The 72,089-nt window shown below is 37.5% G+C and overlaps 2 protein-coding genes and 1 long non-coding RNA gene across 3 annotated transcripts; 1 reads left to right on the top strand and 2 right to left on the bottom strand.

Moving 5' to 3' along the window:
- Positions 1-3,302: 3,302 nt before the first annotated feature.
- LOC108346468 (uncharacterized) lies at positions 3,303-4,823 on the top strand. Its single transcript, XM_017585546.1, has 3 exons — positions 3,303-3,838; positions 3,911-4,362; positions 4,714-4,823. The coding sequence occupies exons 1-3, from the start codon at positions 3,303-3,305 to the stop codon at positions 4,821-4,823; spliced, it is 1,098 nt and encodes a 365-aa protein (XP_017441035.1).
- Positions 4,824-33,187: 28,364 nt separating this feature from the next.
- Positions 33,188-40,067, bottom strand: LOC108346467 (putative disease resistance protein At4g19050). Its single transcript, XM_052868059.1, has 6 exons — positions 39,887-40,067; positions 36,556-39,701; positions 36,082-36,339; positions 35,135-35,830; positions 34,194-35,012; positions 33,188-33,904 (listed from the first exon to the last, which is right to left on the bottom strand). The coding sequence occupies exons 1-6, from the start codon at positions 40,065-40,067 to the stop codon at positions 33,188-33,190; spliced, it is 5,817 nt and encodes a 1,938-aa protein (XP_052724019.1).
- Positions 40,068-42,639: 2,572 nt separating this feature from the next.
- LOC128194111 (uncharacterized) lies at positions 42,640-44,190 on the bottom strand. The gene is made up of 3 exons (XR_008245430.1): positions 44,076-44,190; positions 43,811-43,936; positions 42,640-42,945 (listed from the first exon to the last, which is right to left on the bottom strand). It is a non-coding gene; the product is annotated as an uncharacterized LOC128194111 (long non-coding RNA).
- Between the last annotated feature and the right edge of the window lie 27,899 nt (positions 44,191-72,089).

Genomic DNA, 72,089 nt, shown 5'->3' with positions numbered 1-72,089 from the left:
TGGGATGGAAGAGGAGGGTTAAGGATACAAGTTGCATGCCATTGTTGTGGGTCACTGATAGGAGGGAATCATTTCCATGTGAGGGAATCGATTTTGCCTGGTAAGGTAAATGCTAGAACCGATCATTTAAGTGATTTTTTTTTAATTTAATCATTATTTTATCAATTTTTTTTTAAAATTTAACTATTTTCTTTTAACTAAAATAACTATGATAAAAGAATTATCTGCATAAAATTTAAAAAATAAACATTACTTACAATAAAATTATTTAGGGACGAGTCCACTGACGACATTACGTAGGAAGTTGAATATTTCAAGCAGAGACAAGTACTCTCGTCTATTCTTTAGTAAGTTTTAATTTTCGAGGACGAAAATTTTTGTAGTTAGGGAGAATGTCAGACCTCGGAAATTTAACCCAAACCCCACCTGTTTAATCACATTTATTGCGCCCAAAACCCTGTTCAGATTTATTTAAAACCCACCCAAAACTCTGCACACTAACGCCAAGTGTCAAGTATGGAAGGTTCGAAAATCAGTAGTGGAAGACAGGTGTCCGCAGGAGAGAGTACGCTCATTTTACTTGGGAAGAAAAATGATTTTTCTGAAAACCTTATTCCCACTCTCTCTGCATGCACCCTTCTTCTTCCAGAAAACCTGATCTTTCATTTCCTCCTTCTTCTCTCTAGAAAACCTTTCCCTTCTCTCTACTGTAACTCATTTTTCTCTTCTCCGATCAACATTCAGAAACCGTAAAAGGGATCCCGGCGTCCCAAGCTTCCTTTTAAACCGAACAAGTTTCAAGTTTGAGCTGGTAAGTTTCTTTCCTTAATCGCTCCTTCTTTGGTTACATGCAAAAACCAAGCCTGGTTGCATGCGTGGGCAGAGTCTAAGTTATTCTCGATTTTCATGTGGTTCGGTCTAGTCGGAAGAGCTAAGTGATCGTGAGGGTAGAAGTTGAAATTGGAAAACCAATTTGCAGTCTGAAGGACGTACGTTCACACTAGAGGTAAGGGAAGCTTATTTAATTTAATTGGTATTTGTATGTGATCTTACTATATGAACGTCCGTTGTTTGACTGAATGAAAATGGTACATGCTTCTTGATATGTATGCTGATGGTTGATATGTATGAATGTGAATATGAGCAATTATTTTGGAGTATGAATTATTAATATGGATTCTATAAAGTATGAAAATTAATATTTGATACGAAGTTATAAGGTATGAACTGATGGGTTCAAACTTGATTTAGAAATAGATGAAAATCTGAAATATGAAATTTCTACTATGATAGAGTACGTTCGTTACTGAATGGTCATTGACCATTCGGTTTTCTGTGAACATAGTTAAAAAGGGATTCTTTCATTTGGATAGAATCCTAGTGTAGGACGAGCGTCCTTGTGTGGTAATACTATGTTTGAGCGTTCGGCCAAACATAGTTGTATCCGCGTATCCCTTGATAAAGTAATATATCAAATCTTGTACTTTAAGATTATTAGTGCTCGGTCTTATACCTAGCGCTCGTACTGAGTAGTGCTCGATCTTACACCAAGCGCTCGTACTCGTTTCTTGTATAATCAATCTCAGTAAAATAGCGTTCGCTTAACTTAATGAAATTTTCTTATCGACCGTGCTCAGTCATTTACTGGCATTCGGATTTCTTGATGTAAATTCAAATAAGCTAAATATTCATAAACGTTCGATTTCTTCTTGTAAATGCTTCTAAGTATTATTATTGGAATGTCATAAAGTGTTTGAATCGATTGTTTCCAGCATAGAGTCGTAGCCTTTGGCGAGGTATTTTCAGCGTTCGGTTAAGAGTCAGTCCATATAATTTAATTCTCATGGACATGAACGTTCGGTTCATTCGTTTCCTACTATATCTATTACGTTCGGTTTTTCTCTCAAAACGACAGTAAACCTCTCGGTCTCATTCTATTCTGGAAATGGAAACATCTATGTCTCGTTCCATGCGTTCGTCCTCATTCTGAGTGAGAATAGAACGTTCGGTATTTGGTGTCTTTATAAACCTTTGAACAGAGAGGATATTTAATTTATTGACAATAAAGATGAATTTGAGAAAAGTGATAATGAAAGATGGAATTTGGGAATGATTATGAATGAAATAAGAAAAGAATGTGATATGACTGAAATTATGTGAAGTTGAACGAACGTTCCGGGGGGGGGGGGGGGGGGGGGGGGGGGGGGGGGGGAACGACTCATGTATTAAATATTGGAATTGGTAAAGTATGACTGGGGTTATGCTACTGATGGCAGTTCATCCTGATGTTCCGTGAGTACTCGTCCTCACGTAGAGGAGGGTAGGTCATGTGTGGGAACGACAAGAGGTCCTAGTCCTTAGGGGTACTTTGGACTTATAGGGCTAACCTCGGGTGGCAGCTGTTGAGGGTATCCCAGTTACTACATCACTCGGGTGCACGAACGCCTGTAGTTACACAGATTCATACAGTCCGGACGGTTCGTCTAGTGATAGCTTTCGTATGGTTATATGTGTTGAACTATCCTTGTGTTGTTGAAATGCTTAATTTATATGTTGAAGTATGAATTAAATTACATAAGCTTACCCTGTGTTTTTCCTTGTGTTGTCTCGTCCTTGTACGTCCGTCTTGTCTTTGCAATGATCATCCGTGTGGATGTGAGCAGAAGGTGAAGCATTGTTGGAAGACGTGATCGAAGAGGAGAATTTGGCGGACGTTGAAGTTAAGGCCGAACCTTAGGTCATCCAGTTTTATTAGATGATAGTTGTTATGTAGTGATCGTTCGACTAGTAGTATAGGTTTTTGCTGGAGTGGTCGTTCGACCAGCGTATCTGTTTCTTTTAGTTATGTTCGACCGTTCGGTATTTTTCCGTGTCAACCGTTCGGTCAGATCTCTATATGTTCGGCCTAAATTTTGAAATACTTCTGTAAGGACGTTCGGCCTTGTGCGTTCGTTCCTTTAGTGGAAAACTGTACTGAATTATTATTAAATGTAATTAATTCTATTATATGGTGATTACCGTATTTTTGGGATGTTACATTAGTGGTATCAGAGCAGTTTTGTTCTCTTAAGGACACTGTAGGTTATGAGTACACTATGTTTTTGTTGTGTGCTTGATGTGTGTTTAATGAGTTATTTTTCAACTCTTTGAACATGACTAACGTTCGTTTTTCTCTGTTTCTCAGAGAACAAATGGTACCTAGACTCCCTCCTCCACCACAGCCCAATGAACCTGATGCATCCAACAACGCTAGGTTGTTGGAAACAGTGATTGATAGATTACAACAACAGAACACTACTTTGATGGAACAGAACGCGGCTGCTTTACAGAGTTTGGAGGCTGCTCGCGCAAACTCTGAAGCGACCCAGAGACAGCTAATGGAGATCATCGCGGCCACGTGGAACACACCTGAAGCGTCCACTTCCTCTGCAAATCATCAGGCCGAGTGGAGCTTGGAGAGTTTTCTTCAACATCACCCAGCTAAATTCAATGGGAAATGCCTTCCTGATGAGGCCGATCAATGGCTAAGGGATATGGAACGGATATATGATGCTAAGAGGTGCCCAGACGACAACAGGTTGGCATTCACTGAATATCTGCTGACTGGAGAGGCCAGTCACTGGTGGGCGAGTATTAAGATGATTTTAGCGGACGCTCAAAGTCCAATCTCTTGGGAAGTTTTCAGGAGAAAATTCTATGAGGAGTATTTTCCTGATAGCGTTCGTTTTGCCAAAGAGGTAGTGTTCCTCCAGTTGGTACAAGGTGGTATGACGGTCTCTGAGTACACCAACAAGTTCAAGCATCTGGTTCGTTTCAATACCATGGCTACAAGCGAAGAGTGACAGTGTAGGAAATTTGAGAATGGGCTTAGGAGTGATTTGAAGTTACTAATATCCAGCTTGTTCATTAGGTCGTTTCCTGCCGTGGTTGAGAGAGCCAAAGTGTTGGAGAAGAATGTGGCAGAAGTAGAGCAACAGAAGAAGCAACAACAAGCAGCTAAGGAACTGGTTTTGAATAGAAATAATTTGAATGTGAGACGGACTCCTTACGTTCGTCCAGCCCAATCATCAAAACCAAGTGGATCTCAGGCGGTGGTTGTTGTCGGACAGACTAGGCAGCAAGGAAACGTGATCTGTTTTCAGTGTGGAGGACCACACTACCGATGGTCATGCCCTCAACTAGTGGGGGGAAAATATTGCAACCGTTGCAGAAGAAACGGACATTGGGAGAATGAGTGCAACATGGGAGGACTGGCGGCAATGAGGCCACCAAACGCTGGGAGAGCACAACAAGGGAGAGGTGGACGAGCGCAGGCAGTGGGGAGAGTGTACGCAATCACGGGCGCTGAAGCTGCTAGCTCAGGTATACTCTTCACTGTACTTGCTTATTGTATGAACTGCCTTGTTGTGCGTCATTTAATTGTTGTGATAACGAAGTTGTTTGGTCTGGTGGTGTAAACACCGGCAATTGGATTAGTTTGGATATCCGACCCGTGAGATAGATGTTTATTACTATGTTAGTGAGAGTATTATTTTCTAGAATTGACTAACTTAGGAGATACTTCACGTGAATGGGATGTTTGCATTCGGTATCTATTAAGTTAGACCGTTCGGTAGCAAGGGAGTAGCCAAACAGAAATAGTACGTTCTCCTGAAGAGGCGCCAAAGGCTAACTACTCAGAGTAAAGTTGGGTCTCTTTTACACTAATGCCAGGTGTTAGAGTAACATCGTACGCTAGTTTTCTGGCATACAAGAAGGATGAATTAGAATGGGACTTTAGTATTATAAGTGAAGATACAAGCGTTAGTAGGGGCCTCAGTTGAGAGTAAAGAGTGAACCGTTCGGTAGAACCGATAGGAAATGAAACAAGAAAAGATTGAGTTAGAAACGAACGGTCAGGCGAATAAGACAATCCAAAAACATGAAGATCTGGACGTACGTACCTTTCTGAATCGAACAATTTCAGATTCTGAAACCAAATCGTTGAACGTAAGGGTAGAAGGAATTGTAAGCCGGTGAACTGTGATTCTGCCTCTAGGACGTATGCGAGCTTCGAATCAACTAGAGGTCAGAAATGAAGTCTCGTTTTCTCCAGGAACCAAGAAATCCATTCTCTGCCTAAACCCAAGATATTTGATGCTCTCCATCAACCACTCGCAAAATTTGCTATACTCTCTTTCTCAAACAGTAAATGTCAGTTAGACCAACTTTTAATTTTATTCATTTGGTCTCTTGCTGATTAATCGTTCGGTTTTCGTCTTATCATTTGTGGCCAAACATTTTCTTTCTTTTAAGCGTTCGGTCATGAACGAACGTTCGGATCTTTTGGCTGCTCGGCCTCGTTCGTTCTTAAACGTTCGTTACTTATGTTCTTTATTTGAATTAGCTATATATATATATATATATATATATATATATATATATATATATATTATAGTTGTCTTGAATCTCAGTAATAATTCTATTCTGTGATATTCATATTATTCGTTTCTGTGTTTTCTCTCCTTTATTTTTCTGGTTTCTTCTGTTTCTCTGTTTCACACTCTAATCCAATAAGTAAGAAACTTCCATATTAATTCTTTTCCTCTTGGAAGACTTGTGACTCTTCCTAATAGTAATTTCTCCCGTTCGGTATTTATGTTATCGATCGGTTAACCCTTCAAAGCCATCATCTCTTTATTTATATGTTATCAATTGTTTCCTTACTTCAGAGTTCTCCTGTAACTTACTCTCTTCCCATGAACATTTAGTCCTTACCCCAAACATAACCGTTCGTTATAGTTGAACTGATCAACTTCGAGGATTTGCTAAGGACGTGCGTGAGGGCAGAGTCGTTCGTCCTAGGAAGCTGTCACCTAAATTCATTGGACCGTACCAGATTCTGAGATGCATTGGACCGGTAGCGTACGAGATATCATTGCCTCCTCAATTACCTAATCTTCATCTAGTTTTCACGCATCACCACTCTGGAAGTATATTGAAGACTCGTCTCATGTGCTAGAGCTAGAAAACGTTCGTATTCGTGGAAGACCGATAGGTAAAGATGCAACCAGTACGTATCGGGGATAGCCAAACCCAGTGCTACAAGAGGAAAGTCATCAGATTGGTGAGTGTAGTCTGGGACGAGTCCACTGACGACATTACGTAGGAAGTTGAATATTTCAAGCAGAGACAAGTACTCTCGTCTATTCTTTAGTAAGTTTTAATTTTCGAGGACGAAAATTTTTGTAGTTAGGGAGAATGTCAGACCTCGGAAATTTAACCCAAACCCCACCTGTTTAATCACATTTATTGCGCCCAAAACCCTGTTCAGATTTATTTAAAACCCACCCAAAACTCTGCACACTAACGCCAAGTGTCAAGTATGGAAGGTTCGAAAATCAGTAGTGGAAGACAGGTGTCCGCAGGAGAGAGTACGCTCGTTTTACTTGGGAAGAAAAATGATTTTTCTGAAAACCTTCTTCCCACTCTCTCTGCATGCACCCTTCTTCTTCCAGAAAACCTGATATTTCATTTCCTCCTTCTTCTCTCTAGAAAACCTTTCCCTTCTCTCTACTGTAACTCATTTTTCTCTTCTCCGATCAACATTCAGAAACCGTAAAAGGGATCCCGGCGTCCCAAGCTTCCTTTTAAACCAAACAAGATTCAAGTTTGAGCTGGTAAGTTTCTTTCCTTAGTCGCTCCTTCTTTGGTTACATGCAAAAACCAAGCCTGGTTGCATGCGTGGCCAGAGTCTAAGTTATTCTCGATTTTCATGTGGTTCGGTCTAGTCGGAAGAGCTAAGTGATCGTGAGGGTAGAAGTTGAAATTGGAAAACCAATTTGCAATCTAAAGGACGTACGTTCACACTAGAGGTAAGGGAAGCTTATTTAATTTAATTGGTATTTGTATGTGATCTTAGTGTATGAACGTCCGTTGTTTGACTGAATGAAAATGGTACATGCTTCTTGATATGTATGCTGATGGTTGATATGTATGAATGTGAATATGAGCAATTATTTTGGAGTATGAATTATTAATATGGATTCTATAAAGTATGAAAATTAATATTTGATACGAAGTTATAAGGTATGAACTGATGGGTTCAAACTTGATTTAGAAATAGATGAAAATCTGAAATATGAAATTTCTATTATGATAGAGTACGTTCGTTACTGAATGGTCATTGACCGTTCGGTTTTCTGTGAACATAGTTAAAAAGGGATTCTTTCATTTGGATAGAATCCTAGTGTAGGACGAGCGTCCTTGTGTGGTAATACTATGTTTGAGCGTTCGGCCAAACATAGTTGTATCCGCGTATCCCTTGATAAAGTAATATATCAAATCTTGTACTTTAAGATTATTAGTGCTCGGTCTTATACCTAGCGCTCGTACTGAGTAGTGCTCGGTCTTATACCAAGCGCTCGTACTCGTTTCTTGTATAATCAATCTCAGTAAAATAGCGTTCGCTTAACTTAATGAAATTTTCTTATCGACCGTGCTCAGTCATTTACTGGCATCCGGATTTCTTGTTGTAAATTCAAATAAGCTAAATATTCATAAACGTTCGATTTCTTCTTGTAAATGCTTCTAAGTATTATTATTGGAATGTCATAAAGTGTTTGAATCGATTGTTTCCAGCATAGAGTCGTAGCCTTTGGCGAGGTATTTTCAGCATTCGGTTAAGAGTCAATCCATATAATTTAATTCTCATGGAAATGAACGTTCGGTTCATTCGTTTCCTGCTATATCTATTACGTTCGGTTTTTCTCTCAAAACGACAGTAAACCTCTCGGTCTCATTCTATTCTGGAAATGGAAACCTCTATGTCTCATTCCATGCGTTCGTCCTCATTTTGAGTGAGAATAGAACGTTCGGTATTTGGTGTCTTTATAAACCTTTGAACAGAGAGGATATTTAATTTATTGACAATAAAGATGAATTTGAGAAAAGTGATAATGAAAGATGGAATTTGGGAATGATTACGAATGAAATAAGAAAAGAATGCGATATGACTGAAATTATGTGAAGTTGAACGAGCGTTCCAGGGGGGAACGACTCATGTATTAAATATTAGAATTGTTAAAGTCTGACTGGGGTTATGCTACTGATGGCAGTTCATCCTGATGTTCCGTGAGTACTCGTCCTCACGTAGAGGAGGGTAGGTCATGTGTGGGAACGACAAGTGGTCCTAGTCCTTAGGGGTACTTTGGACTTATAGGGCTAACCTCGGGTGGCAGCTGTTGAGGGTATCCCAGTTACTACATCACCCGGGTGCACGAACGCCTGTAGTTACACAGATTCATACAGTCCGGACGGTCCGTCTAGTGATAGCTTTCGTATGGTTATGTGTGTTGAACTATCCTTGTGTTGTTGAAATGCTTAATTTATATGTTGAAGTATGAATTAAATTACATAAGCTTACCCTGTGTTTTTCCTTGTGTTGTCTCGTCCTTGTACGTCCGTCTTGTCTTTGCAATGATCATCCGTGTGGATGTGAGCAAAAGGAGAAGCATTGTTGGAAGACGTGATCGAAGAGGAGAATTTGGCGGACGTTGAAGTTAAGGCCGAACCTTAGGTCGTCCAGTTTTATTAGATGATAGTTGTTATGTAGTGATCGTTCGGCTAGTAGTATAGGTTTTTGCTGGAGTGGTCGTTCGACCAGCGTATCTGTTTCTTTTAGTTATGTTCGATCGTTCGGTATTTTTCCGTGTAAACCGTTCGGTCAGATCTCTGTATGTTCGGCCTAAATTTTGAAATACTTTTGTAAGGACGTTCGGCCTTGTGCGTTCGTTCCTTTAGTGGAAAACTGTACTGAATTATTATTAAATGTAATTAATTCTATTATATGATGATTACCGTATTTTTGGGATGTACACTAACTCTGAGAGAAAAAATATATTTAGTTTAATAATAAATTATTCTTACAAAATATAAAATACATTTAACCTTTTAAATTATATTTGTCTCATGAATCTTTCATTTCGTTTTATATCATAAACTATAAAGACAAATTAGATATATAATTTAGTTTAATCATGAAACTAATTTTTAAATAATTTGAATATATATATATATATATATATATATATATATATATATATATATATATATATATATATATATATAAAGCTTTTATTTTTAACTATGATAGCATATAATACAAAATATTCAAAATATTTATGGTCAAGAATAATTTCATGTCAATTTTTATTTTTTAATAAAATAAAAATAATAATTATGAGATTAAATAATAAATATAATGGATAATGATTAAATAATCAATATTGAACAATTTATGTTTTCATGTTAAAAAACTAAATCGAAGATTAGATGAAAATTAGATTGTTAGGTAAGTAATAATTCAAAATTATAATTATAAGATTAAATAAAATATGCAAAATATGTATAAAAATGTTATATCTCTTTATACATTTGTATACATAATATAATTTTTAATTTATACATAATGTATAGATAATAATTGAAGATAGTTATTGAATCACCACAAAAAAATGTCAACCACCTTATAGATTCAGGTACAACAACAAAAAATACACGTGTTAACATATTCTTTACTAATAACTAGTGTTCACGGTTCAGTTTATAAAGTTAACAGAACTACAAATGCAAAAGTTCAGTTTCTCTAAACTGAATTAAAAATTGGTATAATTTAGTTTTTAGTACCAGTAGTTTAGTTTTTATAGTATAAAAAAGTATAGATAAACTAAAGTTCAGTACAATTACATTAACTATGTCCAACCTTAAAAATTACATTTAATTTAGTTAATATTTACTTAATATGAAAAATATTGAGCTATATCTAATTTAATAAAATAATATCTATTTTTAAGTTATCGTAATGTTTTCGTAGCTAATAATATCTATAAATTTACAAGAAAAATTTACAAATCTCTTGCGAATTATATTTTGTAAAAGCTTTCTACGAAATATATTTCAGAAAATTCGTCAAAAATATTTTGCACAGAAATTTGAAAAACAAAATCACTTTTCTATGAATACAAAGTTTGTAAGTTGTTCAAAATTAGTTAAAATATAAAATACTATTTTTAGTATGTAAGAAAATCAGTCAGAAGATAGTATGGAAGACACAAATCATACAAGTGTGATTGTATTTCAGAAGATAGTATGGAAGACACAAATTATTATAACACTCATTTTACAACTTAAAAACCTTAGTACATGCACACAAATACGTCTCAGCATAATCAGAGAAAGGACAAATGACATGTCTAGAGATGCAATATGCTCAATTTCCAACTTATCCATGGAGCATCATTCTCTAAAAATAAACTCATGTCAATTAATTTATTCATGAAAAACCCTTCAAGAACTTAATTTAAAACAATTCAAACCTCCTAAAGCAACACTCTATAAGCAACATGCATCTGCTCCTGTATGAATACAAGAACAACACTTATTCACAAACAACTGTATGAATGTATCTGCTCCTCTATTTATTGATAGTTGTAGTCATGTCGCTATCAGTTCCTTCTTTGAGTCTCCTGATTCCCTGCAACTTGATTATTTTTAAAAGAACTATGGTTAGAGAGTGGAACCATGTAAATTTCTTTACTTTAAATTGGTTTTACTAAGGCATGGGAAAAACTGACTAACAAAAATTTGACAGTCTAAACTAGTGTTAAAATTCTAGTTCTGACTAGTGTCCATGCTTTATCAACCTTTATATGTCTTAACTTTTCTTTCCTTTCAATCTTTTAGAATAAACTTGTAATGTTATCATTTATTATATTAAGATCCATGCTTAAATACAAGAAGGAAAATGAACTCACTAACATTCCATGTCTTCTCTGTTGGCGTGATTATTGATGTGCTTAATAAAAGGAAGAAAACGTGTTTTTGTTAGCAAAATAAACCTTTTTGTTATCAAAATAAACCTTGTTGGGAAGAAACTTATTCACGTCCTATGTATTTCATGTAAAGAAAAACATTAAAATTTATTGACATTGTTTTGGTTTTTCATCTCCCAGTCTTAAAATCTACTATCAAGACACAATTTTTACTTATTAACCAATACAATAAACTTTTGACTTTCGCACTCTAAAAAGTGGGAAAACTCCTAATCAAATTAACGACCATAAAACAACTCATTTAAGTTTATCTAACAAAAGTTCTTTGTAAACTTAAATGCTCCTTTATCTTGGTTCTTCTACTCTTTATCCGCTTTGCCACGTGTAATGCACACCATGCTTGCTTCTTTCAATAATAGTTAGGCTTTTCACTATCTTCGTAGCTGACTTGCTCTTCTCTTTAACCCACTTGTTCTTCTCTTTTGCTAATTTGTATTTTTCTTTCACTATGATCAACTTGTTTTTTGAGTTTTTGATATTTGACTTGTTCTTAATCGGGTTCTTTGCTATCTCAGTATCTAACATGTGCTTACCCAAGTTCATATCAATAGGCCGAGTTCCTTTTAAGTTGTTCACTTGCTTCACCGAGCTACATAGGCTATCCAAACTCTTGACCAAGATATCGAAGTTGTTCACTTGCTCCACCAAGCTACATGATCTACCAAACTTTTCACATGTTCTTTTGAGATCTCCACATGGTCTTCTAAGCTATGCGAGTTGTTTAGGCACCTCCCTAGTCTATCCAAGCTCTCCATGTCCCATTTTGGGCTATTTGAGCTCTTAATGTCCCTCTCTAGGCTATCTGAACTCTCCATGCCCCTCTTCGACATACTTAGTTGTCTAGCTGGCCTATCCATGCTACTTAGATGTCTTGTCGAATTCATCATTTGCATGTGCACGACCCCTAGGTTTGTCCCATCATCAACAATGTCGCTTCTTCTTCAACTTCTTCTACGAGGTTGACCATCTCTTCTTGTTCATTCTCATATCAATAATCTTTTGCAAAATTCTTGACCTTACCATAACTGAAACACTTTCCTGAGTAACAATTCTTTGCATAATGATCATACTTACACTACAGGAAACACGCTAATTACCGACGGGTATTTATGGACGGTCTTATAGCCTTCGGTAATGAATTAGTGAAATAATTTACCGAGGTTTTTTGGCCCTCGGAAATCTCCACGATGCTTTTAACTAAACATTTTGGGTTTCGTCCCCAAATTACCAAAATCTGAGAATTCCCTCTCTCCCCAACAGTGCTCCGCGCTTGCCCTAAGCCAAAGATCAAAAGTTGACGCGAAGCTCTGTTTGTTGGTCGCCCTAAGGCGTTCTCGTGTTGTTGACGCCAAGCTTTGTTCGTTGGTGGCTGGTGTTTTGTGGTTTGCGTAGGTACGGTTTGTGGTGTTTCCGACAAGGTAGTGGGTCGTACTAGTTAGTGTATGCGGTAGTGGTGGTGGGTCATCGAGGTTGGCTTGACGACGGTGTTTGGGTGAAGTTGCCTTGTTAAGTTCGTAGGGGTCGTGGTTTGCAGAGGCTGGCATCGTCGACCCTTTTGCTTTCGAGGTAAGTTTTGCGTTTTAGAGTTAGGATTTCAAAATTGATTCCTGTGTTTTTACGTTCATGTTTTTGCAATAAGAAGGTTTCACCTGTAGATAAGTACCTTGTATGGGTTCATTTCCCTTGTAACTGAATCATTCTTATACTTCTCTCAAAGGGTTTTTTATGTTTTTGTTGATTTGACCTTGATTTACATAGTTTCAAGTTAAATTTGTTCGATTTAGATTGGGAAATTACGTTCCTAAATAAGATATGATTGTGGCAGGTTTGTGTTTGAGTTTTGTGATAACTGTTTAAGAACAAAATAGAAAGAGGAATTATGTTGGGTAGTTAATTTTGGTAACAGTTTGGTTGGAAGCTAAAATTATATATAGGTTTCTCTATTCTATTTTTTAGAGAATAATGAGAAGTTCTCTAGTTTTCTATATCCTGTACATTCCTTTAGAAGTTGTGAGTGAGTGTGAGAAAGAGAAGGTGTGAATACATAAAAGGAAGTATTACAAGTTTTAAGGTCATAGCATGTCTTGTTTTTTGGGTAGAAATTTCTTGTACCCATTTTCAGGTCAATTTGGAATGAACACTGTAACTAGATCACTCACTCACATGACATGGTTAGTGAAAGTGTGTTGGTTGGATCAAATGGTCAAGGGATATATCTTTCAATGCCTACTTGGGAGTCTTAGAAGGGAAAATGAATTGGTGAACACAATATTGAGTCAAGTCAATGGCTTGAACTAAAGGTGGTTAGTTGTAGATCTTAATGTTACCACTTTATGCGGTTAATTAAGTTAAGGTCTAGCGAAAACTTATCTCTTTTTTAGATTAACATAGCCGAGGATCTTCTAGTGGAATGTTTGATTAGTTTCTCTTGAGTTGTTGTGGTTATTGTTTTAACATGCATAAATACTGATATAATCTTCATATGTGATCATTTCAGGAACTTAAGAACCTAATGCCTCAACTATATTCTGCTGCAAAATACTGTGAAAAGTCTTATCTCCATACTGAACAGAAACAAATGTAAGGATTCTTTTTGTGAATGAGTTATTTTACCTTAAATAGCAAAATTAAAATGATTAAAATTGCATTATCCACTCATATCTTTCTTTCTTTAGTTCGTTCATTCACCTTAGAATGAACTTTAATATTCTTGCAGTAGCACTTCCAATTTTGTACTCAATTTTGCTTGAATATTTGACCTGTGTGCTTTGGTTAACTCAGTTAATCACCTAAGTGCTTACTTTCATGCCGTGTTTTGAGATGTTGATGCACTTTTGTTGGGTGAAAGTAGTGCAATTGCTATTTGTTTTGTCATATCATGCAGTATGTGTCAGATTTCTTGAAAACGTGGATTGGGAGAGGACTCTTTAGTTTTAGGCTGCTATGCAGGGAGAAAATTACTTTTTTGTTGTCACTCAAAGCTCTGTTTTTAATTGAATAAAATCTAGAGAAACCAGAATTCTCTCCTTGGTTCTCATTAGACAATTTCAGTTAGCTAAAATCTCTTTTGAATATTTAGTGCATTTATTAGCATGACCATGCTTTTACTTGTACATGCACTGGTAATATTTGGTTAGTTTATTGCTTCTGTTTTGGAACTATTTTCACAAATCAAGCTTTGGTTCTTAAATGTGTTGTTCATGAACATCTTCAAATTGCATGCTTGAACAAGTTTAGTGAAAAGATGAATTTTAGTGAAATTATTACCAAGCTGGGGGAAACTGAATGCTTGCAATGCCATACATAAGGGAAAATATAAAGAACTTAAATCAGAATATATTTTTATAACACTAATCATTAAGTACTTTCATCAATTAAATTATTAAAGGTTTTAACTGCTTGTATTTTAATTTGCACTTTTACTTTGTAATACTTATTGTAAATTACTTTTTTTTACGTTTGGTTTGATTCGATATAATCTAAAATCAAGCTTGGCTAATATACTTCAATGCTTGGTCTCTAGTGCTCTTTGGAATTCATCAAACTCTTTTTCTTAAAGTTCAATCCTTCTCTCAATCAAGATAGACCTATTCTGAATATCATTGAAGCTTTCTTACTTTACCTTAGTCTGGAACCTGATTCATACCATAATAAGCATTTTCCATTGTCTTTTGCTCAAAAGAATTAGAGAGAATAATGGATTATTTTTTATATGAGGTCTCTTTCATCAATTTCTGTAATCTAAATTGGACTATATTTAGAACCATTATTTCCATATGGAAGAAGTTGCTTCCAGCTATGGTTAGTGTGCCTCCACTCTTATGATAATTTTCTATATAAATTATAATAGAAAAAGGAATTAAGAAAAATAAGTTAATTAAGGTAACTTATGTTTACGTTCAAATTAACATAGTGTTGGGATTCAATTATTTAACTCAAATATTTATCATGCTATGTTTGCTGTTCTTCAAATATTTAACACAAATCCATATATAATTACATTCAAAATCAATTATTTATCATGCTATGTTTGCTTTTCTTTGACAATTGTAATTTTTATTGTATTGTTATGTCATAGTTATTTTATTTATATATTTTATTCTAACTTTGAAATTCCAATTGCTTTGCCTGAGTTGTTTATGCATTTAAATTTCAGATGTGATTGTGAATCTGGTTCTTGCTCCATTTGCACTGAGATAAATTCTGTTACACAGCCAGAACTAAGAGTCCTAACAGATGTACCTAACTTTGAACTTGATTGTTGTGCAGAATTAAAGGAAGCAAAGAATGCTAGCTAAAAACACTAAGGCAGTTATTTAGGAGGAGGAAAGTGCAGAAAGGCTTGGAAAGATCTCCAGCCTACTGCCACACACACAACAGCTGCTAGTGGAAGGAGAGATGTTGCTACAACAGAGAGCTGGGAAGGAGGAAGGCAAGGAAATGGAGACACTCTTGAAAAGAGTGGCTTGTAGTTTTAGTTTGTAGTTTGTAGTTTTAGTTTTAGTTTATAAGAAAAGAGTGGCCTATTTGAACAAATTTTCTTCTTAGTGTAACTTGTAGTTTTAGTTTTCTTTTTCCAACTTTATTCTTGTACATGTTGTGTTCAGTTTTCTTGATTCTGTTGTACATATTTCTTGTTAAATTTTAATTCTACATGTTTGATCTGTATATATCTGTGGTTTGTCTGTGTTGTTATTAGGAAGCCTTACTCACTCACACATTGAGGACAATGTGCCTCTTAAGTGTGGGGGTGGGAAGGTATAAATTTAAAAATACTTGTTCTTATGTAAATAACTGTTTAGCATTAGTTTTAGTAATAAAATAGGGATAATTACCGAAGGCTTTTACCCTTCGGAGCCCTTCGGTAATTACCGAAGGCTTTTGCCCTTCGGTAATTACCGAAGGCTTTTGGCCCTCGGTAATTACCGAAGGGCAAAAGCCCTCGGTAAATGTTAGCGACAAGGGATTTACCGAGGGCTCTTTGGCCGTCGATAAACTTTCGGTAATTACCTTTTACCGACGGTTTTGGGTTGTTTCCGAGGGATTCTGGCCTTCGGTAATGCCTTTCTTTTTTGTAGTGTTACCACATTTGAAGTACTCAATGTTTGAAATGCTCGACTGATTTCCTCTCCATGGACCTAGTCCTCTTATGTGCCAATTTTGTTGACTGAACTACTTTTTCTTTTCTTCTTGTCCTAGCATCTATCACTAGGATCTCTTCCTCTACCTCCTCGATATCGTCCTCTACCTTAAGTGTTTTAAGCCTCTCCTTTCATTTGGAGTAATTCTTTTTCAAGTGGCTCGTACATCTTCTTTCACTACTCAGGCGCCTCAAGGGACCTAACAAACTCTTCAACCATGAGTATTAACAAGTCCTTGTACTCCTCAATCGCACACACCACATTCTCGAAGTTGTCGATGTCTCTATTTCTGTCAAACTGGTTCACCACTATTTCAACCCAAGTAATATACTCGGCTACTCCCTCAGTCTCCTTATTCTCATGCTTTCCAAATCTCCTCTGAGTGTTTGAAGTCTCATTTGCTACACTTAGTCATCACCCTTATATGCCTTCTTTAGAATATTTAACGATTCTTTAAAAGATTTTGCATTTGCAATCTTCTTAAAGCCAAACTCGTCCACAACTTGGTACAATATGCACAAAGTTGTCCTATCCTTTGTAGGTGTTGCTTTTAATGCATTCATTTGGACATTTGACCAACTCGTGGTGTTTTTTTTTCTACATGATCCTTTTCCAGCCAACCAATTTTATTGGAAACCAAGTAGGGTTTTCATCTTCAGATTCCAATTGTTATAGTTGATTGCCTTTATGAACTTGGGCAGGGATATATTTTTTGTAAAATTGGCCATCTCTTAATCTCTTTCTTTTACTCAGACGACTCTACTACCACTTAGCAAAATCAACTTTTATGTGAAAAAACTTATTTTTTATGTATTTCATGTAAACAAAACATTAAAATTTATATAGACTCTATTTTGGCTTTTCATCTTCAAACTTTAGACTCTATTATCAAGACATAATTATTAACTATTAACCAATACAATAAATTCCTGACCCGTAGACTCTAAAACTGAAAAAATTCCTAAACAAATTAACTACCATTAAATGACTCTTAAGAGAAGGCAATGACAATAAGTTTATCTCAACTGACACTATTTCTCGAAGCAAATTAGTTACAAAAGGTGAGGTGATTAAAAATGACCCACAGATTGGGGAAAAATATATTTTGATTTAACATTTCATATTTCTTTATTTAAGTAAAATGCAGAAACAAAGAAAAGTTATTCGGTGATGAATGCCTCCACACTAAGTCAATAGCAGTTGATCACCATATGCTAATTCCATTTCTAAGAGAAATAGATAATGAAATAATGTACTTACAAGTCAAGGGAATTTGTCACCAAACTAACTCAGGATGCCTCCTCCTCAGACTGTTCCATGATCACAACTTTTGTATCACCTTTAAAACTTCCATCTATATGAACCCTACATTTTGGAGGAATATTATCATGACGACGAAAAATTTTGGTGCTGAAGCATTCTTTAATCCACACGTTTTTCAAGGATGGGAAATTCAAAGATGATAATTGCAGAGTGTTACTCCCAGAATAAAAGCATACTAAACATGTTAAAGATTCTAGATGAATGGTGTGGAGTCGCTCAAATTCAATGGCTTCAGAAGTTGCATCTCCCTCTTTAACAACTATTTCTGTTAGTAATTCACATCCGGTGACACTAATCTCCTGAAGATTCATTAACATTTTGGCAGCTGAAGATGTAAATAAATACTTCAACTTTGGACATTTATATATATTTACTTCTTTCAGACAAGAGAAAGACATTGTAGAAGTGGAATGTATTCCTAATGTTGCCAAATGGGGACAACGGGCAACAAATAATTTGTGGAGCCTCTTAAATATGTTTAAGCTTGAGGAGTACTCTAACTCAGAGAACTGTGTAACGGACACATTGCGTAGCTTCAATTTTGTTAACTGTCCCAGCATCTCCTCCTCTCCAATTTTAGGGTTTTGAGCAAGGAAATTCGCGAGACTTTCACATTTGCTTATATCCATTTCTTCTAAAATTGGAGCCTTGAGTATTTCAACAGGCAACATGGGCATTTCATTCTCCTTGGCACGAAAGAAACACCAGGAAATGCTTTTTAAATTTGTGAGGCCTTCTGTAGATTGTTGTGACTTAAACCATAAGCTTAATGCTAAAATTTGTTTCCAATCAAGAGTCAGTTTCACCAGGTTGGAAATGACCTAATAATTGGAGCCAAAACCAAATAGCATTGAAAGGTATGCGAATTAGATAAAATATGAAAAAAGAAAAAAATTGGAAGTAAAGATTCTATTATGCTTTACTTACATTTGGGTCTGAGATGAGAGGAAGTGTCCTGCTTGAAGTACCCTCACCCATGGGATCATATACACTTTGAAATAACCCTAACCCATCACAATCCCTCACAGATAAGAATTTTAGGGAGGGGAATTCCAGAGTGAACATGTTAGGGCAAGTTACCTGGGGCAAGTCTTTGAGTTCCAAATCCTCTAGACAAGGGAACACAAACCTTTCTGTTACAAATATTGTTTCCTCCTGTTCAACAAAGTCTTGAAATTTTTTACAGTTTTCTATTTTAAGCCTTTTAAGATCCTTGAGACTTTTTTCCAAGGAAGTAGGAAATAAAGTTTGCAGCTTTGCACAATCACTGACAACAACCTCTTGTAGATTGCAAAAGATGATAATTTTGTGAGTGTCCTTTTTCCACACATGCGTCAGCTTTGATAGCCCATTTAAAGACAATATCTTCAAGTGGAATTCTGTTTCCTTAATCTCAGTGTCATCATTTAAGTTGTCTCTACTTGTATCAAAAATTGTCTCTACTTGGTCGCTATCTCGTACTTCCAACTCTTTTAAGTTCTTTAAAAGAGCAAGAATAGAAGATGGAATTGCATATGATACAGTGCACTTCTGCAGCTTCAAAGTTTCCAAATTGGCAAACAATTTGTTAAGCATATCAATTTCAGAAACCAGGTCACATTGTAACTCAAGATAATCAGAATAACAGTCCGTGTGCACGGCTTCAGAAAACTCCTGTAAATATTACAATACATTTATCATCACATTTCTTGTTTTATATTCTTTAAATTCACTTAAACAAGAGTCATAATTAATTGATTCAGAATCGGAAAGTTGTTACCTGATGCAAGAACACCTTTTCTACCAAAGAGTTAATATCTTGGTTGCAGGCCAATTCATCACTTGAGAGGTTTAAAGCTTGAATCCCTCTAAATGATGAATTCGGTTGTTTGTCTCCTCTATAGAAAAACTTCATCTTGGGGCACTTCCATATGTTCACTTGCATGAAGGAGGGTAACTGCAAATTGTCTGAATAGAAGCATTCCAAGTTTGACAAATTATATAAATCCGTCCACTTTAGCTTCTGTAATTTTATCTCTTCTGAAATGTCATCCTTATCTTTCAAGACTATTGCTTCCATTGATTTACAGTTCTTTACTTCTATATACTCAAGGTTCTCTAACTTATTCACTGCTGACAATGGGAATAAATACTTCATATCTTGGCAGTTGTCTATGTATATTTCTTTCACATACCTGAAAGACACTGAAGGCGTAGAATGCACTAATGTTTTCAAATCAGGACAATCTAGAACATATAATTGTTGAAGCCTGGCACAAATCACGTTTAACCATGAAGAGTTCTCCGACACAATGGACTGGAGTTTCGACACATAACGCAGTATAAATGTTTTCAAGTGTGTAATTTTCTCAACATTTTCTGGGATTTGAGTTTGAAATACCTCGGGGGAACTGCAAAGCTGTATACTCATTGTTGTTAAATTGGGCATCTTCATGAGTATTTGAATGGGCATATCATGTCTTTCGTTCTCATCAACATCAAATACAAGGTGAATATCATTTAAATATTTGAGGTTGTCCATAGATTCTTCCAACATTGTGCTTAACTCCAATGTGTGTTTCCAGCCAAGCATTAGTACTTCAAGGTTGCGAATGTCCTAGTGAAAGAAAATCAAATAAAAAGCAAGGGCTGCGTATTAAAAGCTGAAACATAAAATATATACGCAGAGAAAGAGGCAAACAAAGGTGCGTATTTTTAGTAAAACTAAACCTTTATGGGAAAAACTTGTTCACTTCCTGCTACTTGTTTGCTACAATTTTTCATGTCAACGACGCTACAACTTATAGGACTCACATTTGGCTTTTCATATCTAAGCCATGAACTCTACCACTAAAAAACAATTATTATCTATGATTGTCTAATAACCAATGCATTAAAGGGCTGACCTTTGCACTCTAAAATAATCAGAACTCCTAAATAAATAAACAATCCATTTAATTCTATTGCATTTAAGTTTACCCTAACAAAACTCTATGTAAACTTAAAATGTTTTTTCTGTCTTTCATACATTCCAACTTTTCCATATGCATTATTCCACACCGAGCTTGCTTCTTTCATTAAGAGTCGGATTCTACACTTTCTTTATGGCCGACTTGTTTTTTACTGTGGTCGTCTTATTTTTCACCTTGGTTGACTTCTCCTTTGCATCAGTCGACCTCTCAATAACCTTGGCTGACTTGTTCTTGATCTTGGCCATTTTCTTGCTGACCGGGTTCCTCTCAACATCTTCATCTTCACCTTTCCCATTCGTCAAGATCTTCTCCATGTCGGTGACAAGCATGTGGCTCGAATTCCCAATCTCTGATCGTAATGTGTTGTTCCTTTGTCGTTTCTTCCAGTTGCTTCATCGTCTCCTTCTCGCGAACAACATCATCTTGCAGGCAATAAAACTTATTGCGCTTATTTATAGCCTCGTGAGCCAGCATCTTCAATCGATTGAACGAAACCTACAATATTGACTTCATACTTTTTGTGACATTGTGTGCTTGATGCTCCCAATTGAGTTCTGCAACCTCCCAAAGTTTCCCGTTTCCTTTGGTTCAAAATCACTAGATGCTTCCTCCTCCTCAATAGTGCCTAAAGGGTAAATAAGGTAATGTGTTCCCAAATCGTCTTCTTCCCTATTTTCCTCCCTAGGAGCATCTCTTCATCATCATCGTCATTATCATTTTTGTCTTCATCATCATCGTCCTCATCATCCTCGTCATTGTGTTCGACGTCATCATCCTTGTCATCTTCACAAAAGTGTGATCTCGTTCTCTTCCACTTGCTCGCTTAATTCCTCTCTGACATCTTTCAATCTAGCAATCCGAGCACGTTGAAGTTGCGGGAAATGAATAATGTTTTCATAACTCTTTTCGCGGCTACAAATCTAATCATGATGTACGTTATGCTTGTGAGTAAGTTGTACTTCCTTCATAAACGTTATTATGTTGAGTTCGTTTATAGGACTAACTCAAACTCATTGCCAAGAGGTTTGTAGGCACTAACCCATTAAGGACAACGACGCTCATTGAAGACTTGTTATTGACTGGAGTGTTGAGAGATCACTTTCGTTAGGAATTAATCGTTTACAAAATAAACTTTTGACACACAAATAATTTTTATACCAGTTCATTCGTTAGAGTTACATCCAGTTTTCCTCCAAGTTAACTTACAGAGTTTTATTAAAATATTCAATGAGTACATTTGAGTATTCTAAACACTCCTGGTATTCCTAGTCAAACTAAGTAATCATTGTTACTCTGACTAGTTGAGTTTAACTCACTCTTGGTATCCTTAAACACTCTTGATATCCTTCTGATACACCATCTAATTGAGTTTAACCCACTCTTGGTTGTCCTAGTCCAACAGTAATCACCTGTTACTGTGACCTCGACTGAGTTTCACCCACTCCTAATATCCTTAGACACTCTTGGTATCCTTCTAATACACTGTCTAATTGAGTTTAACCCACTCATGGTTGTCCTTGTCCAACAGTAACCACTTGTTACGGTGACCTCGACTGAGTTTCACCCACTCCTAGTTATGCAATATTATTCTTCACTCCTAGTATCCTTAGATGCTTCTGGTATCCTTATGATACACCGTCTAATTGAGTTTAACTCACTCCTACTTGTGCAGTATTATTCACCACTCTTGGTATCCCTAGTCAGGGAATAACTTCCCGTTACCCTGGACTAGTTAAGTATTCACACCACTTTTGGTATCCCTAGTTTGTGAATAACCTTCAGTTACCCTAAACTAGTTGAGTATTCACACCACTGCTAGTACTAGACAATCCTGGTATCCTCTAATACGGTGCCTAGATTTGCTTAACTCTCTTAAGTTAAGCAACAAGTGTTTTAATTCTCTTCAAAATTATAATCAACTGATTGCTTACAAGTCGTTTAGACCATAACTCTCCAAGAGAGGATATGTGTTCAATACAAAACAGTCTATAGACTCGCTCAATGTTTCTCTTTTCTCTTTGTCCTCTCTTATTACAAAAGTAAGCAAATATTACAATAAAACTTGAGAGAACTTCTTAGTATTTCACTCTATTACTCTATTTTCTTTCTTCTTACAAAAGTAAGCATGTATTCTGATGAAGCTTGAGAGTATTTCTTTTCTTAATCTCTTCCACTAGTACAAAAACAATGTATAACGTCACGCATTCAACGTCCAACCATTGAATAACCAACGTTAAAAATGAGCGATGACATTTTTGTAAATAAATGCAATTATTAAACGTCGTTTAGAATTGTAATTCGACGTAAAAGGATATAAAATGTCGAATGAATTTTAAATTCGACGTCAAGAGGTTAGTGAATTTAATAAAAATTTGAGCGGGAGATTGAAAATTCATTCACTTTATCTTAGCGCGCGATACCCTATTCTCTTCTCAAACTTTTCTCGAACGAAGTTTGACAAGCATCACATGTAATCTTTCTTTCATTTGATACAAATGCATGTTAATTAATTACTTTATGTATGATTTTTGTTTGTTTTAACCGATTATTCTCATTGTGACAACTTTATTCCGACGAACCCAACTTTTGAAGGTTAGTTTTCGTTTTTGTTTTCTAGAACTTATTTGTTGAACTTGTTTGTTATTTTTTTGTTGAACTTGTTTGTTGTTGTTGTTTAGTTAAACTTGTTTGTTGTTGTTTGATTGAACTTGTTTATTGTTGATACTACACTACACGTTCATAGTTTATGATTTATAAAATACCAAAAACTGAAATGTGTTGTTTTTTTACTTTTTAGGTCTAGTAGAGTTGTAAAAAAGGATCATAATTAATTAAAAAAAACAAAAAAAAAATTGATTAACGTCGAATATTGACAAAATTCGACGTAAATTTAACGTCTCCTGATATAACGTCGTTCGTGAATTCCCCGTTAAAAGCCCAAAATATTCGACGTTGTACGCGATTTTTGTACTAGTGTTCTCTTTCTCTGTACTCTTGTGTAGAGGGATTTGACTCTGATAGCTCAAAGAGATTTCTTTGCTCAATTCTGATGATATTATATTCTTATGTTCTTTTTCTTCTTCATCATCATCTTCTTCTTCTATTGATCTTCTATTTGTACTCCTTTGGTGATATAGCCGTTTAGGCGATACTTGTCTTGATAATATGACCGGTTGATGAAGTTTGTCTTAAGGTCTAATCCTCGTGGATATTTGATGTAGGTGTCTTTCATAGGATGTAGTCTTTTTGTCAAAGCATACATGCTTTTCAGAACTTTATAAAAAGCATATTTGACTTCTCATTTGGCATATCTTTTTCTTTCTAACGTTCATTGTTTACTCTCATAAGGTAAGGCAAAAGAAAGCTTGTAGTTGTTATCCTACACAAAGGAGAGCATATGTCTATACAACAAGTATTTCCTATTTACCTTAACGTTGAGCACTTCATGCTATCCAAAGCTTGTTCAGAACAATCAAGGTTTTTATGTTTTCTATTGTTTGACTAGGAGTGTGTTTGGTAACGTTTAGCCTGTAAGAGAATTTTTCTTAGTTAGTATTTTACTTGTTATTTTCAGTATTTGCTAGAAGTCGGTTGTACTATTTTTCAGTCACGATTCCCAAAGGCGAGAACATTCTGTGAATGTCTTCTTTGTTACTAACGTCCACTTTTGATACATTTCAAACAGACTAGGTGGATGTGTGTAGTAACTTGTACATTCAACAAATATCTTTTATCACTTTTTTTGTTTTTGAATGTTGATCATTTAATGACATTTAATGCTTGTTCAGAACAACACAGTTTTTTTTACATTTTCTACCGTTAAGGTAGCGTTTATCATTTAAGCTTTTCCTTAAGATATTATTCGTTGAGTAAGAACTTCATCGTTGGTCGAAGTAAAGGGTTTAACTCATGGTTTCATCTAGTCTGTTGTAAATGCTTTTGGGGATAATGTCTTTTTAAAGCAAGATTATGGTTTTTTAAGATACCATATGTTTTTTATTTAGGATTTTAAAGAGTTTTGTCAAGGACATTGTCTTGACACTTTTTCACTTCCCGAGAGTTCAACTGAATACCTTTGGGTACAGTATAGCTTACGCATTTAGAATAACTCTCTTTAGATGCTTTGACTTATAAGTCGTTTAACATTGCGTCTGGAAGCTTTTAACCTAGTTGTTTTCCTAAGTGTTTTCCTAAGATTTTGCTAGATTATGTTTCTACCTATCCTATCCTTCTAAATAATCATTTTCATTTTGTTATTTTAATGTTGTATCTTAGCTAGACCTAACTGTGGTTGTATGTGGGTTTGACCTTTTATTTTAGGAAGTCGTCTATAGACGCTTCTTTCTGTTTGTTCATTTAATGAGTTAGATATGTTAGACTTGTTGTAAGGACACCCTTTATTTCAGACCTAGTGTTCCTAACTATCATTTAGTGTTTTAGCTGTTATCACTCTAAGAGCATATCCAAGACTACTTCATTTAATGTTGTTTATTTAAACTTCAAAACCAAGAGTGTTATAACGAGATTGTCTTGTCTTAACAATCTCTCCCTTTTATGTTTAACAAATATACATGCTAAATGAAGAGTTTTCCTTCTATATACTCTAAAATGTGGTTTTTACTTAGGTGTGTTCTATTCTAATTTTATCCTAATTGTTTTAGTATATTTCTCTCCCCTTATTTTGTAAAAGATAAAAAATATGTAGAGAGATTTCTTATGTAGAATTACTTAAGGGATTCTTATGGCTTTCAAGTGTAGATTGTTAAGTTATTGAGTTTGGGTCCAGGTTTTCTCTGAAGTGTGTACTCCTCTTGTTTTGTTGCACTCCCTAAATAGTTTTATGTGTTTGTTAGGAATCTTCCTTTGGTTCTTAGGCTTATTTAAGATTTCTGTCTTCTAATATTCTGTTGTGACTTTGGGTTTTTTCATTGCACAATATCACCTAAATTTTCAATCCTATTGGAGTTTCTATTTATGTCTTAAGTTATTTTGGGTTTAGTATGTTAAGGGTTTTAAGGTCTTACATATTTATTTAGTTTTAGTCATTGAACTAATTTATCCTACTTGATTGTTATTAATCTTTCTCATTTTATTGTTATGTATATTCTAGTTATTGTCACAAACTGTAAAGATGAAAATTGAATTTCATGGAAAAGAGCTTATTAAAATAAAACCAATAGAAGATAAGAATTAATGAAACAAACAATGAAAAGATAAATAGTCAAATAAACAAACGAAACAAACAAAATGACAACAAAACAAAGAAAGAAGAAGTTTTATTTAGGGGTTGGAGGGGTTTTGTTGCATGGTGTTTAGAAGGTTTTGAACTTTCATTGGCCCTATCTGTGCTACTCAGTACTCTAGTTTGCCTATTTATGCTACTTAGTTGTTATGTTGAGTTCACCGCTTTACTCGGCTATTTTGTTGAGTTTACCACATTACTCGGCTCTTTTCTTAAGTTCACCACTCTACTCGGCTGTCTTGTTGAGTTCTTCTTGCTCCTCAAGCTTTTCATATGCTTCTTCAAGCTCTCCATGCACAATGCAGGCCTATCTAAATGCACCACTGAATTATCAGGGTGTTTTGTGGTACTGTCCACATTACTTGGTTATCTCTCTAAGTTCACCACTTTATTCAGTTGTCTTGCCGAGTTTTCCTTGATACTCGACAATTTTTGCAAGTTCTTGCTTTTTGGTTAACTTGTTGAGTTCTTCTTGCTATTCGGCAAACTTGCCAAATTCTCTTTGTGCTCATCCCTTGAGCTATGTGCTATCATCAACAATCCCGCTTCTTCAACTTCTTTTATGTGTCTCTTCTTTTCCTCTCTTAGATCAACACTTTCTTGCAAATGTTCAACCTTACCAGAATTGTAACATATCACTAATCTACAATCATTGGCATAGTTGTTGTGCTTGCCACATTTAAAGCACTCAACTCTTAACACTACAAAAATATATGAAAGTACAGGCAGAATTTTTCCGATGGAAATAAATTTGTCGATAAATTTGAGTTACCAATAAATTTGACTTACCAATAGATTTTAAAATTTTAATTACAAACGAATTTTACATACAGATGCATTATTGACATATTTTTCTGTTAGTAAATCCGTTGATAATGCATGTTTCATTTACTGATAAAAAAATTGTTGGTAAATCCATTGGTAATTCCTATTTCATTTACTGAAAAAAACATATGTCGGTAAATATTACGTTAGCATTCACCGGAGATCGCAAGTAGATAACGCACCATGCACTTGTCGGAGAGCTTTCATCGCACCACTTCACCATTGTTCAAGCAGCACCCACCTACATTTACACCACTATAGAACCTATTTGCACACAACAAAACTAGCAACTCCACCGTCAACTTGTGCGCCTAAAACAAATTCACATCATCTAGCTGAAAATTCAAAAATCAGGAAGTGAACGGTGGATGGGGTAGGTGGATTTAATTTTGTTGGATTGGAAAAGCACAAATAAAAAAAATGAAACCCTAAAGCAAAGAAGAAGGAGAGATGAGGAAAAAGAAGAAGCAGATCACGGTATTTACCGACAAAATTTACTGACAGAATTTACTGTGAATTGTTTCTTTGGTAGTTACCAACAAATTTGTCTTGTATTTATCGATGAATTTTTTTTCAATAATTACCGATAGATATAAGATTTTGTTGGGAAATATTACCGATTGCATTATTACAGATTGATTTAGGTATGTTGATAATTTGTCGAAAAAAGCCATTACCAACTGATTTTAACTATCAGTAATACCCTTTTTTCTTATAGTGTAAGCTGCTTGACCGACCTCCTCGACCTCTCTCTTGTCATCGCCCATGCTAATTTTGCAGACTGGACTACTCTTTGGCTTTTTCCCGTTCATGGCTTATCCACCAGGATCATTTCCAATACCTCCTAATGATATGAGTGCCTACTTCTCCTTTAAGGTCACCTTTGATTGAAGTATTTTCTCGAGTGACTCCCACTTCCTTCTTCGCTTCTCGGTCACCTCCAAGGACCTGAAAGGCTTTTCAACTAAGAGCATTGACAAGTTCTTGGACTCCTCAATGATCTCATAATCTTTTTAACAACTCATTTGACTGACAATAACTCTCCATTTCTACCAAGTTGATTAGCCACAGTTTCAATCTAAGTTATGTACTCGATTATGTGTTCCATCTCTTTCATCCTCAAGCTTTCAAACTCGCCTTTGCGTGTGTGAAGCCGAACTTGCTTTACTCAATCATCTCCTTTATATGTCTTCTCCAATATCTCCTACACTTCTCTTGAAGATGTAGCGTTTTCTATCTTTTCAATGACAGATTTATCCACAGCATGGTACAACATGTAAAAAGTTGTTTTTTTCCTTTACTCGCGTTTTTCTCAATGCAGCAACCTAGGCAACCGTATGTTCTTCATTGTTTGTTGGCTCTTGGTACCCATTCTCAACTACATCCCACACATCTTGTGATCCAAGAAGAGTCTTCATCTACAGACTATCATAGTTGACTTTCTTTGTCAACTTAGGTAGGGACACACTATTGGCAAGGTTGTGTTGGGAGAAAACTTTAAAGGCTAGAAGGAAGTGTTTAATATTGGGAGAGGATGGAAGATTTTGAGAGAAGAGGAAAGGCTTGTATTGAGTGCTTCTAAACGTTTTGACTTGTTATCAAATGATACAACCATCCCCTATTTATACTAATGGCACCTCCTTAACCAATGGTTAAGATCTTGCCACCTCAACATTCATCTAAGGGCTATAATTTATTCTCTAGAACTTTCTAAAACATTCCCATATATAATTCTAAACTTATCTAGAGGCATCTTATCGATAAGCATCTCAAGATATTTTTCTAGAACATTCTAGAATCCTTCTAGATAGGATTTTCTAGAATGTTATTTGGACCTTTGCTAATTTTGGGTTTTTATCTTTTAGGCCCAACATACAAAATCAATTTATATTCCAACACCCCCTCTTAAACTTGATTTTGTACTCCAAGCAAACTTCTCAACTTCATAAAGACTTCTTTCTTCAACGGTTTGGTGAAGATATCTGCTACCTGATCATGTGTCTTCACATATTCCATTTGCACATCCTTGTTGCTCATGCATTCTCTAATGTAATGGTAACGGGTATGGATGTGCTTACTTCGATCATGGAAGACTGGGTTTTTTGCTAATGCTATTGCCGACTTGTTGTCCACGAAAATCTTTGTTGCCTCCACTGTGGCAAGCTTAACTCCTTTAATAGGTTGCGTAGCCAAACAGCATGACAAACACATGAAGTTGCAGCTACATACTCTGCTTCACATGTAGACAAAGTGACAATAGGCTGCTTCTTGGACATCCAAGTAAAGGCTGTGTCTCCCATGTAGAACACAAATCCACTTGTGCTCTTTCGGTCATCCATATCTCCACTCCAATCACTATCGCTATATCCAACAAGCTTGTAATCGTTAGAAATGGAGTAGTATAGGCCATAGCTTGTCGTACCTTGGATATCGAAGAATCCTCTTCGCAGACTTGAAGTGAGTAGTTGTTGGAGCTTCCATGTACCGACTAACGACTCCAACGACATAGAGAATGTCTGGTCTTGTACAAGTTAAATAGCGCAAACTTCCAACAAGACTTTTATAGAGGGTTGGATCTACTTTTTCTCCCTCTTCATCCTTACTCAACTTGATGCCGCATTCCATAGGAGTACCAACTGGATTAGCATCATCCATCTTGAACTTCTTGAGGAGGTCTTTGGCATAGCTTTCTTGAGTAATAAAAATTCCTTCGTTTCCTTGTTTTACTTCAATTCCGAGATAATATGCCATAAGCCCCATGTCGGTCATTTCAAATTCCATTGTCATATCCTTCTTGAATTCCTCAAACATGCTTGGATTGTTCCCTGTAAAACTCAAGTCATCGACATACAAGCATACAATCAAAATATCTTTACCTTGAGCTTTGATATAGAGTGCATGCTCATATGGACATTTGATGAAATTCGCTTCTTTGAAGTACTTGTCAATCCGAACATTCCAAGCTCTCGGGGCTTATTTCAACCCATAAAGAGCCTTCTTTAATTTCAAGATTTTATCTTCTTCACCTTTGACTTCATATCCTTGTGGCTGCTCAATGTAGACTTCTTCTTCAAGAACTCCATTTAAGAAGGCGGATTTAACATCCATTTGATGTATCTTCCAATTGTTTTGAGCTGCTAATGATATAATAAGTCTTACAGTTTCTAGTCGAGCAACTGGAGCAAATACCTCGTCATAGTCGATGTCAGCCCTTTGACTATAGCCCTTCGCCACCAATCTCGCTTTGTATCTCTGAACTTCTCCTTTGGAGTCTTTCTTTGCTTTGTAGACCCACTTGACACCAATTGCTTTGTGCCCTTTTGGAAGCGAGGCTAGCTCCCAAGTATCATTCTTCTTTATTGCCTCGATCTCTTCATCCATTGCATTTCTCCAACTCTTCTTTTCAATTGCTTCTTGGAAGTTCATGGGCTCACAGTCTACAAATAGACAGAATAAGGTAACATTGTCTAGATTTTCAGTTACCTCAAATTTCTTGGAGACTTCGAAAACGTGGCATTCTTTCACTTGAGCTTTCATAATCTTGAATGGTTGTATTTGGTGAAGTGGGTGGAGTAGCAGGTGCCTCTTGCGGTTGTTGTTGTTGTTCCACATCCTCTTCTTCAATGCACGGGAAGAAGGTATGATCTTCACAGTTTTTCGACCAATCCCATTCTCCTTCTTCATCAAACACTACATTTCGGCTGATGATTGTTTTCCTTGAATCAGGATTGTAGAGTTTGTACCCTTTGGAGTTGGCGTCATAACCAATGAAGATGTATTTTTCACTTTTGTCATCAAGCTTACTTCGTTTCTCATCTGGCACATGCACATGAGCTATGCTTCCAAAGACTGTAAGATGAGAAATACCTGGCTTTCTTCCGCTCCATGCTTCTTGTGGTGTTTTTCCACTAACGCTTCTTGTTGGAGAGCGGTTGGTCAGATAGACTGCACATGCAACAACTTCAGCCCAAAACTCCTTTGGAAGTTTCTTGCTTTTAAGCATGCTCCTTGCCATCTCCAGGATAGTTCTATTCTTCCTTTCAGCCACTCCATTTTGTTGAGGGGATCTTGGTACTGTCAACTGTCGTCTGATTCCATTGTCTTCACAATACTTCTGAAACTCTTTTGATGTGAACTCTCCTCCACGATCGGATCTCAAAGCTTTGATCAGAAGGCCACTTTCCTTCTCAACATGGGCTTTAAACTTCTTGAAGTTCTCAAACACTTATGATTTTTCTTTTAAGAAATATACCCATGTTTTTCTTAAAAAATCATCAACGAAGAGAACGAAATAATTACTCTTACCGAGTGATCTTCGCTTGATTGGTCCGCACACATCTGTGTGTATGAGTTCTAATGGCTTTTGAGCTCTTGAGTCCGACTCATTTGGGAAACTCAATCGAAATTGTTTTCCAAGTAGACATCCTTCACAAACTTGGTTGGGGTGAGTAATATGAGGTAGTCCTCTCACCATTGCTTTCTTGAAGAGCAACTCTAATCCTTTAAAATTAAGATGGCCAAATCGAAGATGCCAAAGCCATGATTGGTCTTTGTAGCACATCTTGAGACATTGTGGGCCATCACTTTGAATGTTGAGCACAAACATTCTATTTCTTGTCATTGACACCTTTGCAATGAATCTACTTGTATTATCTCTTATCGAAAGGTTATTATTCTTAAGTTGAATATCATAACCTTTCTCTAAGAGTTGTCCTAAGCTCAAGATGTTGCTCTTCATGCTTGACACATAATATACGTTGGAAATAAATTGATGTTCTCCATTCTTTAGTCGGATGAGGACATTACCTTTTCCTTTCACCGCCACCTTTGATTCATCTCCAAAAGCCACGTTTCCTTTTACTGATTCATCAAGCTCCACGAACATGCTTCTTTTCCCACACATATGGTTACTTGCTCCACTGTCAAGGTAACATTGATTATCCTCGCCTCTATCTTGGCCCTTGTAAGCCAATAGCAAGGTACCATCTTCTTGACACCTTTCTTCAACATAATTGGCTTTCTCTTCAACTATATTTTTGTTAGGGGCTCTACATTTAGAAGCATAATGTCCAAACTTATCACAATTGTAACACTTGATTCGTGTCTTGTCATACCTTGAATTCGGATTTCCACTCCCACGACCTCTGTTAGAGCTTTCTCCTCTTTGGTTATTGTTGTTAGGCCTTCGTCCTTGTCCTCGTCCATATCCACGCCCTCGTCCTTGTTCTTGACTATAACTTCGCCTTGATTGGTTGTGTGTATTTTCTTCTTTTCTTGAATCAACGTGTGCCTTGAGGACTTGCTCCGTGATCTCTTCCTTCTTCTTTTTCTTTTCTTCATAAGCTTGCAACGAACCAAGAAGTTGCTCTATTGACATGGCCTCCAAGTCTTTTGTTTCTTCGGTAATGGTGACAATATGTTCGAACTTTGGATCTAATGATCTAAGAATTTTCTCCATAATTCTTACATCATCTAGCTTCTCACCATTTCTTTTTAGGTTATTAGTAACCGTTAAAACTCTTGAAAAGTAATCAGAGACTAGTTCACCTTCCTTCATATGCAAAGCTTCAAACTCTCCTCTCAAAGTTTGAAGACGTACCTTTTTGACTTGATCTGCTCCCTTGTAAGAGATCTTAAGCTTCTCCCATGCTTCCTTGGCTGACTTGACTCCAGAAATCTTCTCAAAAGTATCTTCATCTAATCCTTGATAAATTAGACAGAGAGCTTTCTTGTCTCTCTTCCTTGAGTCTCTCAAGTTATCCTTTTGAGCTTGAGAAAGACTCTCCAGATTCTCTGGCTCAATGTGGCCCTTCTCGACCACCTCCCAGACATCATGTGCACCAAGGAGAGCTATCATCCTTAAGCTCCAATTGTCATAGTTGCTCTTGGTGAGCATTGGGACTTGAAAGGGAACTCCAGTATTTGCCATTTCTATGAAGATCTTATGGCTCTTGATACCACTTTGTTGGGAGAAAACTTTAAAGGCTAGAAGGAAGTGTTTAATATTGGGAGAGGTTGGAAGATTTTGAGAGAAGAGGAAAGGCTTGTATTGAGTGCTTCTAAACTTTTTGGCTTGTTATCAAATGATACAACCATCCCCTATTTATACTAATGGCACCTTCTTAACCAATGGTTAAGATCTTGCCACCTCAACATTCATCTAAGGGCTATAATTTATTCTCTAGAACTTTCTAAAACATTCCTATATATAATTCTAAACTTATCTAGAGACATCTTATGGATAAGCATCTCAAGATATTTTTCTAGAACATTCTAGAATCCTTCTAGATAGGATTTTCTAGAATGCTATTTGGACCTTTGCTAATTTTGGATTTTTATCTTTTAGGCCCAACATACAAAATCAATTTATATTCCAACAGGTTGACCATCTCACTCTTTCTTATTTCAAACACTCAAGCTTTCTCTAGCTTTTTTTCCATTCAGACACTCAAATAAACTTTGCTTTTTTTTTCACTTAGACACTTAAGCTCTTTTTTCACTTAGACACTTAAGCTCTTTTTTCACTTATACACTAAGGCTCTCAAACTCTAATACCAATTTTTTTAGCAAAACTAAACCTTTATGTGAAAACCTTGTTCACTTCCTTGTATTTCTACGTGTTTTGCTATAATTTTTCATGTCAACTAGACACCACAACTTATACGACTCACATTTGGCTTTTCATTTTCAAACCATAAACTCTACCATTAAGACATAATTATTATCCATTATTGTCTAATAACCAATACATTAAACTGCTCACCTTTGCACTCTACAACATACAAAACTCCTAAACAAACAAAAAATACTCATTTAATTCTATTGCATTTAAGTTTATCCTAATACATATTGCATGTTAATTACCTTCAGATGAAAGAAAATGGATTGTCTGTTAGTACTTTCAAATAGCTTCAACTCTGGACAATTCCACACGTTCATTTCATGTAACGCAGAGCATTCCAAAGTAAATGATTCTGGGTAAAAGTAAGTGAGCTTTGGCAGTTCACCAAGAGCCAGTGTAGTTAAGCAAGGGAACACAAACACCGCTGCTGTGTCGTCTTCCTTTCTAACAATTTCATACAATTCACGACAATCTACTATTTCAAGTTCGTCAACCTTCTTAAGACTTTTTGCCAAGGTCAAAGGAAACACAGTTTGCAGATTTTCACAGTTCTTGACATTGACTAGCTTCAGATTTTGAAAGTTCTCGGTTCCTTTACCGTTTCTTTCCCACACATCCTTAAGTTTTGGTAGCTTTTGTAAAGTCAACTTCTGCAAGTGAAATGTAGATCCAGTACCCTCTTCAGCATTCATCTCAAAAATTACCTCTATATTGTTGCAACCTTGTACCTGCAGTTCTTTTAAGCTCCTCAAATAAGGAAGAATATTAGATGGAATTGCACATGGTTGAATTACACAGTTCTCAAGCTTCAAAATTTTCAAACTATAAAACCAGCTATTTTTCTTTTGCAGATCAGCTCCTGGTTGCCAAGTTTCTTGTAGTTCTTGATGTTCCGAAAGGCTTATCTCCTCCATGCCTTCAAAAAATTTCTGCGAATATATATTGTGTAAGTTCTTTATATAATGACTGTTCTACTCAGAGACAATCACCTGTAATTGATTTTTCTTGTACATTTTGGTTAGATGATAACTGGGTAGCGTTTTTTAGTTTTTGATTCTTTAAAAAAATAACTGAAGCCAAAAACATAAATACTTCTCTTGTTTTCTATTACCCAAAATCCACACAAATTTTTAAGTAATTTCATTGTTTTAAGTTAATTCTACAAATAACAAAACAGAAAAGAAAAATTTAGTCAAGAAAAGATACATTATTACGTACCTTTTCCTTGAATATTTTTTGTACTGTAGCATTTATATCTCCTTCCCAACAGCATCGTTTGTTCTCTTTTCCATGTACAACATGTACATTTTGTAAAATTGGTGAGATGGTGACTCTGTTTGAAAATTTATCCATATTATAACATGCGCTCACAACTAATTTCTCCAAAGATGGGAATTCAAAGTCACAATCAGAGACACATAAACTCTTAAGGTTCTTCAGTGAAACAAGCTCGAGGGCTTTCAATTGTTGAAAAACAATTCTGTCAGATTGTTCTCCATCCTTTCTTACTATTTCCATCAGCGATTCACATTTCACTACCTTCATGGTGTTGAGCTGAACCAAACTTTTTGCCGTAGATGCTGTCATGAGACTTTGCAATCGATCACAATTGACCACTTCTAGATTTGTCAAGCGAGTAAAAGATACAGAGGAAGGTGCTATAGTAATCATAAGACAACAGTTCTTCAAAATCAAGAACTCTAACCTTTCAAGAATTATGTCTGGTTCAAAGCTTAGCTCTTTGAGATTGAACAAGTCTATCAACATCAAGCTTTTCAGATTTGGAACTACTCCCAAGTTTTCAATTTCAGTATCTTCCTTTGGGGGTACTATCTTTTCAAAGAAACAATAATTCAGTGATAGGCTTTTCAAATTAGGATTTCTATATAGGAAAGAGTATAAAATCTCAGTATTAGTTAATCTAGATAAGGAAAGCTCTTCTAAGTTATCCCTTCGATGGTTCCCTTTGCCCATATAGCTGTTTGGTGACTTTGCGTGCCAAAACTCAATTTGCATGGACTTCAAGTTATTGATTACCTATAATTGACAAACATGTAAAGAAAAAGAATGAGTATATTCATATAAAGGTACATATATTTAAATAAAAGAGGAAGAATTTGTCTTCATAGAAAGTGATGAAGAGTTGAAGGGCGCAGTACCTCTTCAGGAAAGAGTGCATGCACAGGATTTGTTTGTGCATGCTCGGTTCCGTTGTTGAATGGTTCCAGATTGTTACAAAATTCAATAGACAGCTCATTCAATGGACATGATAAATCATAACTCGTTGGATAAAAACTCGTAAGTTTTGGCAGGTGTGAAAATTTGATGGTGCTTAGTTTAGGAAAGATAAATTTGGCTGTATCCGTGTTGGTAACATGCTTTTCAGCAACAATTTTACTCAATCCACGGCAATCACAAACCACAAGAGATTCAAGATTATCAAGATTCTTGGCTACATAAAATGGAAATATATATTCCAAGTTGTCACAAACTTGAGCCCATATCTTTTTCAGATTGTTAAACTTAGGAATTCCTACGAGGTCTTCATCATTCGATTTCCATACAAGTTCCAATTTTGGGAGTGTTTCTAAATGAACATCTTGCAAATTATTAGCTACATCCCCAACTTGCTCACCTATATTAAATATTGCTTGCATGGACCTGCAATTTCTAACTCTCAAGTTGCATAGACTCCCAAATATTCCCTCCAATGCATTTTCAAGTCTGTGACACTCCTCAATGATTAGAGTCTCTAGTTTGTTACAGGAGTCAGAAGGGAGTTTGGGATACCATATCTTACTCAGACTAATAATGCTGCAAAGTTTCATATTCTTCAATTTTGGAAAGATGCTACCCTGTTTTGGTACACAGTAGCCATAAGTTAATCGAATTATTTGTAAAATAGAGAAACCAAATCAATAAACAGAAAAAGCAAAAAGTACTTTGGTTATAACAACATTAAAACCTCTCAAAATTTTAAATGGACTAATATAACATTTATGGATCTACAAACAATCAACATCAGTTATTGTACTATTTGAAGCATCGATTGTGGGTGTGTAATTTCAAATCGTAGCATTGAATCTAATCAGACCAATCTTCTTACCATAATATCCTTCTCTGTATCTTGTTCAGAGAGGAAGATACTTGTCATCTTCCCACATTCACTTACATAAAGACTTCGAAGATTCACCAGACTCTTGGCCATTGTAAATGACATCAAAGATTTTAAATTCCAACAACCATTCACGTCCAAATGAGTCAAATTTTCAAAAGATAATCTTTCTGAAGATTGGTTGACACTCCATATTACGTCAATCTGGATTGAGGACAACTCTAGTCTCTCTAATTTTGAAACTCCAACCTGCAAAGAGACACACGCTATTAATGTTCAAAAAACTAAGGAATTGATTTTGACTTTCTCAACTTAATTTTCGTAAAAGATAAACAACCTTCTTCTCCTTTTAAAGTTTAACTCTTTACAAACTATTTCCTATTTTTAGTTTAACGGAATAAAATGTGAAAAAACAAGTTTTAATTCTAAAAGATAAAGAAATTTAGAGAATAATTTTAAACGCACCTTTTCATGGAAGAGTTTTCTTTCCCCTTCGTGTATAGAAGGAATGGCATCAAACCCAATGAACTCAGACAAAGATTGTAGCTTCAAATAGCGTAATTCAGGAAGCATAAGAAGCTCAGTATTTTCAAGGTTGATTGGTGGTCCCACATTGATAATTTCCTTCAAAGAGCTACATTCAGAAACTTCAATTGTTTCTAAAACTTTTAAAAGTCCAACCATGGAAATTGAGAATACATTCTTCAATTCACGACAGAGATTGATCTTAATGACTTTCAGTTTACCAAAGGAGGGTTCTGAAAGTTTACATGAGCATATTTCATCCATCTTGAGATTATAGAGATGCAATGACTCCAATTTTGGAAAAGCTTTCTCATGGTGCTGCCTGTCCTTTGGATGTATGAGAGATTGAATGGTAGAATTATTTACAATCCACAAATATCTGAGACATGGAAATCCTTTTAAATTCAATCTATAAAAAAGGTCATGGACAATATTACGGGCTTCACGGACACTATGCTTTTCATGGACAGTATTAAGTTCTAGAAACAAATTTTCAACTCCTTCAAACAGCATTTTAATCCCCAATAGAGAATGAATGTCAGATCCATTTACCAATTGTACAGCCAAAAATTTCAATGTTTCATATATCTCTGGCATCTGGAAACCAGTCTCTAAAAATGAACTCAAATCTCCAATAGCAATCTTGTAACTATCTAACTTGTCAAAAAACAAATTCTTTGGCAAATACAAAACATTTGGGATTTGTATGTCTAGAGTTGTCAATTGATTCAAATGTTTCAAATCAGAAAGAAGAGCTGTTTTACTTTGACATGTTTGTTCTTCATCCTCCCATTGAATCAAGGTATTTCTCATATACAACTCCTCCAGACTTACCAAGCTAGACATGACACCACGTGGAATTTTTTTAAGTTTAGAGCAATTACTTATGTCAAAAATTTGTAGCATTTTTAACTCATTCAACTCATCTGGCAAACTTTTAATATCAGATCCTGAAAAACTAAGAACTCTTAACCTTTTCAGCTCTCCTAGGATGGATAATTCTTCATCTAGGATGCAACATTGCTCCAAACAAAGCATTCTAAGTTTATGCAAGGATGAAATTGAAGAATCAATGAGTGAGAGATGAATACCAGTCAATATCAACACTCTAAGTTCTTTCACTCCTTTGAAGAAGTTTTTGGGTATATTCGGACGTGGAATATTATTGACAATTTGAAGGACTCTAAGTCTTGGATACTCTATTCTCCCAGAAAAATCTTCAATGAAGTCACAATGATGTAATGAAATTGCAGTATACCTTTCAAGTTTATCAGGCCATTCATCTAGCTTTCCCTTTGTCATTGTAAACAATTGATTTTCCTCATGTTCTATGGACAAAGCTGCTCTGCGAACAGTATCTGGCATGGTAAAATGATCACTTGAATAACTGTCCGACAACAGACCTGACTCTTTTAACTTTCCAACCAATGTATATACTCTGTCTCTGGTTTGCCTTGCTGTGTTGACTCCTCGAAGAAAACCGAAACCAATACAATATTTGACCAAGTCCATAATCAATGCATCATGACCCATGCGAGCACAAAGCAAGAAAGTGTCCTTGAGTTCCTCATCTACTAAGAGCTCATAACTCAACTTTGTAGAAAATTCAGGTGCTCCAGTTAAGTTTTGAGATTCAAGTTTTCGATTAGTTTCGTCCCATACAGAAAGACTCTTATTTTTCAATGCCCTTGCAGTCGTAACTATTGTCATTGGCAACCCTTTACACTTGCTAGCAATTTGAGCTGCTAATTTGTCATATTCAGAATTCTTACCACTTATTCCTGCCTTTTTCTTGAACAACATCTCTGCTTCCTTCTCCTTTAAGACTTCCACGGGGAAAATACTCTCTTCTTTCCCTTCCATTTGTTTTAACAACACTTGTTTGATTTCAGAAATCATCAAAATCTTGCACCCTTTGTACTGAGGAACAGAGTGTTCTGCTTTCACTCGTTCAGAAGCATCAAGGGGGGATTTTCCTTCACTGACATTCTTCGAACTACCACCAAGGAATCCTCCTCTCTTGACATTCACCCAGTCAGCAGTACCGAGGGATTTTCCATCACTGACAACATTCTTCAAGCTATCAACATCAAGGGGTTTTCCTTGGACTTTTGTTAGGCCATCTTCTTTCTCTAATTCACAAGGAATTCCCAGCAAGTTAAAGTTCACTTGTTCCCAAAGATCGTCTAGGATTATGAGCGTACTATTATTCTCATTATTCAATATCTGGTGTATCCTAGCAGCTCTTGCAATGTCACTTTCCTCCTCCAATACAATCCCCAACATATCAGCAATTTGTCCCTGGATTTTTCTTACGTCAGGGCTTTTTGTTACACTTGCCATGGTCACCACTTCGAACATCTTATCTTTCAAGGCTTTCTTCACAACCTCTTTGACTAAAGATGTCTTGCCAACGCCACTCAACCCATGAAGACCGATCGTTCTAACATCTGGCTTTTGAAATTCAGCAGTAATCTTTTTCACAGTTTCTTTTCTTGATGAATAACTTTCATAACCAAGGTTTGAAAAAAAGGTAGCCATGGAGGGTGGGCCAGACCAATAAGATAAAATGTCAAACTTTGCATTTTGCAGTAACCCATTTGCCTGCTTTGTGATATCATTTGCTTTTCTACTTCGACGATACCTTATCCCTGGCTTCGGAAGGTAACCACTGTTGAAAAAGTCAAACACCGCACATTTATGGCATATTTCATCATTGTGGAAATCCTCATATGCGCGAATGAGTTTATCCACACTCTCCATCCATTCTTTAACTTCATCGTGAATTCTTCTTCCATGTCGGCGTTCTTCCTCATCAACTGTATGCTGAATAGCATCTCTCTTGCTCTTGAGCTTCTCCACAACATCTTTTACTTTACCAACTCTTGTCTCGTACAAGTCCAATAGAATCAATTGCTTCTTTAGCCACGCCTTTGCTCGAGGTGACGATGTCAAGAATTGAAAAGGAAAATGATACTCGAACAACCAAATTTGATAACATTTGGACACAGCACACGTGTCAGCGTTTGAGCGGCCCACGTTTTGGTTGGAAAAAGCTGCTGCAATCTGAGAATTTCTGATGAAACCTGCTTCAACGCTGACATGGCGAGGACGGGCACGGGCACGGGCAGATTGGGGTGTGCGTTTCAAAAATTAAAATGACGTGGCAATGACAGAATAAGGGGCAGATTCAAATTTTAGGGTTGTTTCGAAAATTTGAGATTCAAATATTTTGAGAGAGAGAGAAAACGGAGAACATTTGATGGAGCACCTTCTTTCCTTCTTTTCTTCGAACCAGCCACCACAGCTCTCGCCGGATACGCGCCGCCCGTAGACGTTGCCGTTTTCGCTCCATCCAGTGCCGCCGGTGTCCGTCGTCTTCCACCCAGCCACGCAGTTCCGTTTGCGGGTCGCCGCAGCGCCAGTGTTGGCAGACGAACCGAAGACGGCATCGTCTTCCCTCCGGTCCAGCCAACCAAGTTTGCGTTTTGAGTATCGATTCCTCCCACCCGCTTCCTTCCCTGTGCCGGACCCTTGCGGTGGCCGCCGGACTGCCGTCGGAGTGTCGCCGGACCAAAAATAGTCCCACTTGGTCCCTTCCCTTCCCTTGATGATATTTTATGGACTTGCAAATCTCTTTTACCAGTAAACCAACTTCCTTAGATTCTATTGATTCATTGGATGGTAGAAATACATAAATTTGTTGCAATATATGTTGTCTTTTTGGACGAATTTCTCATAAACTATGCTTAGAATATATGTTCATTAGATTTGATAGAGTATTGAGATCAAGTTCTTTAATTGCTTGAATAGACCCAAAACTATTTTTGTCGTTCTTGGATTTATTTTGTTAATTTGAGTTGACAAATCATGATACAATGATAATTTTGTTTCGGTTCTTACATGTTTTAATCACATCTATTGGTTTGAAATTCCACAGGAGACTATTGGATGACTGTTGATAATGGAATCATTAGGTAGGCAGACATAATTGGAGGGTTGGTGGAGTGGGAAACATTAGTGGAAGTTTGTTAAGTGGGAATCATTAGTGAAGATCGTGGGAATCATTACTGGGGCCCTAAACGAGGGGAGCGATCAAGACGAGAGAGGGAGTGATCAGGACGAGCGGTAGATGAGGGGAAGGGATTAGGACGAGTGGTAGACGAGGGGAAGTGATTAGGACGAGCGGTAGATGAGGGACAGTGACTAGGACGAGCGATAGATGATGGGAAGTGATTCGGACGAGCAGTAGACGAGGGGAAGTGATTAGGACGAGCGGTAGATGAGGGGAAGTGATTAGGACGAGCGGTAGATGAGGGGAAGTGATTAGGACGAGCGGTAGAGGAAGAGAAATGATTAGGACGAGCGGTAGATGAGGGGAAGTGATTAGGACGAGCGGTAGATGAGGGGAAGTGATTAGGACGAGCGGTAGGGGAAGAGAAATGATTAGGACTATTTTAAAACAGCAAACCGTTTTAAAACCTATTATATACTGTTATGACGAACGCCTTGTAAAGACCGAACGTTCAACTGAGAATAAGATCGTAGACAACGAACGTTCACTAACACATAAAATGATCGTAGCCCAGCGAGTGGACGCCCGTCGCCCAGCGAGCGGACGCTCGTTGACCAGAGAACGAACGCCCATCGAACAGCAAGCCAGGACGCTCGTCCAGCGCGCAGCGCAGAGGACGCTCGGCCAGCGCTCAGAGAAGGCTCGTCCAGCGCGCAGAGGACGCTCGTCCAGCAAGTGGACGCTCGTCCAGAAAGCGGAGATCGCTCGCCCAGCTACCAGAGAACGCTCGCCCAGCTCGCAGAGGACGCTCGTCCAGAAGCTTGTCGCGCAAAGGGGACGCTCGTCTAGCGCGCAGAGGACGGTCGTCCTATCAACCATTTACAGCAGATATGTGGTGTGCTACGACTGTCTCATTTTTTTGTGATTGGAATTGTTATATGGATTCTTGAACACCGAGTCAATAGTGACTTTCGTGGTCCTCCTAAGAAGCAAATTGTAATTATGTTAATGTACGCCTTTGTAGCGTCATATGATAACCTTTTACGGCCAGTTTATTGAATTTGGTGCAGCAATAGGTGCCCCAATGTTCATCTTTTGTTTAAGATTCTAAACCCATTTAACGAGTTATTGATGATTTGAATTAATGCAGTATAGACTATGAAGTATTGCGGTTCAATCATAGATGACACACGAAAAAAAGGAGGGTTTTTTTTTGGATTGTTTTGCAAGGAAAATTAAATTAATTAAAAGTTGAAAGTTAAAAACAATTGACAAAATTATGAAAATTAAAAGCTGAAAGCAGAAAACCGAACGGTTCTAACCAATGTTAAAACCGAATGGTGATATAAAAGACCGAACGGTCCAAAGCACAGAACGAAAGGTTGAAGTATAAATTGCACAGAAGTAAAAACCGAGCTGTAATAACATTGAGACCGAGCGGTCTCCGAAAATGCATTTGAGCGAACGCTAAATACCGAGCGTCCTAACTGCACGGTTCTTGTAACAAGGCCGATCGGTTAAGGCAGTAAATCAGAAATGAGCACAATAAAGCCGAACGATAAAAGCAGCTTAAACAGTTAATGAAAAGGACGAACGGTATTAGGTGACCGAACGGTATGAAGATAAGAGGCAATGGAAAATGATATTGAAAACTAAACCAAACACAACACGCAATTGCAGGAACAGTAAACTCGCACAATAAAGCTATCAGTACAAACGAACGTAAAAATTAAATTGCAAACAATCAACAACAGTATAAATTAAATGGCAGACACACAACAACACAGATCAGATTTCAGCTGAAATTTAATCGCATGAGTAGAATAAAATTGACAATTCAGTAACAGGAAATTAAATGACATTGTTCATTCAAATTAAAATTCATTACAATACAGAAAATTAAATTCGAACCGTACACCTCAAAATGGTAAACAGCTCCTACTGCCGTGACTTCTCCTCGGCTGGAACTCCCTATGCACCTCACAGCACCTCACGACACCTCTACTCTCATACAACAATCTCACTACATTACATTATCTAGAGTTCAAAACTAATCTACTGAACTTGGAGGAGAAGAACCGAGAGCCTCCTCCCAAGCGTAACCCTCTCACTCACGGCCTCTCACTCTTTTAAAGCCAAATTCTCAAGTCTCGTTCTGGTGCTGCCTCGTGCGTTTCCAGCCAGGTTGCCATGCTGTTGTCTCCCATTAGCAACCTTTAATGAATTTCTTCCATCACTCTTTTGCTTCTCTGTCAGATAAAGCCATGTGGGGCCCTCCATTTTGTTTACACTTCTGCATGTTCTGCACACCATCGCTGCCCCAAAATCCAACACTTAACTAATATGGAGGCCCAAAGATAGTTTCTCCAAACACTAAGAATAAAGATTTACAAGATATAAAGAGAACATGTAAATGAACATGATATAAAATTAATAATTGCAGTTAGTTACAAGCCAAATATAACTTTAAATATTGTTTCTTATATTTTTATCTTTATGAACACCATTAATCCTTTATTTTGAAAAAATGGCAATTATCAGGCTTTCTCTGATAACGGTTTAGGGTTGCCATACTCAACTCAAGTTAAAAGTAAATTTGCATACGCAACTATGGAGTCAACAGCAGATTCGGGTTCTCTTATTTTCTGTATTTATTTGTTCCAACTTGAAAAGCACAATGTCAAAATTACACATTCCTTACACGTTCAGATTTGAGAGTAAAATATTTTTAACTGGATAATATTTTTTAAGGATATGAACTACCCTTAGCAAGAAATTCCACAACTCCTTGGCCACATAAAAAACCAATGATTGCCTAAACAAATGGATGATCTACAACTACTCTGAAGTGAATTGGAAAATAAATATTGTATTTTACAATGATACTTCAGTGGAACAAAGAAATAAAAAATCAGAAAATTAAGAATGATAAAATACATACATACCGTTTCCCCAGGTTCAAGAACATTTGCAATCCGCCTCATCATGACGGCAATATCTTTAGAAGAAAGGTCAGGCATGCCCTCATCCACATCATTAGTTGGTACATATTTTAATGCAGAATATTTTGGATCAAATTCAATATTATCAAGCCATGCATCATGCAAGGATCCCTAATTTATTAACAGAATTCAAATGAAATATCACAAATAAAGAAAGAAAACAACATAAATCCCTCACCTTAATCTCATTCTCTCTTACATATTCAACAAAATTGGCTGCTGCATGAAAATAACCTTCTTCCGTTTCTTTATCTAGGTTGAAAGGCTCAATTTGAATCCCGTCATCGACAAAATTCTCGCTATCCTGCCACAAGATATCACACATCACTGCCTGCCTATCTTTTACGTATCCAGTAACAGCTCATACATAACCAAAATCATCCACAAACAACATCATGCACGTATTCAACATTCATTCCACTGAAATAAATAAAAAAACTAACCTTGAGTGAACACGAGGTGTGGCGGTTGGAACAGAGACGATTGCCTACGGTGTGGGTGGGACTGACAACCCGGAAAACCCCTCTTTTTCGTCCACCGTGCAGTCGCCACTCCGGCGGTGAATGCAAAGGTCCGACACAGGGAGGGAAGCAGGTGGGACGAAGCGAGACTCAGAACGCGCACCTAGTTCGCTGGGCCGGAGGGAAGACGACGCCGTCTTCGGTTCGTTCGCCAACGTCGGAGCTGCGGCAACCGTGAATCAGAACCGGCTGGAGGAGTTGAGGACCTCCGACGGCCTTCAACGTTGTCCGGCGGCACTCCGGCAAGCAATCCGTCGGACCTCTCTCTCTCGAACTCCCTTTCTCCAACTCTCTCGGGCTCTCACTCTCTCTCTCAACCTTCACTTCTCTCTAAAATTGTTCAAAAATGAAATTCAAATTTCAAACGCCAAACAAAAACCCCTGACCACTCCCTTTCCAAGTGATATTTCATTTTCATTTTAATTTTTGAAACGCACACCCCAAACTGCCCGTGCCCGTCCTTGCCACGTCAGCGTTGAAGCAGGTTTCATCAGACTTTCTCAGAACGCAGCAGCTTTTTCCAACCAAAATGTGGGCCGCTCAAATGCTGACACGTGTGCTGTGTCCAAATGTTGTCAAATTTGGTTGTTCGAGTATCATTTTCCAATTGAAAACACGCGATTGGAGCAGCCATGCTACATATCAACTACATCTTTTCTGCACGCATACAAGTAAATCACAGAGTAATATTAATTAAGAGAGAGTATAGTTGAAGGTAACTAATCAATAATATTTTAGCAAAATGTCTCTTTAACAACTTTTTTTTTCTGAGATAACTTTTTTTTTTTCTGAGAGATAGTGTTTTATGAGAATTGTGTTTTGTAAATACTGGTTTATGTGTCCATGTTCTTTTATCATTTTTAACTTTATAAGCATAAGTATTTTTTTATTAATTTAGTAATTTATAAATATTACTCACCATAAATATTATAATAATTAATAGAATATTTATGTATATACATTTTATAATTTAATAATATTTTTTATTTTAGTAATTACGATGATAATAATAATAATAATTATTATAATAAATTTCTTAATTAATTTTTTTATTATAGTAATATATATGAAGATAAATCCGCAGAACGAGACAAGTACAGGTTTTACTATTTTATGAGATGGTAATAAGATACGGTTGGTCGTGTTTGATTATCTCATTCTGTAGTAAAAATTCATTTTCATTCCCTCCAACTATATATTTTTAAAGATATATAATTTTTCTCACATTCTAATCGTTAATAGAACAATAAGTATTGTAATGTAGGGCCATCTGGACATAGCAGGGTCGGACGGTCTTGGAAAATATGAGATGGTAAAACAATCTAAAAGACGAAACATTTTACCAGAACCCAGACAGATAAGATCGGACGAACATTAGTACATCGGACGGCTTAACTTGAACCAAGATTAAGATTTCGTTAATCCTAAGTCCATCTTCAAGACTATAAATAAATGTCAAAGGTTGAAGTAGTGGATCACATTTATTGTGCATTTAATGTTATTGTTCTTTTGACAAATATCCTTTCGAACAGTTGGAGTAAAGACCAAGGCAGAATGAAAACTTAACTATCCAAACAGTTTTGAAGAGAAAATTGTAAGGTGTTAGAAGTTACTAGACCTGTATCCAAAAAATATATATTGATATTTACATTTATACCTATCTTTTTACTATTTTAAATATCTTTTTACTATTTTAAATATTAATTAATGTTTTTATAGAAAAATAAGTCACAACAATAAAATATGATAATTGAGACCAAATATGGAGGTGGGGTTGGAGAGTTGGTCGTTCAATGCGGCGCCGCTCGACTGATCGGGCAAGACCGGCGAGACCTGGGAAGGCTACTCGATTGCGAGTCAGAGGATCCATAGTACCTGCAGCCCCGCGGACTTCATCTTCATCATTTTTGAAAGCGGGGAGTCAGAGGATCCATGGCCCATGTGTTGTTCATTCCTTCCTTCCTCCAGCAAAGATGAAACTAGATAGTGAAAAAAAGTACAATAAGAAGAAGCATAACAAGGAGAAGAAGAAGAAAGGAGAGGGGTGAGGAATGGAGGCGGTGGTAGCTGGCATGGTGGAGGCGCGGTCCAGCAGTGCAGCAGTCGCGGTGGCTGGAGAAGAAAGGCCAGTTTTACGCAAAGAAGAAAGAGGAACAACAGTAGCGTAAAAATGGTTTAACCTGGAGGGAAGATAAAGCGCATCTAATGCCTCGGTTAATACAAAAACGGAGCCATAAAAATCATGGACAACACCTATCGCCTCGGGTCCCAAGCTGACCGAGGCAGTAGAACAACTTTATAACCGATGTCGTATCATGTGCACAGATATCCGGATGTGTCAGATGCTCAGAAGTGGCAACACCTAATGCTTCGGGTGTCCAATTGACCGAGGTAGTAGAGCAAAATTCAAATTGTTAGGCATCGGTTCGCTGTGAACCGAGTCATAAAAATTCACTTTATTTACAATTCTGCCACCGTGTTTTAATAGGTTTCGGTTTCACTAAAACCGAGGCCTATTAATCGATTTTAAATCTAGTTTTTTTACTAGTGTTAGCAGAATTTTTTTGAAAATAAATAGGTGGACAAGTATTCCAATTATGATAATGATATATATGAAAAAGACTCAAACGTTAAGATTTTATGCTGAGAGTGATGGTAAGTATCTTATATCTAATTTTATTATTTATATGTAATTTAAATTAAATTAGTTTCCATAATTTTGATAGAATCCATATTTTTATTCATGATTTCAAATCATTTTAAAAAAATTATAAATTTGCTATATATATTTTTTTAATTGAACCTTAAATCTAATCTAACATATGTATTCAAATGATATTGAGAGCAAATAAATGTATAACAAATTAAAAACAAAACTAAAATTATATATTTTCTAAAACCTAAAGACAAAAAGTCTCTTGTTTAGGTAAAAGGGAGTTGCTATTATATGAAAGTTGACTTAAGAAAAAACAAAGTTTATTAATAAAATTACGCGCAAGAGCACATGGCTTGAAATTGTTTATGCAATATCATACGGTCTCTTCTTATTTTGCGACAAGTTGACTTATTCCATCCTGTCACAAATTTGTTTGTTTGTATTTAATCATAAGTCGGTTTCTTTGTATGTGGTCACAAGTTGATCTGTTTGTACTGACCATATGTCGACTTCTTGCTAGGTTACTAGTCGACATATTTTTACCTAACCATAAGTCAGTCTAATCCTACTTGGTCACAAGCCGGTTTATAACTACCCAGTCACAAGCCAGTTTATAACTACCCAACCACAAACTAGTTTGATCCTACCCAACCATAAGCTAAACAGTTCCTATCCAGCCATAAGTTGGCCAATTACTACTCGACCATAAATTGGTTTGTCATACTTTGGTCGCGTTTTATTATATAACTTAGCATAATATGCATCAAAGGTAAATGAACCACTAGATCTACCTTGTCCATATAGGTAAGGATCCACAAACATCATAATTATCCTATAATACTTGATGCATGGAAGATTGCGGAAGTTCGTGGTGCTCATCTTCTTAGGATATACTTAGCTTCATAAGTACAATTGGCGTCCACTATGGGACCAAGAAGTAATCTTTGAAGAAAAATTTGTGATGCTTAGGAGAAGTAAGATGACAAACACTAAAGAAGTTGGAAATCCCTCTAATGAGATGGTCGAGCTAATGTCAGTGCACAAAGACTTACTCGTCAATCCACGACCTTGTTTGGCCTCTCCAATTTTCAATTATGTCCAGCCTCTCTGGTATCCGGCCTTGGGTAGTGATGAGGCCCAATTTAACTTGTTGGGCTCGATTTCGGCAAGTGCACCGAATCGTTCAAGTAATAAACCGGTAAGACCGGGTATCGTTTTCCCAAGAGACTCGTAATACTAGAGAATTGTGCGATTAACAACTCACATAGACTCAATAACATAACATCAATTTACAAACAAGTGCAGAAATATAAATTCATACATAATTACAAGGTTGGACTTTGGTATTGAAGGCACTTGGAAATGGAAAAGACAAGAAATGGTATGAAATGACATTGCTAAGGTTAGTTTTCACCAATGCACTCTTGTGTATGACCAATTTTATCTCCTCTCTATCAATTTACTAAAGTCAATCCACTAAAACACTCTAGCCCTAATTCCTTAGGTGAAAGAGCCTAGGTTTTCCTTATCAAACCCCAATTCCTTGGCAATCTAACAAGCAAAACCCGCATTAAAGAGCTGGGATCTAAGACAACATGTGAATCATCTTCCATTCCTAGAATCAATGACCCACAAGGACTCCTATTTCAGTTCCGGGTTTCATCTTACGTTCCCATAATCCATAAAACCCCAAAATCAAGTCATGAACGTTCCTATTACATGCAAGCTTTAAGATCGGAAACAAGAATACTAGCAATTGATAGAAACGGCATATATATATTCAAATCATTCAACAATTACACAAGAATTCAAAGGCTACAACTAATCCCAACAAGATGGGTTTGGTTCTCCATTTCCATGGAGAACCCTAAAGCTTACAAAATGGCCATGGAAGAAGATGAATAACCTAAGAGGAAGAAGGAAGTGTTCCCACGAACCCTAGCAGCCGTCCAAGCTCTCCTCTGAGTGAATTGCGCCTCCAAAGAACCAAAGACCGTTTCCCCTTTGCATTTTAGGGTTAAATAGACACCTCTGCCACATCAGAAAAATCGCGCCCGGCGCCCTCTGTCAGTCGCGCCCGGGCGCGAGACTCTCTGGAAAGTCACGCTCGAGCGCCCTCTCAGTCGCGCCCGGGCGTGAAACTCACTGGAAAAATCAAAAGTGGACGAGCGTCCTCTTCTCCTGGACGAGCGTCCTAAATCTTGGACGAGCGTCCTCTTATCGCGTCTTCTGGACGAGCGTCCTCTTCATAACGTCCTGACGAGTGTCCTCTTTTGCTTACAGGACGAGCGTCCACTTCTGACTTCGCCGGACGAGCGTCCGCTCTTCTCTTCTCTGAACGAGCGTCCACTACGCATCTCTCAGGACGAGCGTCCTCTCCTGCCTGGCTGGACGAGCGTCCACTTCTGCCTCTCTGGACGAGCGTCCTCTCGTGTGGGCGAGCGTCCTCTTGTGCGTCCTTGCCTGGCTGGACGAGCGTCCTGGCTTGGACGAGCGTCCACAGCGCCTGGCTTGGACGAGCGTTCGTTTTCCTTCGAAGGACGAACGTCCATTTCTGCTCTCTAAGCGAGCGTTCGTTCGCTGGCGACGGGCGTTTCTGCATGTGCTCACCTTGGTTCATCTGTATACATGGTTGGAGACTCTTCCAGGCTCATTTTTAGCTACAAAATAAGGGATTATTGATGAAAGTTCATCAAAGTAGCTAAAAACACAAAATTTAGAAAACAAGACAAAAGAATAGGATTAAGCAAGTTATAAGTTAGAAAGGAGTTGATTTTGCTACTAAAATGATGCTTAAAATATGGTAAAATTTAGCATTATCAAATACTCCCAAACTTACAACTTTGCTTGTCCTCAAGCAAAAGTACTTCACCTAGCAAACAATTCAATCACAATGGTCTAGTAACTTTAAGCATACTTTTAATCAAATAAACAAAACTCAATCATGCTTGCTCAACTTAGAAATCACATTCAAGAGACAATATAGTCTTAGCAAGCTAAACTTCAATCATGGTGCTAATAGTTCAAAATCACAAGATAGATGCAAATGATAGATCAACAAACATGGCAAGTTGCTTTCAATGAGTGCATGGAACCAATCCTCACCAAGGAAAGTGTTTCACTCAAGCACAATGGTGTATAAGGATGTGTGTCTAACTCTCAAATATCACAATGTTACACAAATCAACTTTGCCTTTTGTTTCAACAATATCAAACACATTAACAAGCAAGTTACATCACAAGGACTTTTTGAAGCTTGTATTGTGGCTGGGCTAAGAAGAAAAATTGGTTTTTCTGGACAACAAAGTACCTTGAGCCAAGAGATCAAACAATTTGATTCATGATGTATCATAGTCTCTCTTTTGCTCCAAAATTGAATAAACCACTCTCAACTTATTTCCCAACTCTTTTCATTGAATTCATTTTTGATTTTTCTTCTTGTCCTTTCTTTTTCTTTCTTTTTAACTCAACTTATTGTTTTTCTCAATGCTCCCCTTTTGATAATAAGAACTCCCCCAAACTTAAACCATTCTCCTCATCCTCATATATGTTCATCTCAACTCAAGGTAAGGAGGTTAAGGATTTTTCAATAGGCTTAAGGTTTCGGGAATGAGAAAGTTTTCTTTTTAAGGTTCAAAGGTTTAGCATTGGCTTTTAGGCTCAAAATGTAGAAGAGGTGGAAGAACAAGATGGACTTGATCATTTGTAAAATGCAAGTAACTAGTTCAAATAGAGAAACTTAGGCAAAATCAACTGTGATTCCAAAGTAATAACATTCAGCAATAAACTCTGAGGCACAACATCTCACAGGTTTACTCAGGGTTCCAAAATTTGATAAACATCATGCCAAGAATATTGATCACAATTAAAACCAAGCATCTATCTAAACATATACAAGCTACCACAATCTCTGTTCAACAAGCTCAACCACATAATCTCAATCAGATTTTCAAAATAATTCTCAGGGATAAAGAGCAAGCACAAGAGATTTGCATTCAATTCAAGCATAGAAAATGATTCACTCAAATCACCAGACCAATTGCACAAGAACTATCCACAAGGCAAGTCAAAAAGAAATCCAAATTCAAAAACTGAAAGCAAATAAGAACTGGAAATTAAAACTGAAAAACCGAATTAGATAGACTCTTTGCAGCTCCAGCAGTGTAAGACACTAGCTTCACTTCCATCTGAAACATCTTCCTCCAACAGTAGAATATACTCCACAACTGCTCCACCTCCCCCATCAGTAGGGGCCTGGCCCCCAGGCCATGCTACACGAGCAGCAAAATCTTCAAGTCATATAATGCTCTGCTCACGCCTGGCTCAAAGGTTGGCCAATGGTGGTTTCAAACTTGTTAAGTCCTTAGGAAGATCTTATCCTGTAACAACAAAGCTCAAAGCAAACTTAGTATCTCATAGTCAACAACTGGAGAGAAGAATCCATAAAACAAACTAAAAGAAATATGCAAAAGAAAGCAAAGAAACAAAACAATGAAAGCCAAAACAAACAAAGACAAAAGTCCAAGAACAAAGAGGGAAGTCTTAAAATTAAGCTTCCCAAAGGTACACAAACACAAAAAGGTTTAAAAACACAACAAAAGTAGTGTATGAAAGAGTGCAAAGCAAGAGAAAACTCAAAATCAATCAACAAAAACAAAAGACAGAACCAGAAAGTTTTTTTGTGCTGGACGCCACTGGTGCAGGTCGCGCTCGGGCGCCCTTCAGCAGGGGGCGCTTGGGCGCCACTCGGTCAAGTTGGTGCAGGATGTCCCTCGTGCAGCTCGCGCTCGGGCGCCCCTCAGCAGGGGGCGCTTGGGCGCCATATCAGTTTTCTGCATAATGCAGATTTCTGCGAAATTGGCCACTCACTATGTGATTTTTGGTTCTAGACCTTCATTCAATGCACTCACACACCAAACAAGCTAAAACTAACCTAATACACTTATACAAACCACAAAAACAACATCAAAACTCAAAAATCACAACAATGCAAAACTACACAAACATACAAAACATAAGCTACTAAAGCACATAACACAAAAATCACACAAACACTAGTAAAAAGGGTAAGAAAATTGGGTTGCCTCCCAAAAGCGCTTGTTTAACGTCATAAGCTTGACGGATTACTCAATGAAGTGTAGATTTTGATGTTGGTGTGCTCCTTCCACCAACTCCTCCTGAATCACATTCTAGCCACCAAATCAACTCTCATAGCTTGAATTCTTCTTTTTAGCCCCTTCCACTACCTTGACATCTTTAAATACTCAATCCTCTTGATCAACTTTGGCTTGCTAGGCTTGAGTTCTTTGTCTCTCATCAAAGGGTGGTGGTGACTAGTCTTTCTCTTTTCCTTCTCCCTTTCTTCATCTTTCACTTAGCACTTGGAGCATCTTCAATGAAGGGAGAATTTTGGGCAGCTTGTGATGCTCAACATAGTTGTCTCCTTGTGTCCTATAATTCTGTCAATCTTAGGGTCTTCATGATGTCTTTGAGGCTGCAGTCCTCCTTGTATGAACATCCCCTGCATACACTTAGACACGACTAGGCTAAAGCCACAAATTAGCCCAAATAAAAGTGAAAAATCTATTTACAACAAAAGAGTTAGTTCTATATACAAAAAGTCTAAACAAGTTAGAAACCTCACAAAAGTCTAGTATTGACACGAGTCCCCGGCAACGGCGCCAAAAACTTGATGAGGCCCAATTTAACTTGTTGGGCTCAATTTCGGCAAGTGCACCGAATCGTTCAAGTAATAAACCGGTAAGACCGGGTATCGTTTTCCCAAGAGACTCGTAATACTAGAGAATTGTGCGATTAACAACTCACATAGACTCAATAACATAACATCAATTTACAAACAAGTGCAGAAATATAAATTCATACATAATTACAAGGTTGGACTTTGGTATTGAAGGCACTTGGAAATGGAAAAGACAAGAAATGGTATGAAATGACATTGCTAAGGTTAGTTTTCACCAATGCACTCTTGTGTATGACCAATTTTATCTCCTCTCTATCAATTTAATAAAGTCAATCCACTAAAACACTCTAGCCCTAATTCCTTAGGTGAAAGAGCCTAGGTTTTCCTTATCAAACCCCAATTCCTTGGCAATCTAACAAGCAAAACCCGCATTAAAGAGCTGGGATCTAAGACAACATGTGAATCATCTTCCATTCCTAGAATCAATGACCCACAAGGACTCCTATTTCAGTTCCGGGTTTCATCTTACGTTCCCATAATCCATAAAACCCCAAAATCAAGTCATGAATGTTCCCATTACATGCAAGCTTTAAGATCGGAAACAAGAATACTAGCAATTGATAGAAACGGAATATATATATTCAAATCATTCAACAATTACACAAGAATTCAAAGGTTACAACTAATCCCAACAAGATGGGTTTGGTTCTCCATTTCCATGGAGAACCCTAAAGCTTACAAAATGGCCATGGAAGAAGATGAAGAACCTAAGAGGAAGAAGGGAGTGTTCCCACAAACCCTAGCAGCCCTCCAAGCTCTCCTCTGAGTGAATTGCGCCTCCAAAGAACCAAAGACCATTTCCCCTTCGCATTTTAGGGTTAAATAGACACCTCTGTCACATCAGAAAAATCGCGCCCGGCGCCCTCTGTCAGTCGCGCCCGGGCGCGAGACTCTCTGGAAAGTCACGCTCGAGCGCCCTCTCAGTCGCGCCCGGGCGTGAAACTCACTGGAAAAATCAAAAGTGGACGAGCGTCCTCTTCTCCTGGACGAGCGTCCTAAATCTTGGACGAGCGTCCTCTTATCGCGTCTTCTGGACGAGCGTCCTCTTCATAACGTCCTGACGAGTGTCCTCTTTTGCTTACAGGACGAGCGTCCACTTCTGACTTCGCCGGACGAGCGTCCGCTCTTCTCTTCTCTGGACGAGCGTCCACTGCGCATCTCTCAGGACGAGCGTCCTCTCCTGCCTGGCTGGACGAGCGTCCACTTCTGCCTCTCTGGACGAGCGTCCTTTCGTGTGGGCGAGCGTCCTCTTGTACGTCCTTGCCTGGCTGGACGAGCGTCCTGGCTTGGACGAGCGTCCACAGCACCTGGCTTGGACGAGTGTTCGTTTTCCTTCGAAGGACGAACGTCCATTTCTGCTCTCTAAGCGAGCGTTCGTTCGCTGGCGACGGGCATTTCTGCATGTGCTCACCTTGGTTCATCTGTATACATGGTTGGAGACTCTTCCAAGCTCATTTTTAGCTACAAAATAAGGGATTATTGATGAAAGTTCATCAAAGTAGCTAAAAACACAAAATTTAGAAAACAAGACAAAAGAATAAGATTAAGCAAGTTATAAGTTAGAAAGGAGTTGATTTTGCTACTAAAATGATGCTTAAAATATGGTAAAATTTAGCATTATCAGGTAGCCTCGATAGTACCCTGCCTTGGTCTCTTCAGCTTTTAGCTATCTGTAGTCTCTTCAACTTTCAACCACGTTTGGCTTGTCCAATTTTTAGCCATGTTTGGCCTATCCAACTTTCAACCTTTATTTGACCTTTGTAGCTTTTGGTCATGTTGGGTCCTCAAGCCTCCTTGGCCCTAAAGTTTTTCATCCTTGTAGATTTGTATAAGCTTTTAAGCTTGTTTAGTTGTCAATATTCGAAATTCGACCAGTTTTGGCTTCCGCGCCTTTCTACTATTGTTGGCCTCGACATTTTTCGTCCTTTCTAGATCTGCATAAGCTTCTCAGCTTGTTCAGGTGTCGGTCTTCGACATTCATCCAGTTTTGGCCTTTGTGCCTCTCAACCTTCTTTGGCCTTAATATTTTTGTCCTTCATAGATCTTCATCATCTTCTCAACTTGTTTTGGCCTTCGCATCTCTCGGTTCTTTTTGGCCTAAACATTTTTCATCCTTTGTAGATCTGTAATAGCTTCTCAGCTTGTTCAGTTATGGGACTTCAGCATTCGACCAATTTTGACCTTCACGTCTTTTGACCCTCATTAACATCAATATTTTTCATCCTTTCCAAATTTGTATTAGGTTCTTAGCTTGTTCAGTTTTTGGTCTTCGACATTTGTCTAGTTTTGGCCTCCCCGACTCTTGACCCTCTTCGGCCTCAACATTTTTTGTCAATTACAGATCTGCATCAACTTCGCAAGTGGTTAAGTTACCTATCTTTGGCAATAAACCAAGTTTGGCTTTTGTGCCTCTCGACCCTCTTTGGCGTCAACATTTTTGTCCTTTTCAGATCTGTATACAATTATCACCTTATTTAGTTGTTGGTATTCGACATTAGACCACATTTGGCCTTTGCAGCTCTTCGCCGTATTTGTCCTTCACTCCTCTTGAAACTCTTTAGCCTTAACGTTTTTCATTCTTAACAAATCTGCATCAATTTCTCAGCTTGTTCAGTTACCGGTCTTCAGCATTTGGCCAGTTTTTGCCTTCGCACCACTTGGCCCTCTTTGGCTTTGATGTTTTTCATCCAATGCAGAACTTAATCAGCTTCTCAACTTGTTCAGTTCTCGATCTTCGGCGTTTGGCCCATTTTTTTCTTTGTGCCTCTCAACCGTCTTTGGTTTAACGTTTTTCATCCTTTGTAGATCTCCATCAACTTCTCAAGTTGTTTAGTTTTTTGCCTTTGACAATAAGCCAAGTTTGGCTTTCGTACCTCAGCCCCCTTTGGCGTTAAAGTTTTTCATCCTTTGCAGATTTATATAAGCTTCTTAACATGTTCAGTTTTCATTCTTCGACATTTGGCCATGTTTGGCCTCCACGCCTCCGAGCCTTCTTTGGCCTCAACGTTTTTCATTCTTTGTAGATTTCAATTAGCTTATGAGTTTGTTCAATTGTCGTTCTCAACATTTGTTTAGGTTTGGCCTTCATTCCTCTTGGCCCTCTTTGGCCTCAACGTTTTTTGTCCTTGGCAAATATGCATCAGCTTCTCAACTTGTTCAATGTTTGGTCTTCGGAATTCGGCCAGTTTTGGCCTGAACTTTTTTCATCCTTTGCAAATATGCATCAGTTTTTCAGATTGTTCAATTGTTGATCTTCGACATTTAGCCAATTTTTTGGCCTCTGCACCTCTCGACCCTTTTTGGCCTTAACATTTTTCGTTCTTTTGTAGATATGCATCAACTGCTCAGCTTGTTCAATTGCCCATCTTCAACAATGAGTCAAGGTTGGTCATCACACTTCTCGACCCTCTTTGGCCTTTATGTTTTTTGCCCTTTTGTAGATCTACATAAGCTTCTAAGTCGGTCTTTGACATTCGACCAAGTTTGGCCTATGTGCCTCTTGGCCATCTTTGACCTTAACATTTTTCTTCCTCTACAAATCTACATTATCTTCTCAACTTGTTTCATTGCTCCACCCCTCTAAACCTTCTTTGGCCTTAGCGTTTTTCTTCCTTTGCAGACCTACATAAGCTTTTAAGCCTTAATAATGCTTGGCTTCTTCAAGCCTCAATGGTTTTCATCCTTCTTGGCCTTAGCATGTCTCGATGATTTCATCTCTACCTTAGCTTCTCAACTTCAACGACATTCCTCCTCCTACGTCATTAATAGATCTCGACCTTCTCTGGCCTCAACAACATGTCTCGTCCTTTGTAAATCTGTGACAACTTTTAAGCCTCAACGAGGCTTGACTTCTTCAGCCTCAACAACAACTTTTGGCCTTTTCTAGCCTCAATAACATGTCATGGCTTCTTCAGCCTCAAAAAATAGCTCTTAGCCTTTTCTAGCCTCATTTGCAACATGTCTCGCTTTTTGCAAATCTGGATAATTTTTTAGCCTTAATAGTGCTCAACTTCTTTATCCTCAACAACAAATCTCAGCCTTCTCTGGCCTCAACAACATGTCTTAACTTCTTCAGCCTCAACAATAGGTCTTAGCCTTCTCTGGCCTCGATTGCCACATGTTTGGACCTTTGCAGATATATGACAACTTTTAAGCCTCAACATTGCTCAACTTCTTTAGCCTCGGCAACACGTCTCAACCTTCTCTAGCATCAACACCACATCTTGGCCCTTTTTAGCCTCCATAAACCTTGACCTTCTTTGGCCTAGACATATTTGATCCTTTGTAATCTACATCAGTTCTAAGAGTCAAAGGCAAGAAAGTTTCATGTCGCTCATCAAGCAGATCCTTGTGCAACCTTCAATATAGTTCCTTACCTCCTACCTAGGTGGTGCTAGTCGAACCTTTTATGTAGTTCCCTACTGCCTACCTAGGAGGTCCTAGTTGAACCTTCACACAATTCATGCCACCTACTTAGGTGGTCTTAGTTAAACCTTCATGCAATTCCCATTCACCTACCTAGGTGGTTCTGGTTAAATCTCCATACAAGTCCTACCCATCTACTTAAGTGGTCCTGGTTGAATCTCCATACAGTTACTTACCACCTACTTAGGTGGTCCTAGTTGAACCTTTCAAGCAATTTTGTGTGCGCTTACCTTGCTCGATCTCAATTGAATAACTCTCAATTTATATGTTTCGTACTTTATCAAGCCTCAAATGAATAAAAGTGAATTTTTTCCAATACTAAATGAAAGATAACTTTTTGTCACCCATTTACTACTGCATCTAGTCAAACCTTGAACCTCATCATTCAAACCTCTTCGTCGCTACACTCCTCAAGGCTGAAGGGGGCTAATATACCTACAAGGTTATTACTAAGTATACAAATTTTCTTTTCTTTTCTTTGCATTTGCTTTGCGGTACATGACGACTACCCAATACCTATTGTTGGTATCATTGTTTCTTCTTACCAAGCCACAATCTGACCTTTTCCTACCCTAGCCCAAATAGGTGAGGACCTACAAACATCACAATTACCTTATAAATAGTACATCCAATGAGGTAAATAATTTACCTTCATTATTACAGCATTAATTGTTATCTAGCGTATATAATTAATTTGAGCGTCAGAGTTTTTTTACATCTACACCACCATCCATCCATGGAGGACGAGTACCGAGAAGAAGAAGGAACAATACTATATACATGAAAGATGGTGAAAATGTGTGAAACTCATCATGTCAAGATATACTCAGTAATTACAATCACTATTTTATATAATAAACCATTGCTTAAAGAAGTTTACATAGATATTTTAGTACGTAGATTTTGTAGGATTCATACATTTAAATTTCAAAATTAAAATAAAAAGCCATGAATATAGTGTTTCTTAAGCAAATATACAATATTCATGCTCTAAAATATTACAAAAAAAACTAAAGGATTAAAGTTGGAAATCATGGGAAACAAAATTAATAGTTTAATATAAAATCTCTTTCCATATGATTGATCAACAAATACTTAAATGAATTTTATGATACAGACGAACAAATACCATTTCTACTCCCTTTTCTAAAATCACATGCCCTAGATATCTGATTTGCTCTCTCCCAAACTCATATTTTTTTCTATTCACCACTCAGTTACTTTGTCTCATCTTACTCAAGATTGGCTGTAAACCAAGATGTCATCAAAGAATACTAAAATGAACCTCCTTATATACAGTTGCAACAAGTTGTTCATGGCACTTTGAAAGGTTGATGGTGCGTTTGTGAGACCAAAAGGCATCACCATGAACTCATAGTGTCCTTGGTGAGTTCTAAAGGTCGTTTTATGTACATCCCCTACTCCCATTTGGATTTGGTGGTATCCTGCCTTCAAGTCCACTAGAAAAAATTTGGTGGTATCCTGCCTTCAAGTCCACCTTAGAAAAATACCTAACTCCCCATAATTCATCCAGTAACTCTTCTATTACTTGAAGTGAAACTTATCGGGTATAGTAGCTCGATTTAACGCCCTATAATCCACACAAAAGCACCAACTGCCATTTTTTTTCTTGACTAATATAACTAGGCTTGAATAAGGGCTGGTGTTAGGTATGATAATCCCTGTTTTCAATATTTCTGCCACTTGCTTCTCAATTTCACCTTTCATTATGTGGGGGTGCCTATATGGGTGTACATTCATAGGGTCAGCCCCTTCTTTGAGAGTTATTTGATGCATCATCCCTCTATCAGGAGGTAACCCCTTTGGTTCGTGGAAGACCTCTGAATGCAGCACGAGAACCTGCTTCAATTCCTCCTGCTGCCTTCTTGTCAACCCCTAGCAGTTATCATCTTCCTCCCTCTTTTCTATTTGCCCCAAATTCCACACCAGAGTCCATACCTCCACCTCCTTCATCTTCAATAGAGCTTTTGGTTCTACCTATCTCCTTGCCAACGTGGGATCCCCTTTTATAACCATACTCTTTTCTCCTTGTTTGAACACCATCTTTAATTCCCCCTAGTTCAAGGTCACATCTCCCAACTTGGTCAACCACTCCACCCCTAATATTATATCAACTCCTCCCAATTCAAACAAATGAAACCTTTCCTCTATTTGTATTTCTCCTATCTTGATCACCACCCTCAGACAACAACCTCTCGTCTTTTTCCTCTACCCATCTCCCAAACTCACTTGATATGGGGGCGTATCCTTTATTGACAATTCTAACTCCTCCACTAGTCCTCGACCAATGAAGTTGTGGCTAACGTCACTATCAACACGGTCTTATCCCCCACTCTTCCCTATAGTTTCATTGTTTTTAGTTGGGTGAGGCTCGTAGTCAAAAAAGCTGACAGTTTCATCTACTTTTGATCATTTTTTGTCGCTTCTCCTTTAGTGTCTTCCTCTTCATCCTCCACTAGTATCACCACTCTCAAACTCCTTCCATGACAATGGTGGCCTGGGCTGAACAACCCTCCGCACCGAAAGCATCGTCCCTCTTCTCTTCGTTTCAAGAATTCTGGATGTGGCAAATTTCTCGTGCTCCTCGCTATTATCACTTCCTACAGTCTTTCCAACCTTCGTTGCCCCACTACCAGTGTTCCCTTCCTTCCTCACTAAACCCACACTCTAAGAACCTCTTGATCTTCCCTAGGTATTTCGATTTGGCTCAGACCACGTCACGGTTCCTCCTCCTCTAGTCGAACGTCCCCAAGATGATTGATTCTTGGTCGCAGTCTAGCTACCTGCCTTCACACTACGTTGCGCCTCTTCCATGTCTCTCACTATCCTCATGGGTGCCATTAATTCTTGACCATCATGAGGTCTGTCCCAACAATTGTTCTTCTGAAATCCCCTTGGTTTGTCCCACCAACACTTAAAAATCTTGCACATATTCTTCCACTGTACTAGTTTGTTTTATCGCCGCCAGCCGTTCAAAAATGTTGCCCATATTCCTCCCTCCAAACCTAATGACCATCGCTTCTTTAAGGCCTTCCCAAAAACGGTTCCTGGCTTCGTCCTTTTAGAACTTGAACCAATATACGACGCTACCCTCCATACTGATATACGTCAATCGCACCTTCTTCGGTTCGGTCACCCATTGGATTTCAAAGAACTTTTCTGCCCGATTTATCTAGTTTAGTAGATCAAGCCCTTCAAAAACGGGTAAATCCACTCTCCTCCTCCAATTGGGTTGCCCTTCACTGAGTTCACCCTCTCTCTTTCCTTCCACTTCATCTCGTTTGTGCCTCTGGTTCTCGTTGACGGACCCCTGGCTTCCGTCCGAATTTCCATCCAGCTGTTTAGATCGCCCCCCAAAATTCTCATCACTTCTTGTAAATCTTTCTTCATCATCGTCGAGTCTTGGCACATCACCACTGTCTCCGCCTTCAACCCATCCATAACAATCTCCATGTTCTTCAATTGTCCTTTGACTACATTCAATCGCCCATTGATTCTTCCCTATAACGCCCCCAATTTTCCCTCCATTTCATCTTTCTCACCCAATTGGATTCGGCAGGTCGGACCATTTGTTAGGTTTCTTTGTATGGAACCTAACGAGAACAACACTCGCCCACTTACCAATAATAACTCAAACTGTAAAAGAATAGAATTTTGTATTCAATATTAACAAATGTTCATGTACAACCAATATAAGGGAGCCTAATCCCCCTCCATGGGACAAATGTTCCTGTCTATACAATTAATATTCCAAAAACTACTCACAAGAATGTATATGACTCTATTTATAAGAGTCCTAACTTCCCACCTCTCTTAACTACTAAAAAAGTTAGGACATTAACTCTTCCTTCTCCTCTCATAAACTCTCCACTCCCTAACACTTTAGGTGGTAGTCGCGATGGTGGCGCTAAGGTTTGGTGGTGACGGAATGGTTGACGGCTACGGTTTCTTGAGGTAGGAGGCAAAGCTAACGTGGCAAGTGATGTGGCAAATATAAATGAGGTGGCAACATGTTACTGGGTGACACTTAGAGTTTAGGATTTCCACGGGACACAGTGACATTATCTAGTGGAGTCTATTTTAGGAAGGGTGTGCGTAGGGAAATTTAGGAGCTGTATTGGGTTATTGTTGGGCCTGGTTTACAAAAGAGGAGTGAATCATTGTAAAAGCAGAGGTGCATTCAACCCATTTTCTTGAATAAACTAATTTTAATTTTTTGCCTCATTTTTGTATCTTTGGACCAATAAAGCTTCAAAAAAAAAACATAAGGATATCCAAGTATAATTTTTGCAACTAAAAATCACTTTTTAAGCTCTTTTTTATTCCCAAACTCGATAAATCTAATCGTCATAAATTCTCTTCAAATCAACCATTTAAGCATATGTATCCCATCAAAAATTAAAATTTTAAAGCATAAATGTGGACATAAATACGCATTCTTCACCCGACAAATCTCAGCCTTGTTCCACCTCAACCATATATCAGCCTTGTTCAACCTCTTGGCCTCTACTTGTCGGCCTCAACCTATCTGCCTCTACGTGTTGGCCTCTACATGTACACCTCAACCTTCTAGCTCGTAGGTCTCGGTCTCAACTCCTCGGCCTCTATGTCTCGACCTCAAACCTCTCAGCCTTAACCCTTGGCCTCGGCATGTCAGCCTCAACCTATCAGTGTTTACGTGTCGACCTCTAACTTTTAGACTTTACCTATCGACCTCATCTTCTCGGCTTCATGCTCACGACTTCTATGTCTTAGCCTCAACCTCTCGATCTCAACCTCTTGGCCTTTACTTCTTGATCTCAACCTCTCGACCTCTTTGTCTCAGCGTCAACAACTCAGTCTTGTTCGGCCTCAATCGTATCTCGGTCTTGTTCGGTCATACGTATGAAAAATACATGTTTTCATACTTATTAATTAGCTTAAAGTTGTACTTATTCATGAATTAATGTGTTTCCTCATAGAAAGCGTTGTAATAGTAAGTAGAAAACTTATGTAGTCAATTGTAAAGAACTTATACATCAGTGGAGTGTTGTCAGATGTTTCTCGCTAAGCCAACCTTTAAGGATTATTCGCTTAGCGCACCAGCACAACTCGTTGAGCGAATTATGGCCAGTTAAAAGATATGGAGTTGATTATTCGCTCAGCGCACAAATATGGTAACTTTTCATATAGCAAAGAACAAATAATATTACAAGACTTCAGAAGACTACTTCAAGGCACCAAGAAACCATTTTATGCAAGGAATTACTCAAATGTGTACGTTCTAGATCACTAAGACTAATTAAACTTTTCTTTCGTTGGAGTTGATGGAATGACTTTTCATTGATGTAATTTCCTGTCCAATATATCTCTGTATGCGCATGTTTTTCTTGATTTTCTTGTCATTATACGGAAGTATGATGTAATTTAAATATTCATGTGTACTGGGAAGTAACTTTGAATATGAACGTAAGAAAAACAACCAAAAGGAACGATGCTAGGAATAGTTTCAATTCTTCTGGTCATTTATAAACATCAAACTTTAACATATATCTTTAGAACTTGTTTTAAGGAATTAAACCAAGATACAGTGATGTTAATGTTTGAATGCCCAATATATTGGTCAGAACGTTACTGTAAGTCATGAACTCAATTCCAGCAAAGCTTGTATAAAATTTTCAATAGTAATTTTAATTTCTTGCTAATTTTGTTTAGTTTAAATTTCATGAATACAATTATTATCTTTACTAAATTGATTTTGGTAAATAATTCTCACATTAGATAACTTAACTTAATTCCTTTGGGAGAATGATACTTTAAACTTACTCTTTCTTACTTGAAACGATTTGATATACTTGTCAAAAGGTTACCAAGATTTTGGCGTCGTTGTCGGGGAATTTGATTGTTACTATTAGTCTAATTATTTCATTGTTTACCAATTTCAATTTTGTTTCATTTATCTGTATATATCCATTGTCTTTTACTTTTTATAGATAGGTTGTATTTTGTTTTTAGTTATTTCATTAGGTTGCTTCATTTAGCTCTGTTTGTTCTACATGAGAAGCATAACCAAAGCTGAACATTAGTTGTTTGATTATGAAATAGAAAGAACAGCCTGTAGGAATAACAGTATGTCTAGGAGAGAAAATAGAAAAAAAGAAGCTAGGGAAGCAAGTTTAAGTTTTACCTCAAATACTCTTTCTTCTTTTGATCTTGAAGAAAAGGAATTGGCAGGAAATCAGGATGAAGGACAAGATAGAGGTCGACGTACAATGGAGGACTGCAACTCACAGGGACCATCGACTGCCCCCACAGATCACCACCAGGCTTTCCAGTGTGCTTTGTCCTCACTCGCACACTTTCTGGGAAAACTTCCCAGAAGGTCACCCATCCCAGAATTACTCCAGGCTAAGCACGCTTAACTATGGAGTTCTTATGAGTCAGGCTACCGAAAAGCAAATGCATTTTGGTGATATGAGTAGTCAAATCAATTCCTTTAAGCTATCCTTCAACTGTATAGTCCCATACCTATACAGTCTCCAGATCCCTCTCATTCTGGTGTATGTTTGATTCGTCCATGTACCCCTTCCACCCGAAGCTGCCAGGAGCCGCTCCTTGTTTGTGCCCCTGCACCATGCCTCTTGCACCGGCGTCACTCCCTGCCCTAGTCAGTGCCCGGATGTCACATGATTTGACCCTTCCCGATATCCAAATCAGTCTTGTGAGTAGTCAAATTAAAGATAATTGCGTCTAGTTTACAGAAAATCAAGAATTAACTCAATTGGAGTTCGGTAGAGAGAGTAATGAGCAAAAGAGTCATCAAAGGTCAAAGCTGAACATACCTGAGCGTGATTAATGTTTCCGAGTTTTAATGATGTTACTGCAGCTAGCCCTGTAGTCCAAAAATTTAGATTTATATGTCCAAGGAAAGATATTTGAGTCTAGTTTCCAACAAAGCAAGAACCAACTTAATTGGAGTTTGGTAGAGAGATTTATGAGTAAAACAGTCAGCAAAGGTTAAAACTGAGAAGACCAGAGCGTGGTGAAAGTTTCCGCTTTTTAATAATTCTACTGCAGCTAGCCCTGTAGTCCAAAAATTTAGATTTATATGTCCAAAGAAAGATATTTGAGTCTAGTTTCCAATAAAAAAGAAATGAACTCATTTGAAGTTATGTACAGAGAATTATGAGTAAAATAACAAGCAAAGGTCAGTGTGGACAACATTCAATTTTTTACTCTTTGGGAATACTTATCTACACTCTTTGGCCAAGAGTGTGGGTAAGAGGGTATTGAGAATTCTCTTCCATTGTTGGAAGAGGAAAGAATGAATTATGAGAATGAGAGGACTGAAAGAGATTGAGGTTCGAGTGTGATGGTGAAACTGTGAGAGCAAGCGTTCTGTCATTTCCTTAGAATTCTTGTCGAATCGATGGTGTTCGTATTGAGATACGATAGTGTGTTGAGTCTCTGCGGAGACTTAGATTCGAGTGTCACCCTTTCCTCGTGCGCGGGGACTAGAGGGGGTTGAATGTCTCGCCCAATGACTTCGGCTCGTGTGAGTATAGTGCTCGGTGGGTGCGCCTAACCGAAGTTTTTACTCGTAATTCCTTGAGAGGTCGGGGAGATAGGTCTGAAGTTGCGATGGAGGACGGCTCGAATCGCCCTGTTTTGTGAAACAGGTTTGATACGAAAAAATTCAAGGAAACAACAGAAGCTTGAGTAAATGATTGAGTTGTGAGCTTAATATTGTGATGTATTGTAATATTATGATCTTGATAGTCTGAGTGGTGATGGTCTGAGTTACGAGTTGAACATTGTGTTGTATTGTAAGGTTGTGACTAGGATAATCTAAGTTATGATATTTTGATATTTAAATTATATGCTATGTTAGGTTCCTCGTTACTCACCCTGAAATGTTGTGGTTGTGGTTTCCACCTACGATGATCGTACTTGTACGGGAGTAGATGGCGTTGCAGATGAGGCAGAGATGAAGTAGCACGACGAGAGTTATGGGAATGACTATGGGGGACTTATCATTGTTTAAGTAATTTTATGTTTTTGAATATTGAATTTGATATTTGTAAGGTTTTAACTTTATGTTGTAAGACGCTTAAACTTTTGATGGTTTATTTCCGCGATGTTAATTGAAAAAAAAAATTGGCGTAAAAGTTTTGATTTCGTTATTTTCTAGTGGCACCCTGATAAGGGGTGTTACATCGTTGTCGGGGAATTTGATTGTTACTATTAGTCTAATTATTTGATTGTTTACCAATTTCAATTTTGTTTCATTTATCTGTATATATCCATTGTCTTTTACTTTTTGTAGATAGGTTGTATTTTGTTTTTAGTTATTTCATTAGGTTGCTTCATTTAGCTTTGTTTGTTCTACATGAGAAGCATAACCAAAGCTGAAAATTAGTTGTTTGATTATGAAATAGAAAGAACAGCCTGTAGGAATAACAGTATGTCTAGGAGAGAAAATAGAAAAAAAGAAGCTAGGGAAGCAAGTTTAAGTTTTACCTCAAATACTCTTTCTTCTTTTGATCTTGAAGAAAAGGAATTGGCAGGAAATCAGGATGAAGGACAAGATAGAGGTCGACGTACAATGGAGGACTATGCTTCAGTTTCAATACCTTTAAATTTTAATAGCATAGCCTATCCATTGATAAATGTTGCTAACATGGAAATGAAGCCAGTCTTGATTCATCTTTTCCAAAGCAATCAATTCAAAGGTTTGTCTCATGAAAATCCTTATACCCATCTAGCCAACTTTTTGGAGATTTGTAATGCTGTGAAAATTTTTCATGTGTTAGATAAGGCAATAAGACTTAGCCTTTTTCCCTTCTCTTTGGCTGGTAATGCTAAACTCTGGTTAAATTCTTTTCCATAAGGGAGTCTAACTATTTGGGAAGATGTTGTGGCAAAATTCTCGCATAAGTATTTTCCTCAATCCAAAATTAATAAAGGAAAACAAGAGATCTCATCTTTTCAATAAGAACGTGAGGAGTCATTGAGTCAAACTTGGGATAGATTTAAAGGTTTATTAAGAAAGACCCCTACATGAATTTGATTTCCTTACTCAACTTAACCTTTTCTTATGAGGATTGAAATCTCACACTAAATTAATGCTAGATGCCTCAGCTAGAGGTAATATTAGGTGGAAGACACCTGATGAAGCCCATGAATTAATTGAAAATATGGGTTCTAATGATAATGATGTGCAAAGTGAGAGAGGTCACCCTCAAAAGAAAGGTATGTTTGAGCTTTAAACCCAAGATGCATTGTTGGCTCACAATAAAATTATGACTCAGTAGTTGGAATCATTGATGAAGAAACTTTCCCAATTACCAAAAGAACTTCAAAATGTATCTCAGGTTCAACATCAACAAGTTGTGCAAGGTTGTGAATTATGTGGTGGTGAGCATCCTAATGGACAATGTGTTGTTCAGTCTACTAAGGAAAAGGTGAATTATATGAGAAACCAGGGTCGTCAAGGCAATTATAACCAAGGATGGAGACCTCATCCAAATATGGTACAAGCTAGTTCTTCTAGTAGACCACCAAATCAACAACAACAATCTTTGTATGACACGAGATCTAAACTTGAAGAGACTTTTCATCAATTTATGCAAATGTCCATGTCTAATCAAAAGAGCACGAAATCTTCCCTTAGGAATTTAGAAGTTCAAATTCACCAATTGTCTAAGAAATTGAAAGATAAACCTCATAATACTTTTGGAGCAAACACTAAACCTAATCCTAAATAACATTGCAAGGCTATCACTACAAGGAGTGGTAAGGTGTTAGATGATGTAGTGGTAAGGAGAGAGGATGAGAAAGAAAATGTTAATGTTGAGAAAGAAGAGGAAGTTGAGGAGAAAGATGTGGGAGAGAGTCATAAGGGAAAACAAGTGGTGAAGCCTTTACCTTACCCCAAGACCTTATCTAGGAAGGAAAACGAAAGCCAATTCTCTAGATTTATGGCTCTTTTCAAGAAGTTGAAGATTAGAATTTCCTTTTCTGAAGCACTTCAATAAATGCCTTCCATATGCAAGATTCATGAAGGATTTGTTAACCAAGAAGAGAAAATACATTGAAGAAGAAACAATAGAAGTGCAAGGGAATTTTAGTGCAATCATTCAAAAAATTCTACCACCTAAATTCAAAGATCCAAGAAGTTTTACCATTCCTTTCACCATTGGAAAATTACCCATTCGGAAGGCATTGATTGACTTAGGTGCAAGTATCAATTTGATGCCTTTGTCTATGTTGAAAAAAATTGGTGACATGGAGGTAAAACCCAAAATAATGTCTCTCCAATTAGCATACAAGTCTATCAAGCATCCATATGGATTCTTTGAAGATGTTTTAGTTAAAGTGGACAAATTCACTTTTCCGGTGGATTTTGTCATTTTAGATAAGGAGGAGGATACTGAAGTGCCCTTTATTCTAGGTAGACCATTCTTGAAAACTGCTAGGGTGATTTTTGATGTGGATGATGGGCATCTCAAGGTTAGATTGCATGATGAAACTGTAACGTTTAATGTGGTCGAAGCAATGCAAAATCCTAGAGATAAAGGTAGTTGTTTTAGAGTGGAATTTTTGGATAATGTGGTTGAAATAGTCAAAAGTCAAATGTATGTGAAGTCTCCTCTTGAGCGTGTATTGGTTCATGCTTGTGAGGAGGCTAAACAACATTTGCAAAAATTGAAAGAGGAAAAATCCATTGATGTGGAAGTGGAGAAATTGGACAAGGCTCACTTGAATGATCGAGGAAAATTGGAATTAAAAATGCTTCCTGATCATCTCAAGTATGTGTTTTTGGAAGAAGATTGAAAGAAGCTTGTCATAATTAGCAATTCTCTATCCAAAGTTGATGAAGCAAAATTGGTTGAGATCTTGAAGAAAAATCAGAAGGCAATAGGTTGGCACATGCCTGACTTGAAAGGCATAAGTCCAACCTATTGTATCCATAAGATCATGTTGGAGAAGGACTATAAGCCAATAGCACAACCATAAAGGAGATTGAATCCTACGGAAAGAAGTGGTGAGAAAGGAGGTGCTTAAGTTGCTTAAAACAAGTATGATATATCTTATCTCAAATAGTGCTTGGGTTAGTCTTGTGCATGTAGTGCCCAAGAAATGGGGAATGTTTGTTGTGCAAAATGACAAAAATGAGTTTATACCAACGAGAACAGTCACGGGATGGCGGATGTTTATTGATTATAGGAAATTGAATCAAGCAACCCACAAGGATCATTTTCCTCTCCCTTTATGGACCAAATGTTGGAAAGACTAGTAGGGCCAGCCAATTATTATTTTCTGGATGGCTATTCAGGATACTATCAAATAGTGGTTAACCCTGAAGATCAAGAAAAGATTGCGTTTACATGTCCCTTTGGTGTGTTTGCATACCGAAAGATGCCTTTCGGTCTTTGTATTGCTCCTTCTACTTTCCAATGTTGCATGCTAGCTATTTTTGCTTACTTGGTAGAGAATTGCATAGAAGTATTCATGATGACTTTTAAGTCTTTGGCACATCATATGATTTATGTTTAAAGAACCTGGATGTGGTCATGAAGAGATGTATTGCCACGAATCCTGTTTTAAATTGGGAGAAATGTCATTTTATGGTTCGTGAAGGCATTGCGTTAGGCCATCAGATCTTATCCAGGTAATAGGCGTGGATCAAGCTAAGGTGGATGTGATTGAGAAATTACCACCTCCAACAAATGTGAAATGTGTGAGAAGATTTCTTGGACATGTGAGTTTTTATAGACGTTTTATAAAAGAGTTTTCCAAGATTGTTAAACCCCTTTGCACTTTGTTAGGTAAAGACACTTCATTTGAGTTTGATGAGGAGTGTCTTAAAGCTTTCAACATTTTGAAGGAGAAGTTGATTTCAGCCCTAGTTGTTGTTTCACCCAATTGGAATCAAGATTTTGAGTTAATGTGTGATGCAAGTGATTATGCTATTGGGGCTATTCTTGGACAAAGGTGTGGCAAGGTCTTTCATGTCATTCATTATGCCAGTAAAGTATTGAATGGTTCATAGTTGAATTATGCTACCACTGAGAAAGAATTTTTGGCTATGGTGTATGCTTTAGAAAAGTTTAGACCTTATCTTGTAGGGTCTAAAGTCATTATATACATTGATCATGCAGCCATTAAATACTTGTTGGCAAAGTCTGGTTCTAAGCCACGTCTGATTATATAGGTTTTGATGTTACAGGAATTTGATCATGAGATTAAGGATAAAAAGGGGAGTGAGAATGTTATTGCATATCATTTGTCTCACCTCTTTAACACTGAGGTAACTAATAAAGAAGGAGAAATAAGGGAGGAATTTTGTAATGAGCGTTTGATGCTCATTCAACAAAGGCCATGGTTTACTAATATGACCAATTTCAAAGTTGTTGAAATTTTACCTGATGACTTGTCTTGGCATCAAAAGAAGAAATTCTTACATGATGCTAAAGAATTTATTTGGGATGATCCTTATCTATTCAAGTTGGATGCTGACCACTTGTTGAGGCAGTTTGTCACAATAGAGGAAGTTGTTGGGATCCTATGGCATTGTCATAATTCGCCATATGAAAGACATTTTAATGGAGAAAGGACCGCTATCAAAGTGCTCCAATCTAGATTTTGTTGGGCAACCTTATTTAAGGACGCACATGCTCATGATAAAGGTTATGACAAATGCCAAAGGGTTGAAAGCATTTCAAAAAGACACAAGATGTTATTGTAGACTATTTTAGAGGTTGAGGTATTTGATTGTTGAGGTATTGATTTCATTAGACCATTACCTTCTTCCTACAACAATTAGTACATATTGGTGGCAGTGGATTATGTCAGCAAGTGGGTTGAAGCAGAAGCATGCCAAAAGAATGATGCCAAGACGGTCATCAAATTCCTTAAAAGACAAATTTTCTCTAGATTTGGTGTACCAAAAATCCTCATAAGTGATAAAGGATCACATTTTTGTAATACCCAATTGGTCAAGGCCTTAACACACTATGATGTGAGGCACAAGGTAGCCTCTCCTTATCATCCTTAGAGCAATGGCCAAGCTGAAGTTACCAACCGAAATATTAAGAGAATCCTTGAAACAACTATTTCATCTTCAAGAAAGGATTGAACTGCAAAGTTAGATGATGTCCTTTAGGCATATAGGACTGCCTTGAAGACTCTTGTGGGGATAATACCATTCCAGTTGTCTATGGCAAGTCATGTCATCTTCCGGTTGAAATGGAACATAAGGCATATTGTGCCTTAAAATTTTTAATTTTGATTCTTCTTTGTGTGTGAGGTTGAACGCCTCACCACAATTATTCATTTATCTGAACCATAAAGATTATTGTTCAAGCTAGTGATGTTAAAAGAGCGCTTATTAGAAGACACCTTAGAATTGTTGAAGTTTCTATGTTGGTAAGTATTGTAATGTGCTATAATATATGTTTACTGTAGTTTTATTCACTTAGCGCACAATTGTGGTGTGTCAAACGAATATGTTTACTGTAGTTTTATTCACTTAGTGCACAATTATGGTGTGCCAAACGAATATGTTTGTGAGTAACATAGGAAAAATTGAGCATTTAATTCGCTCAGTGACACCTGTGTGCTGAGCAAATTTATTTGGAAGGCTTCGTTATTTGCATAGCGAGTTTTGTGAACTGAGCGAGCCAAAATGGAGAGGGTTTTCTGTCTCTCCATTTGCTTAGCGCACATACGTGGTGCATTCAGTAAATAATGAGGGGGCTAAAAAAATTGGTTTAGTTGCTTAACGCACAACTTTGTTGCGTTCAGCGACTGGCCATCAAAATTCAAAAAAATATTAAAATATTCAAAAAGTTATGAAAAGAGGGAAGGTAATAAATATGAGCTCTCTCGCTTAGCGACTAGTCCTGGTGCGCTCAGCGAATAAACTCGTAGCATTAATTAAGGTTCTTTTATAGATTTTCATCTTCCCTTCCCCATTAAGTTTTTACCCTAGTCGTGGCATTCTCTCTTGATCTCCTCCATTGACACCACACAAAGCAAGTGTCTTCCTCAATCCCTTTGCTCTTTTCCTTAAAAGCTCCATTACAAGTTTGATTTACTTCTTTTGTTTTGTGCTTTATGACTTGATTCCCTTAGGACTAGAATAAGTTATGTTCTTTCAATAAATTAAGTTAGTACTTTCACCATGATATTATCTCAATGTATGTTAAATTCACTATTTATGTGTGAATTGTAACGTGCTTTACCTGGTCCACGACTGATTCACATAGCGAGAGATTGTTTTTGTAAAAGATTGTTTAAGGACCATGTTCGACCAACAATTGATGTATTGTCTTTGTTAACTCGCTCAGCGAAGCATTTTCACAACGAATGATTCCCTACAGCACTATTTTCGGTTGTCGCATAATTCGCTCAGCGAATTTCTCGTTGTGGCAGTGGTTCAGTTTTGTCAAACAATTCGCTCAATGAGTAATTCACTCAACGAATTGTTTGTTGTAGCACCTGTTTTTGTGTAATGCTCACCATTTGTTCCATGTTCTTTTGCTAAGCTCAATTCTTACAGATGGCTCCACCTAAGGTTGCACAGGAAAAGAAAGGAACACCACTAAAGGGTCTTCATCGCGGTCACAAGCTACAAAAACACAGGATGAGAACCTGATGCTTAATTATGATCCAAATAAGTTCTCAAATGAAGTTGCATCTGACCAGTTCACCTCTCTTATGAGTAGAACCATGCTACTAGAGCGGAGGGTCCAATTAAATCCTGGAGAGTATGACCACTTCCAATAGGAACTTGAGAGGAGACAGTGGCACCAAGTTTTAGCAACTCTTCCAAATGATATTGATGAAGTTATTATTAAGGAGTTCTATGTTAATGCATATGATCCCGAGGGGTCTATGCCAAGGGCTTCAAAGGTGCGGGGAAGGATAGTCTGTTTTGATAGAAGGACTTTAAATACTCTTTTGCAGAGTCCAAACTTTTATCCTTGCCCTTGGTGCACATTCATGTTCGGCCACCCGGATCACAATTTGATTGCAGCTAAACTTTGTATTTCAGGATACGGCTATCAGTTGGGTGTTAGTGGAACCC

Source organism: Vigna angularis, chromosome 9 (assembly GCF_016808095.1).
Source record: "Vigna angularis cultivar LongXiaoDou No.4 chromosome 9, ASM1680809v1, whole genome shotgun sequence".
NCBI classification, from domain to species: domain Eukaryota; kingdom Viridiplantae; phylum Streptophyta; class Magnoliopsida; order Fabales; family Fabaceae; genus Vigna; species Vigna angularis.
This window is presented reverse-complemented; position numbering and strand designations above follow the sequence as displayed.

What these genes read in the sequence shown, in the direction of transcription:
- LOC108346468 (XM_017585546.1), top strand. Translation starts at nt 3,303, where the DNA reads ATGGAACAGAACGCGGCTGCTTTACAGAGTTTGGAGGCTGCTCGCGCA. An exon ending in ACCATGGCTACAAGCGAAGA is followed by an intron (nt 3,839 to 3,910) that starts GTGACAGTGTAG and finishes CTTGTTCATTAG; the next exon opens with GTCGTTTCCTGCCGTGGTTG. An exon ending in CGCTGAAGCTGCTAGCTCAG is followed by an intron (nt 4,363 to 4,713) that starts GTATACTCTTCA and finishes CACTAATGCCAG; the next exon opens with GTGTTAGAGTAACATCGTAC.
- LOC108346467 (XM_052868059.1), bottom strand. Translation starts at nt 40,067, where the DNA reads ATGCCGTCTTCGGTTCGTCTGCCAACACTGGCGCTGCGGCGACCCGCA. An exon ending in GAAGAAAAGAAGGAAAGAAG is followed by an intron (nt 39,702 to 39,886) that starts GTGCTCCATCAA and finishes GCGTTGAAGCAG; the next exon opens with GTTTCATCAGAAATTCTCAG. An exon ending in AAAAAATATTCAAGGAAAAG is followed by an intron (nt 33,905 to 34,193) that starts GTACGTAATAAT and finishes ATATATTCGCAG; the next exon opens with AAATTTTTTGAAGGCATGGA.